Source organism: Hippopotamus amphibius, chromosome 10, assembly GCF_030028045.1.
Source record: "Hippopotamus amphibius kiboko isolate mHipAmp2 chromosome 10, mHipAmp2.hap2, whole genome shotgun sequence".
Classification (NCBI taxonomy): domain Eukaryota; kingdom Metazoa; phylum Chordata; class Mammalia; order Artiodactyla; family Hippopotamidae; genus Hippopotamus; species Hippopotamus amphibius.
The window spans coordinates 36,986,045-37,058,133 of NC_080195.1; positions in this window are offsets into that span (position 1 = coordinate 36,986,045).

Here is a 72,089-nt window from a genome sequence, read left to right on the forward strand (position 1 = left end):
ATGAGTTTCTTAGCTTTAATTACATATTTCGATTTCAATCCTCAAGTCCTTAACACCTTCACTTAGTGAAAACCAAGAAGCAAGCAATTGTCAGCTGGATGTCATACCAGCCTTTTTGAATGCAAACGGATGCTTTTGAGACCTTCTGCTAAGTAGGCAAAGGTAGGGAATCTTAGATGTGCCCAGCATCCAATGTTCCAATCCTCTATCCTCTTTGAAATGACCCGGAGAGTCAAGGAATGCTTGCCAGTTACCTTGGTGAAGTTTCATGCTACCCAAATCTAGAGAGGCCATTTAGAAAGACTTCAAGTGTCATCATTTCAACTTATGGTCCTTGCTGTCAAATTGGCAACAGATATAAGGTCTTTTTGGATCTCTAAGAAACCTAGGGACCGCAGAAGGTTTACACTTCAGAATGCAAGAAGCGTAAGGCAGCTTCCATACCAGATATCATTTCAGTACTAGCTATTTGCCAGATCATCAGGACATGCAATCCATGGAGGCCAATTCTCTCCAGAGGAGGAAGTATTGAATAGGTAAGTGCTTCCCTTTCAGTGAAATAGAGCTCATTTACACATCAACTCGGCAGTTGATGTCAATTGCCTTATCCCTAAAAGTGGCCCAAATCTGGAGAATGCACCTGAAAGGGGTGCGTTGGGGAAGCACATTTGAATTTCCCAGAGCCACAACACTTTCACACAAAACAAACGCAAAAGTACATGCAAAAAAGAAACTCTCAGTCCTGAGGACAAAAGCAAAGGGTGAGTATGAACAACATCCTCAGTGTTTTCGAACTACGTTCCCTCATTTTAACAACAAAACGACAAACAACATGCAAATTGAAAGATAGGGAATCAGGACCACAGTTGTCATGCCTACTGACCTGGGAAGCAGAAAGAGCCAAAAAGGAAAAAGCAAAGAAATTAGGAAAAGTTCAATTTGCTTCATTAACTTCCACATGTCTCCTGGAAATATGCTCGTTTTCTCAGGGTCACAATGATGAAAACCAAAAGGATTTCACTGAGCAAACTTTCTCTAACTGAATATTTTACATAGACTGGTTTTGGAGATATGAAAATGATTCATTTGATCCCATGTTTCACCAGAATCTGTAGAATATGGTGGCCATGCAATGAAAAAAAAAAAAAATACTTGCTTGTACCTTAGCGGACTACAAGATGGACTAGAGCTCTGCTGATCACAGCAGGTGTTATCCAATAGCAGAGAGACAAATTCAATGCCAAAAGGTCTCTCAGGATCGCAGTTCCCAGGCACCAAAGGGCAGATTCCTACCCATTGGAAAGGGAATATGTCAACCAATGTTCCACCACAGCTGAAACACAACGCAGGAGGGAACGATACCTAGTGTGACCATATGCAAGCTCCGTTACTGACCAAAGACATCTCAAGTACTCAATGCAAGTGCTGTTTCACACACCTACAATGTACGAATCACAAACAGGATCCCACAAACCACAGCACAGACTGCCGTGATTAACACCACATTGACACACACAAACACATGAAGAACAAATAAACACTCCAATCACAAAGACAGAAAGCCAGAGAAGGCATTTTGTCAACTTCCACTTCCACTCCCACATGGAGGCCCCGAGTTCTCAAAAGGGAATGGACTCATAGGGGCTCACATCCGCTAAGGGGAGCAGCCCAGTTGGAGTAGACCTATTTCCCAGCCTGTGCAAGCTGGAGCGACTTACCCCCAAATGACATGAACTGTATACTGTTGCTCTGGACATGTCTCCAAGACAAGCAGCCTCGTGCTGTAGGGCAGCCAGTGCATATCAGGGAGAATCCCTGCCAGTATCCTGGAGCCAAATGTACTCTGGCATGTGCTGGGAACTTTAAATGGCGACGCCCCTGATCGAGATCAACACACCATGGGCACACACCTCCTGGCTGGCTCGCTATAATTGGTAACCAAAGGCCAGGATGTGTGCCCGACGCACAGTGAGGCCAAGCAACAGCAAAACATTGGACTTTGGAGCCGAGAAATATTTGTTGTTGAGACATTCAAGGAAATGGGTGGCTTATGCCGGGTAATCCCCAACCTTGAAAGCTTTTAGCAAAGCCCTCTTAGAGGTAAGGTGATGGAGCAGTGTGGCTGTTCGTTGAAAACTTCTCCCCGTCCGATCCTTTGTTCTTGAGGACAGGTCATAGTCAGGTCTCAATGTTCCTATCAATCTCCAGCAAACAAAGGTCACTCTCTGGGTGACAAGAAAGGGCAAGGTCCCAAGGCACAAGGCTCACCCTCTGAGGTCCAGACCCACCTAAGAGAAAGGGGTCCCTGGGAGGAGTGGTGGTCCTCCTGCCATGGAGGGTTTGTCCAGGAGCTGGTCTGGATCCTCCCACCAGTGCCCATGCCTCACAGAGGAGGCAGCTCTGCCTTGGTGGCTCCCTCAGGGCCAGGTCCCAGACCCTTGCTAGCTGTCATCACTGAGGGAGCCGGGTGCACATGACCCAACAGGTCTTAATGCTCCTCAGGCCACCCAAACAGTGGCGGTCAGGTACCCCAGACTGTGAGCCATACCCTTAGGGTCACAGTGGAGGTGTGTGGTAGAGGTTCAACACTGCCTCAAGGCCTGGTCTGGGCCAGTGGGCATTCATGGCCTTGGCTCTGGAGCCCTGCAGGACACACCCCCATCCTGTTCTCTGGGCCCCCCATCACACCAGCAGGCCCAAGGCCGTGTGAGCAGAAGAATGCTGGGGAGAAGGCTGGCACTTGCCTTTTACCTCACGCTCCAGGTCTGAAGGGGCAGCACTCCACTGACTGCTGCCTCAAAAAGGGCCCCCACTAAAGATGGCTGACCGACAGTGGCTTGCTTGGGGCAGGGGCCCACTACACTGCCCACCAATGGCTGAGCAGGGTGGTCACAGTGGCATTAGTGGTCTCCTGGTAACCATTGCCTGGTAACGGGGCAGTGGGTCACAGTGCACAGCAAGGGCTGCCTGGGAAGGGCTGCATTCAGCTGGCTATGGTACAATTCCCACTTTCCTTTGGTCCTCTGCAACCCTGCGGAGAATATGTGGGTATGATTTGGATACAGTGGTTAATCATAAACTCAGCAGCGGATCTCTGTTTTAGGGGACTTGCTTTCAACCTCCATTCCTGGTTCATCTTTTCCCAAGTCTTTCAGGGAATGGGGTGACGACCACTCTAGCTACGTCCTGCTGCAGGAAAGCAAGGCCCTACAGTGCTTTCTGAGTTGGAAGCAATGCCACGTTGCAAGTCTTGATCCAAGTCTTATATAAACTTGTATAAGGAATCCAGGAGAATAAGCCTGAAAAGCAGTGTGAGGGTGGCACTGTGGGGGAGACGTTCTGGCAGGTAATCCAGACACGCAGAAGCAGAAGGGAAGAAATTGTTGTAAGTTGTTAGGAAGTTGAGGGGAAGAGCTTCCCTTAACGGGAGAACACAGATCAAAATCAGCATTATTGCGAAGCAAATCCATAAACGTTAGTAGCATATGCATCTGTTTACTCAGTTTGTCAAAACTGCATTGGTAAGAGTCTTCTTAAAGTTGAAGCATTTTGGGAAAGCCTCAGCCTAACTATCTGTTAGACACTTAAAGAGGCAAGGTTAAAGATCGCATGACAAGGGGTTGAGAAGGAAGCTTAATCAAGTGGCTCTCATGTAACCGTCAGCATGGCTGACCGATTATCCCAAGGCATACCTGCATTTCAGAAACTTTGTACCCTTTCTAGAATATCGACAGGTGTGCCATGTATCCATCCTGTATAATTGGAGAAGCTTCTCCCCCATTTCACAATGTTTTCTCTGTAATTTCCATACCAGATATACGACTGAAATAGTCCTCCTTGAGTTGCCTTAAGGGCCCCACAACTAATCCAAAGTTAACAAACTATTTCAAAACACCTGGTCCAATAAGCTCATCAGTCCTTTGAAGAGAATTCTTCTTTCTTCTCCAAAGTGAGAAGAGATCTGAAAAGCAAATAGAGATCCCTTAAAGGCAGGACAGGTCACATACCATGGTATTGAAAGCAGCATTCCAAGTAAACGTGTTCTCTTGGCAGAGGGGAACGCATTCCAGCCTTGAAAAAAACGTATTTTTAATAACAGTATCCATTTCCCGAAGTGGAGTTTCGTTTCAGCCCAATGATGCATCAAATGTTGGTTTTTGGCTCAACACATTTATCCCACCTTCCTACTCTATCCTGAAATGTGTTCCTTTTCATGAGTTTCTTAGCTTTAATTACATATTTCGATTACAATCCTCAAGTCCTTAACACCTTCACTTAGTGAAAACCAAGAAGCAAGCAATTGTCAGCTGGATGCCATACCAGCATTTCTGATTGCAAACGGATGCTTTTGAGACCTTCTGCTAAGTAGGCAAAGGTAGGAAATCTTAGATGTGCCCAGCATCCAATGTTCCCATCCTCTATCCTCTTTGAAATGACCCGGAGAGTCAAGGAATGCTTGCCACTTAACTTGGTGAAGTTTCATGCTACCCAAATCTAGAGAGGCCCTTTAGAAAGACTTCAAGTGTCATCATTTCAACTTATGGTCCTTGCTGTCACATTTGCAACAGATATAAGGTCTTTTTGGATCTCTAAGAAACCTAGGGACCGCAGAAGGTTTATACTTCAGAATGCAAGAAGCTTAAGGCAGCTTCCATACCAGATATCAGTTCAGTACTAGCTATTTGCCAGATCATCAGGACCTGAAATCCATGGAGGCCAATTCTCTCAAGAGGAGGAAGTATTGAATATGTAAGTGCTTCCCTTTCAGTGAAATAGAGCTCATTTACACATCAACTCGGCAGTTGATGTCAATTGCCTTATCCCTAAAAGTGGCCCAAATCTGGAGAATGCACCTGAAAGGGGTGCGTTGGGGAAGCACATTTGAGTTTCCCAGAGCCACAACACTTTCACACAAAACAAACGCAAAACTACATGCAGAAAAGAAACTCTCAGTCCTGAGCACCAAAGCAAAGGGTGAGGATGAACAACATCCTCAGTGTTTTCGAAGTACTTTCCCTCATTTTAACAACAAAACGACAAACAACATGCAAATTGAAAGATAGGGAATCAGGACCACAGTTGTCATGCCTAGTGACCTGGGAAGCAGAAAGAGCCAAAAAGGAAAAAGCAAAGAAATTAGGAAAAGTTCAATTTGCTTCATTAACTTCCACATGTCTCCTGGAAATATGGTCGTTTCCTCAGGGTCACAATGATGAAAACCAAAAGTATTTCACTGAGCAAACTTTCTCTAACTGAATATTTTACATAGACTGGTTTTGGAGATATGAAAATGATTCATTTGATGCCATGTTTCACCAGAATCTGTAGAATATGCTGGCCATGCAATGTAAAAAAAAAAAAAAGAAAAATTCTTGCTTGTACCTTAGCGGACTACAAGATGGACTAGAGCTCTGCTGATCACAGCAGGTGTTATACAATAGCAGAGAGACAAATGCAATGCCAAAAGGTCTCTCAGGATCGCAGTTCCCAGGCACCAAAGGGCAGATTCCTACCCATTGGAAAGGGAATATGTCAACCAATGTTCCACCACAGCTGAAACACAACGCAGGAGGGAATGATACCTAGTGTGATCATATGCAAGCTCCGTTATTGACCAAAGACGTCTCAAGTACTCAATGCAAGTGCTGTTTCACACACCTACAATGTACGAATCACAAAGAGGATCCCACAAACCAAAGCACAGACTGCCGTGATTAACACCACATTGACACACACAAACACATGAAGAACAAATAAACACTGCAATCACAAAGACAGAAAGCCAGAGAAGGCATTTTGTCAACTTCCACTTCCACTCCCACATGGAGGCCCCCAGTTCTCAAGACGGAATGGACTCAGAGGGGCTCACATCCGCTAAGGGGAGCAGCCCAGTTGGAGTGGACCTATTTCCCAGCCTGTGCAAGCTGGAGCGACTTACCCCCAAATGACATGAACTGTATACCGTTGCTCTGGACATGTCTCCAAGACAAGCAGCCTCGTGCTGTAGGGCAGCCACTGCATATCAGGGAGAATCCCTGCCAGTATCCTGGAGCCAAATGTACTCTGGCATGTGCCGGGAACTATAAATGGCGACGCCCCTGATCAAGATCAACACACCATGGGCACAGACCTCCTGGCTGGCTCGCTATAATTGGTAACCAAAGGCCAGGATGTGTGCCCGACGCACAATGAGGACAAGCAACAGCAAAACATTGGACTTTGGAGCCGAGAAATATTTGTTGTTGAGACATTCAAGGAAATGGGTGGCTTATGCCGGGTAATCCCCAACTTTGAAAGCTTTTAGCAAAGCCCTCTTAGAGGTAAGGTGATGGAGGGGTGTGGCTGTTCATTGAAAACTTCTCCCTGTCCGATCCTTTGTTCTTGAGGACAGGTAATAGTCAGGTCTCAATGTTCCTATCAATCTCCAGCAAACAAAGGTCACTCTCTGGGTGACAAGAAAGGGCAAGGTCCCAAGGCACAAGGCTCACCCTCTGAGGTCCAGACCCACCTAAGAGAAAGGGGTCCCTGGGAGGGGTGGTGGTCCTCCTGCCATGGAGGGTTTGTCCAGGAGCTGGTCTGGGTCCTCCCACCAGTGCCCATGCCTCACAGAGGAGGCAGCTCTGCCTTGGTGGCTCCCTCAGGGCCAGGTCCCAGACCCTTGCTAGCTGACATCACTGAGGGAGCCAGGTGCACATGACCCAACAGGTCTTAATGCTCCTCAGGCCACCCAAACAGTGGCGGTCAGGTACCCCAGACTGTGAGCCATACCCTTAGGGTCACAGGGGCGGTGTGTGGTAGAGGTTCAACACTGCCTCAAGGCCTGTTATGAGCCAGTGGGCATTCATGGACTTGGCTCTGGAGCCCTGCAGGACACACCCCCAGCCTGTTCTCTGGGCCCCCCATCACACCAGCTGGCCCAAGGCCGTGTGAGCAGAAGAATGCTGGGGAGAAGGCTGGCACTTGCCTCTTACCTCACGCTCCAGGTCTGAAGGGGCAGCACTCCACTGACTGCTGCCTAAAAAAGGGCCCCCACTAAAGATGGCTGACAGACAGTGGCTTGCTTGGGGCAGGGGCCCACTACACTGCCCACCAATGGCTGAGCAGGGTGGTCACAGTGGCATTAGTGGTCTCCTGGTAACCATTGCCTGGTAACGGGGCAGTGGGTCACAGTGCACAGCAAAGGCTGCCTGGGAAGAGCTGCATTCAGCTGGCTATGGTACAATTCCCCCTTTTCTTTGGTCCTCTGCAACCCTTAGGAGAATATGTCGGTATGATTTGGATAGAGTGGTTAATCATAAACTAAGCAGCAGATCTCTGTTTTAGGGGACTTGCTTTCAACCTCCATTCCTGCTTCATCTTTTCCCAAGTCTTTCAGGGAATGGGGTGACGACCACTCTAGCTACGTCCTGCTGCAGGAAAGCAAAGCCCTACAGTGCATTCTGAGTTGGAAGCAATGCCACGTTGCAAGTCGTGATCCAAGTCTTATATAAACTTGTATAATTAATCCAGGAGAATAAGCCTGAAAAGCAGCGTGAGGGTGGTACTCTGGGGGAGACGTTCTGGCAGGTAATCCAGACACGCAGAAGCAGAAGGGAAGAAATTGTTGTAAGTTGTTAGGAAGTTGAGGGGAAGAGCTTCCCTTAACAGGAGAACACAGATCAAAATCAGCATTATTGCAAAGCAAATCCATAAACGTTAGTAGCATATGCATCTGTTTACTCAGTTTGTCAAAACTGCATTGGTAAGAGTCTTCTTGAAGTTGAAGCATTTTGGGAAAGCCTCAGCCTAACTATCTGTTAGACACTTAAAGAGGCAAGGTTAAAGATCGCATGACAAGGGGTTGAGAAGGAAGCTTAATCAAGTGGCTCTCATGTAACCGTCAGCATGGCTGACCGATTATCCCAAGGCATACCTGCATTTCAGAAACTTTGTACCCTTTCTAGAATATCGACAGGTGTGCCATGTATCCATCCTGTATAATTGGAGAAGTTTCTCCCCCATTTCACAATGTTTTCTCTGTAATTTCCATACCAGATATACGACTGAAATAGTCCTCCTTGAGTTGCCTTAAGGGCCCCGCAACTAATCCAAAGTTAACAAACTATTTCAAAACACCTGGTCCAATAAGCTCATCAGTCCTTTGAAGAGAATTCTTCTTTCTTCTCCAAAGTGAGAAGAGATCTGAAAAGCAAATAGAGATCCCTTAAAGGCAGGACAGGTCACATACCATGGTATTGAAAGCAGCATTCCAAGTAAACGTGTTCTCTTGGCAGAGGGGAACGCATTCCAGCCTTGAAAAAAACGTATTTTTAATAACAGTATCCATTTCCCGAAGTGGAGTTTCGTTTCAGCCCAATGATGCATCAAATGTTGGTTTTTGGCTCAACACATTTATCCCACCTTCCTACTCTATCCTGAAATGTGTTCCTTTTCATGAGTTTCTTAGCTTTAATTACATATTTCGATTACAATCCTCAAGTCCTTAACAACTTCACTTAGTGAAAACCAAGAAGCAAGCAATTGTCAGCTGGATGCCATACCAGCATTTCTGATTGCAAACGGATGCTTTTGAGACCTTCTGCTAAGTAGGCAAAGGTAGGAAATCTTAGATGTGCCCAGCATCCAATGTTCCCATCCTCTATCCTCTTTGAAATGACCCGGAGAGTCAAGGAATGCTTGCCACTTAACTTGGTGAAGTTTCATGCTACCCAAATCTAGAGAGGCCTTTTAGAAAGACTTCAAGTGTCATCATTTCAACTTATGGTCCTTGCTGTCGCATTTGCAACAGATATAAGGTCTTTTTGGATCTCTAAGAAACCTAGGGACCGCAGAAGGTTTATACTTCAGAATGCAAGAAGCTTAAGGCAGCTTCCATACCAGATATCAGTTCAGTACTAGCTATTTGCCAGATCATCAGGACCTGAAATCCATGGAGGCCAATTCTCTCAAGAGGAGGAAGTATTGAATATGTAAGTGCTTCCCTTTCAGTGAAATAGAGCTCATTTACACATCAACTCGGCAGTTGATGTCAATTGCCTTATCCCTAAAAGTGGCCCAAATCTGGAGAATGCACCTGAAAGGGGTGCGTTGGGGAAGCACATTTGAGTTTCCCAGAGCCACAACACTTTCACACAAAACAAACGCAAAACTACATGTAGAAAAGAAACTCTCAGTCCTGAGCACCAAAGCAAAGGGTGAGGATGAACAACATCCTCAGTGTTTTCGAAGTACTTTCCCTCATTTTAACAACAAAACGACAAACAACATGCAAATTGAAAGATAGGGAATCAGGACCACAGTTGTCATGCCTAGTGACCTGGGAAGCAGAAAGAGCCAAAAAGGAAAAAGCAAAGAAATTAGGAAAAGTTCAATTTGCTTCATTAACTTCCACATGTCTCCTGGAAATATGGTCGTTTCCTCAGGGTCACAATGATGAAAACCAAAAGTATTTCACTGAGCAAACTTTCTCTAACTGAATATTTTACATAGACTGGTTTTGGAGATATGAAAATGATTCATTTGATGCCATGTTTCACCAGAATCTGTAGAATATGCTGGCCATGCAATGTAAAAAAAAAAAAAAGAAAAATTCTTGCTTGTACCTTAGCGGACTACAAGATGGACTAGAGCTCTGCTGATCACAGCAGGTGTTATACAATAGCAGAGAGACAAATGCAATGCCAAAAGGTCTCTCAGGATCGCAGTTCCCAGGCACCAAAGGGGAGATTCCTACCCATTGGAAAGGGAATATGTCAACCAATGTTCCACCACAGCTGAAACACAACGCAGGAGGGAATGATACCTAGTGTGATCATATGCAAGCTCCGTTATTGACCAAAGACGTCTCAAGTACTCAATGCAAGTGCTGTTTCACACACCTACAATGTACGAATCACAAAGAGGATCCCACAAACCAAAGCACAGACTGCCGTGATTAACACCACATTGACACACACAAACACATGAAGAACAAATAAACACTGCAATCACAAAGACAGAAAGCCAGAGAAGGCATTTTGTCAACTTCCACTTCCACTCCCACATGGAGGCCCCCAGTTCTCAAGACGGAATGGACTCAGAGGGGCTCACATCCGCTAAGGGGAGCAGCCCAGTTGGAGTGGACCTATTTCCCAGCCTGTGCAAGCTGGAGCGACTTACCCCCAAATGACATGAACTGTATACCGTTGCTCTGGACATGTCTCCAAGACAAGCAGCCTCGTGCTGTAGGGCAGCCACTGCATATCAGGGAGAATCCCTGCCAGTATCCTGGAGCCAAATGTACTCTGGCATGTGCCGGGAACTATAAATGGCGACGCCCCTGATCAAGATCAACACACCATGGGCACAGACCTCCTGGCTGGCTCGCTATAATTGGTAACCAAAGGCCAGGATGTGTGCCCGACGCACAATGAGGACAAGCAACAGCAAAACATTGGACTTTGGAGCCAAGAAATATTTGTTGTTGAGACATTCAAGGAAATGGGTGGCTTATGCCGGGTAATCCCCAACTTTGAAAGCTTTTAGCAAAGCCCTCTTAGAGGTAAGGTGATGGAGGGGTGTGGCTGTTCGTTGAAAACTTCTCCCTGTCCGATCCTTTGTTCTTGAGGACAGGTAATAGTCAGGTCTCAATGTTCCTATCAATCTCCAGCAAACAAAGGTCACTCTCTGGGTGACAAGAAAGGGCAAGGTCCCAAGGCACAAGGCTCACCCTCTGAGGTCCAGACCCACCTAAGAGAAAGGGGTCCCTGGGAGGGGTGGTGGTCCTCCTGCCATGGAGGGTTTGTCCAGGAGCTGGTCTGGGTCCTCCCACCAGTGCCCATGCCTCACAGAGGAGGCAGCTCTGCCTTGGTGGCTCCCTCAGGGCCAGGTCCCAGACCCTTGCTAGCTGACATCACTGAGGGAGCCAGGTGCACATGACCCAACAGGTGTTAATGCTCCTCAGGCCACCCAAACAGTGGCGGTCAGGTACCCCAGACTGTGAGCCATACCCTTAGGGTCACAGGGGCGGTGTGTGGTAGAGGTTCAACACTGCCTCAAGGCCTGTTATGAGCCAGTGGGCATTCATGGACTTGGCTCTGGAGCCCTGCAGGACACACCCCCAGCCTGTTCTCTGGGCCCCCCATCACACCAGCTGGCCCAAGGCCGTGTGAGCAGAAGAATGCTGGGGAGAAGGCTGGCACTTGCCTCTTACCTCACGCTCCAGGTCTGAAGGGGCAGCACTCCACTGACTGCTGCCTAAAAAAGGGCCCCCACTAAAGATGGCTGACAGACAGTGGCTTGCTTGGGGCAGGGGCCCACTACACTGCCCACCAATGGCTGAGCAGGGTGGTCACAGTGGCATTAGTGGTCTCCTGGTAACCATTGCCTGGTAATGGGGCAGTGGGTCACAGTGCACAGCAAAGGCTGCCTGGGAAGAGCTGCATTCAGCTGGCTATGGTACAATTCCCCCTTTTCTTTGGTCCTCTGCAACCCTTAGGAGAATATGTCGGTATGATTTGGATAGAGTGGTTAATCATAAACTAAGCAGCAGATCTCTGTTTTAGGGGACTTGCTTTCAACCTCCATTCCTGCTTCATCTTTTCCCAAGTCTTTCAGGGAATGGGGTGACGACCACTCTAGCTACGTCCTGCTGCAGGAAAGCAAAGCCCTACAGTGCATTCTGAGTTGGAAGCAATGCCACGTTGCAAGTCGTGATCCAAGTCTTATATAAACTTGTATAATTAATCCAGGAGAATAAGCCTGAAAAGCAGCGTGAGGGTGGTACTCTGGGGGAGACGTTCTGGCAGGTAATCCAGACACGCAGAAGCAGAAGGGAAGAAATTGTTGTAAGTTGTTAGGAAGTTGAGGGGAAGAGCTTCCCTTAACGGGAGAACACAGATCAAAATCAGCATTATTGCAAAGCAAATCCATAAACGTTAGTAGCATATGCATCTGTTTACTCAGTTTGTCAAAACTGCATTGGTAAGAGTCTTCTTGAAGTTGAAGCATTTTGGGAAAGCCTCAGCCTAACTATCTGTTAGACACTTAAAGAGGCAAGGTTAAAGATCGCATGACAAGGGGTTGAGAAGGAAGCTTAATCAAGTGGCTCTCATGTAACCGTCAGCATGGCTGACCGATTATCCCAAGGCATACCTGCATTTCAGAAACTTTGTACCCTTTCTAGAATATCGACAGGTGTGCCATGTATCCATCCTGTGTAATTGGAGAAGCTTCTCCCCCATTTCACAATGTTTTCTCTGTAATTTCCATACCAGATATACGACTGAAATAGTCCTCCTTGAGTTGCCTTAAGGGCCCCGCAACTAATCCAAAGTTAACAAAATATTTCAAAACACCTTTTCCAATAAGCTCATCAGTCCTTTGAAGAGAATTCTTCTTTCTTCTCCAAAGTGAGAAGAGATCTTAAAAGCAAATCGAGATCCCTTAAAGGCAGGACAGTTCACATACCATGTTATTGAAAGCAACATTCCAAGTAAACGTGTTCTCTTGGCAGAGGGGAACCCAATCCAGCCTTGAAAAAAACGTATTTTTAATAACAGTATCCATTTCCCGAAGTGGAGTTTCGTTTCAGCCCAATGATGCATCAAATGTTGGTTTTTGGCTCAACACATTTATCCCACCTTCCTACTCTATCCTGAAATGTGTTCCTTTTCATGAGTTTCTTAGCTTTAATTACATATTTCGATTACAATCCTCAAGTCCTTAACACCTTCACTTAGTGAAAACCAAGAAGCAAGCAATTGTCAGCTGGATGTCATAGCAGCATTTCTGATTGCAAGCGGATGCTTTTGAGACCTTCTGCTAAGTAGGCAAAGGTAGGGAATCTTAGATGTGCCCAGCATCCAATGTTCCAATCCTCTATCCTCTTTGAAATGACCTGGAGAGTCAAAGAATGCTTGCCACTTAACTTGGTTAAGTTTCATGCTACCCAAATCTAGAGAGGCCATTTAGAAAGACTTCAAGTGTCATCATTTCAACTTATGGTCCTTGCTGTCAAATTGGCAACAGATATAAGGTCTTTTTGGATCTCTAAGAAACCTAGGGACCGCAGAAGGTTTACACTTCAGAAAGCAAGAAGCTTAAGGCAGCTTCCATACCAGATATCAGTTCAGTACTAGCTATTTGCCAGATCATCGGACCTGAAAACCATGGAGGCCAATTCTCTCAAGAGGAGGAAGTATTGAATAGGTAAGTGCTTCCCTTTCAGTGAAATAGAGCTCATTTACACAACAACTCGGCAGTTGATGTCAATTGCCTTATCCCTAAAAGTGGCCCAAATCTGGAGAATGCACCTGAAAGGGGTGCGTTGGGGAAGCACATTTGAGTTTCCCAGAGCCACAACACTTTCACACAAAACAAACGCAAAAGTACATGCAGAAAAGAAACACTCAGTCCTGAGGACCAAAGCAAAGGGTGAGGATGAACAACATCCTCAGTGTTTTCGAACTATGTACCCTCATTTTAACAACAAAATGACAAACAATATGCAAATTGAAAGATAGGGAACCACGACCACAGTTGTCATGCCTACTGACGTGGGAAGCAGAAAGAGTCAAAAAGTAAAAAGCAAAGAAATTAGGAAAAGTTCAATTTGCTTCATTAACTTCCAAATGTCTCCTGGAAATATGTTCGTTTTCTTAGGGTCACAAGGATGAAAACCTAAAGGATTTCACTGAGCAAACTTTCTCTAACTGAATATTTTACATAGACTGGTTTTGGAGATATGAAAATGATTCATTTGATGCCATGTTTCACCAGAATCTGTAGAATATGCTGGCCATGCAATGTAAAAAAAAAAAAAATACTTGCTTGTCCCTTAGCGGACTACAAGATGGACTAGAGCTCTGCTGATCACAGCAGGTGTTATCCAATAGCAGAGAGACAAATGCAATGCCAAAAGGTCTCTCAGGATCACAGTTCCCAGGCACCAAAGGGGAGATTCCTACCCATTGGAAAGGGAATATGTCAAGCAATGTTCCACCACAGCTGAAACACAACGCAGGAGGGAACGATACCTAGTGTGATCATATGCAAGCTCCGTTACTGACCAAAGACGTCTCAAGTACTCAATGCAAGTGCTGTTTCACACACCTACAATGTACGAATCACAAACAGGATCCCACAAACCAAAGCACAGACTGCCGTAATTAACACCACATTGACACACACAAACACATGAAGAACAAATAAACACTGCAATCACAAAGACAGAAAGCCAGAGAAGGCATTTTGTCAACTTCCACTTCCACTCCCACATGGAGGCCCCCAGTTCTCAAGAGGGAATGGACTCAGAGGGGCTCACATCCGCTAAGGGGAGCAGCCCAGTTCGAGTAGACCTATTTCCCAGCCTGTGCAAGCTGGAGCGACTTACCCCCAAATGACATGAACTGTATACCGTTGCTCTGGACATGTCTCCAAGACAAGCAGCCTCGTGCTGTAGGGCAGCCAGTGCATATCAGGGAGAATCCCTGCCAGTATCCTGGAGCCAAATGTACTCTGGCATGTCCTGGGAACTATAAATGGCGATGCCCCAGATCGAGATCAACATTCCATGGGCACAGACCTCCTGGCTGGCTCGCTATAATTGGTAACCAAAGGCAAGGATGTGTGCCCGACGCACAGTGAGGCCAAGCAACAGCAAAACATTGGACTTTGGAGCCGAGAAATATTTGTTGTTGAGACATTCAAGGAAATGGGTGGCTTATGCCGGGTAATCCCCAACCTTGAAAGCTTTTAGCAAAGCCCTCTTAGAGGTAAGGTGATGGAGGGGTGTGGCTGTTCATTGAAAACTTCTCCCTGTCCTATCCTTTGTTCTTGAGGACAGGTCATAGTCAGGTCTCAATGTTCCTATCAATCTCCAGCAAACAAAGGTCACTCTCTGGGTGACAAGAAAGGGCAAGGTCCCAAGGCACAAGGCTCACCCTCTGAGGTCCAGACCCACCTAAGAGAAAGGGGTCCCTGGGAGGGGTGGTGGTCCTTCTGCCATGGAGGGTTTGTCCAGGAGCTGGTCTGGGTCCTCCCACCAGTGCCCATGCCTCACAGAGGAGGCAGCTCTGCCTTGGTGGCTCCCTCAGGCCCTGGTCCCAGACCCTTGCTAGCTGACATCACTGAGGGAGCCGGGTGCACATGACCCAACAGGTCTTAATGCTCCTCAGGCCACCCAAACAGTGGCGGTCAGGTACCCCAGACTGTGAGCCATACCCTTAGGGTCACAGTGGAGGTGTGTGGTAGAGGTTCAACACTGCCTCAAGGCCTGGTCTGGGCCAGTGGGCATTCATGGCCTTGGCTCTGGAGCCCTGCAGGACACACCCTCAGCCTGTTCTCTGGGCCCCCATCACACCAGCTGGCCCAAGGCCGTGTGAGCAGAAGAATGCTGGGGAGAAGGCTGGCACTTGCCTCTTACCTCACGCTCCAGGTCTGAAGGGGCAGCACTCCACTGACTGCTGCCTAACAAAGGGCCCCCACTAAAGATGGCTGACAGACAGTGGCTTGCTTGGGGCAGAGGCCCACTACACTGCCCACCAATGGCTGAGCAGGGTGGTCACAGTGGCATTAGTGGTCTCCTGGTAACCATTGCCTGGTAACGGGGCAGTGGGTCACAGTGCACAGCAAGGGCTGCCTGGGAAGGGCTGCATTCAGCTGGCTATGGTACAATTCCCCCTTTTCTTTGGTCCTCTGCAACCCTGAGGAGAATATGTGGGTATGATTTGGCTACAGTGGTTAATCATAAACTCAGCAGCGGATCTCTGTTTTAGGGGACTTGCTTTCAACCTCCATTCCTGGTTCATCTTTTCCCAAGTCTTTCAGGGAAATGGGTGACGACCATCTAGCTACGTGCTGCTGGAGGAAAGCAAAGCCCTACAGTGCATTCTGAGTTGGAAGCAATGCCACATTGCAAGTCTTGATCCAAGTCTCATATAAACTTGTATAAGGAATCCAGAAGAATAAGCCTGAAAAGCAGCGTGAGGCTGGTACTCTGGGGGAGACGTTCTGGCAGGTAATCCAGACACGCAGAAGCAGAAGGGAAAAATTGTTGTAAGTTGTTAGGAAGTTGAGGGGAAGAGCTTCCCTTAACGGGAGAACACAGATCAAAATCAGCATGATTGCGAAACAAATCCATAAACGTTAGTAGCATATGCATCTGTTTACTCAGTTTGTCAAAACTGCATTGGTAAGAGTCTTCTTGAAGTTGAAGCACTTTGGGAAAGCCTCAGCCTAACTATCTTTTAGACACTTAAAGAGGCAAGGTTAAAGATCGGATGACAAGGGGTGGAGAAGGGAGCTTAATCAAGTGGCTCTCATGTAACCGTCAGCATGGCTGACCGATTATCCCAAGGCATACCTGCATTTCAGAAACTTTGTACCCTTTCTAGAATATCGACAGGTGTGCCATGTATTCATCCTCTGTAATTGGAGAAGCTTCTCCCCCATTTCACAATGTTTTCTCTGTAATTTCCATACCAGATATACGACTGAAATAGTCCTCCTTGAGTTGCCTTAAGGGCCCCACAACTAATCCAAAGTTAACAAAATATTTCAAAACACCTGGTCCAATAAGCTCATCAGTCCTTTGGAGAGAATTCTTCTTTCTTCTCCAAAGTGAGAAGAGATCTTAAAAGCAAATAGAGATCCCTTAAAGGCAGGACAGGTCACATACCATGTTATTGAAAGCAGCATTCCAAGTAAACGTGTTCTCTTGGCAGAGGGGAACCCATTCCAGCCTTGAAAAAAACGTATTTTTAATAACAGTATCCATTTCCCGAAGTGGAGTTTCGTTTCAGCCCAATGATGCATCAAATGTTGGTTTTTGGCTCAACACATTTATCCCACCTTCCTACTCTATCCTGAAATGTGTTCCTTTTCATGAGTTTCTTAGTTTTAATTACATATTCAGATTACAATCCTCAAGTCCTTAACACCTTCACTTAGTGAAAACCAAGAAGCAAGCAATTGTTAGCTGGATGTCATACCAGAATTTCTGATTGCAAACGGAGGCTTTTGAGACCTTCTGCTAAGTAGGCAAAGGTAGAGAATCTTAGATGTGCCCAGCATCCAATGTTCCCATCCTCTATCATCTTTGAAATGACCCGGAGAGTCAAGGAATGCTTGCCACTTACCTTGGTGAAGTTTCATGCTACCCAAATCTAGAGAGGCCATGTAGAAAGACTTCAAGTGTCATCATTTCAACTTATGGTCCTTGCTGTCAAATTGGCAACAGATATAAGGTCTTTTTGGATCTCTAAGAAACCTAGGGACCGCAGAAGGTTTACACTTCAGAATGCAAGAAGCTTAAGGCAGATTCCATACCAGATATCAGTTCAGTACTAGCTATTTGCCAGATCATCAGGACCTGAAATCCATGGAGGCCAATTCTCTCCAGAGGAGGAAGTATTGAATTGGTAAGGTTTTCCCTTTCAGTGAAATAGAGCTCATTTACACATCTACTTGGCAGTTGATGTCAATTTCCTAATCCCTAAAAGTGGCCCAAATCTAGAGAATGCAGATGAAAGGGGTGCGTTGGGGAAGCACATTTAAGTTTCTCAGGCCACAACACTTTCACACAAAACAAACGCAAAAGTACATGCAAAAAAGAAACTCTCAGTCCTGAGGACCAAAGCAAAGGGTGAGGATGAACAACATCCTCAGTGTTTTCGAACTACGTTCCCTCATTTTAACAACAAAACGACAAACAACATGCAAATTGAAAGATAGGGAATCAGGACCACAGTTGTCATGCCTACTGACCTGGGAAGCAGAAAGAGCCAAAAAGGAAAAAGCAAAGAAATTAGGAAAAGTTCAATTTGCTTCATTAACTTCCACATGTCTCCTGGAAATATGCTCGTTTTCTCAGGGTCACAATGATGAAAACCAAAAGGATTTCACTGAGCAAACTTTCTCTAACTGAATATTTTACATAGACTGGTTTTGGAGGTATGAAAATGATTCATTTGATGCCATGTTTCACCAGAATCTGTAGAATATGCTGGCCATGCAATGTAAAAAAACAAAAAAAAATACTTGCTTGTACCTTAGCGGACTACAAGATGGACTAGAGCTCTGCTGATCACAGCAGGTGTTATCCAATAGCAGAGAGACAAATGCAATGCCAAAAGGTCTCTCAGGATCGCAGTTCCCAGGCACCAAAGGGGAGATTCCTACCCATTGGAAAGGGAATATGTCAACCAATGTTCCACCACAGCTGAAACACAACGCAGGAGGGAACGATACCTAGTGTGATCATATGCAAGCTCCGTTACTGACCAAAGACGTCTCAAGAACTCAATGCAAGTGCTGTTTCACACACCTACAATGTACGAATCACAAACAGGATCCCACAAACCAAAGCACAGACTGCCGTGATTAACACCACATTGACACACACAAACACATGAAGAACAAATAAACACTGCAATCACAAAGACAGAAAGCCAGAGAAGGCATTTTGTCAACTTCCACTTCCACTCCCACATGGAGGCCCCCAGTTCTCAAGAGGGAATGGACTCAGAGGGGCTCACATCCGCTAAGGGGAGCAGCCCAGTTGGAGTAGACCTATTTCCCAGCCTGTGCAAGCTGGAGTGACTTACCCCCAAATGACATGAACTGTATACTATTGCTCTGGACATGTCTCCAAGACAAGCAGCCTCGTGCTGTAGGGCAGCCACTGCATATCAGGGAGAATCCCTGCCAGTATCCTGGAGCCAAATGTACTCTGGCATGTGCTGGGAACTATAAATGGCGACGCCCCTGATCGAGATCAACACACCATGGGCACAGACCTCCTGGCTGGCTCGCTATCATTGGGAACCAAAGGCCAGTATGTGTGCCCGACGCACAGTGAGGCCAAGCAACAGCAAAACATTGGACTTTGGAGCCGAGAAATATTTGTTGTTGAGACATTCAAGGAAATGGGTGGCTTATGCTGGGTAATCCCCAACCTTGAAAGCTTTTAGCAAAGCCCTCTTAGCGGTAAGGTGATGGAGGGGTGTGGCTGTTCGTTGAAAACTTCCCTATCCGAACATTTGTTCTTGAGGACAGGTCATAGTCAGGTCTCAATGTTCCTATCAATCTCCAGCAAACAAAGGTCACTCTCTGGGTGACAAGAAAGGGCAAGGTCCCAAGGCACAAGGCTCACCCTCTGAGGTCCAGACCCACCTAAGAGAAAGGGGTCCCTGGGAGGGGTGGTGGTCCTCCTGCCATGGAGGGTTTGTCCAGGAGCTGGTCTGGGTCCTCCCACCAGTGCCCATCAATCACAGAGGAGGCATCTCTGCCTTGGTGGCTACCTCAGGGCCAGGTCCCAGACCCTTGCTAGCTGACATCACTGAGGGAGCCGGGTGCACATGACCCAACAGGTCTCAATGCTCCTCAGGCCACCCAAACAGTGGTGGTCAGGTACCCCAGACTGTAAGCCATACCCTTAGGGTCACAGTGGCGGTGTGTGGTAGAGGTTCAACACTGCCTCAAGGCCTGGTCTGGGCCAGTGGGCATTCATGGCCTTGGCTCTGGAGCCCTGCAGGACACACCCCCAGCCTGTTTTCTGGGCCCCCCATCACACCAGCTGGCCCAAGGGCGTGTGAGCAGAAGAATGCTGGGGAGAAGGCTGGCACTTGCCTCTTACCTCACGCTCCAGGTCTGAAGGGGCAGCACTCCACTGACTGCTGCCTAAAAAAGGGCCCCCACTAAAGATTGCTGACAGACAGTGGCTTGCTTGGGGCAGGGGCCCACTACACTGCCCACCAATGGCTGAGCAGGGTGGTCACAGTGGCATTAGTGGTCTCCTGGTAACCATTGCCTGGTAACGGGGCAGTGGGTCACAGTGCACAGCAAGGGCTGCCTGGGAAGGGCTGCATTCATCTGGCTATGGTACAATTCCCCCTTTTCTTTGGTCCTGTGCAACCCTGAGGAGAATATGTGGGTATGATTTGGATAGAGTGGTTAATCATAAACTCAGCAGCGGATCTCTGTTTTAGGGGACTTGCTTTCAACCTAGATTCCTGGTTCATCTTTTCCCAAGTCTTTCAGGGAATGGGGTGACCACCACTCTAGCTACGTCCTGCTGCAGGAAAGCAAAGCCCTACAGTGCATTCTGAGTTGGAAGCAATGCCACGTTGCAAGTCTTGATCCAAGTCTTATATAAACTTGTATAAGGAATCCAGGAGAATAAGCCTGAAAAGCAGTGTGAGGGTGGCACTCTGGGGGAGACGTTCTGGCAGGTAATCCAGACACACAGAAGCAGAAGGGAAGAAATTGTTGTAAGTTGTTAGGAAGTTGAGGGGAAGAGCTTCCCTTAACGGGAGAACACAGATCAAAATCAGCATTATTGCAGAGCAAATCCATAAACGTTAGTAGCATATGCATCTGTTTACTCAGTTTGTCAAAACTGCATTGGTAAGAGTCTTCTTGAAGTTGAAGCACTTTGGGAAAGCCTCAGCCTAACTATCTGTTAGACACTTAAAGAGGCAAGGTTAAAGATCGGTTGACAAGGGGTTGAGAAGGGAGCTTAATCAAGTGGCTCTCATGTAACCGTCAGCATGGCTGACCAATTATCCCAAGGCATACCTGCATTTCAGAAACTTTGTACCCTTTCTAGAATATCGACAGGTGTGCCATGTATCCATCCTGTGTAATTGGAGAAGCTTCTCCCCCATTTCACAATGTTTTCTCTGTAATTTCCATACCAGATATACGACTGAAATAGTCCTCCTTGAGTTGCCTTAAGGGCCCCGCAACTAATCCAAAGTTAACAAAATATTTCAAAACACCTTTTCCAATAAGCTCATCAGTCCTTTGAAGAGAATTCTTCTTTCTTCTCCAAAGTGAGAAGAGATCTTAAAAGCAAATCGAGATCCCTTAAAGGCAGGACAGTTCACATGCCATGGTATTGAAAGCAGCATTCCAAGTAAACGTGTTCTCTTGGCAGAGGGGAACCCAATCCAGCCTTGAAAAAAACGTATTTTTAATAACAGTATCCATTTCCCGAAGTGGAGTTTCGTTTCAGCCCAATGATGCATCAAATGTTGGTTTTTGGCTCAACACATTTATCCCACCTTCCTACTCTATCCTGAAATGTGTTCCTTTTCATGAGTTTCTTAGCTTTAATTACATATTTCGATTACAATCCTCAAGTCCTTAACACCTTCACTTAGTGAAAACCAAGAAGCAAGCAATTGTCAGCTGGATGCCATACCAGCATTTCTGATTGCAAACGGATGCTTTTGAGACCTTCTGCTAAGTAGGCAAACGTAGGGAATCTTAGATGTGCCCAGCATCCAATGTTCCAATCCTCTATCCTCTTTGAAATGACCCGGAGACTCAAGGAATGCTTGCCACTTACCTTGGTGAAGTTTCATGCTACCCAAATCTAGAGAGGCCATTTAGAAAGACTTCAAGTGTCATCATTTCAACTTATGGTCCTTGCTGTCAAATTTGCAACAGATATAAGGTCTTTTTGGATCTCTAAGAAACCTGGGGACTGCAGAAGGTTTATACTTCAGAATGCAAGAAGCTTAAGGCAGCTTCCATACCAGATATCAGTTCAGTACTAGCTATTTGCCAGATCATCAGGACCTGAAATCCATGGAGGCCAATTCTCTCCAGAGGAGGAAGTATTGAATAGGTAAGTGCTTCCCTTTCAGTGAAATAGAGCTCATTTACACATCAACTCGGCAGTTGATGTCAATTGCCTTATCCCTAAAAGTGGCCCAAATCTGGAGAATGCACCTGAAAGGGGTGCGTTGGGGAAGCACATTTGAGTTTCCCAGAGCCACAACACTTTCACACAAAACAAACGCAAAAGTACATGCACAAAAGAAACTCTCAGTCCTGAGGACCAAAGCAAAGGGTGAGGATGAACAACATCCTCAGTGTTTTCGAACTACGTTCCCTCATTTTAACAACAAAACGACAAACAACATGCAAATTGAAAGATAGGGAATCAGGACCACAGTTGTCATGCCTACTGACCTGGGAAGCAGAAAGAGCCAAAAAGGAAAAAGCAAAGAAATTAGGAAAAGTTCAATTTGCTTCATTAACTTCCACATGTCTCCTGGAAATATGCTCGTTTTGTCAGGGTCACAATGATGAAAACCAAAAGGATTTCACTGAGCAAACTTTCTCTAACTGAATATTTTACATAGACTGGTTTTGGAGATATGAAAGTGATTCATTTGATGTCATGTTTCACCAGAATCTGTAGAATATGCTGGCCATGCAATGTAAAAAAAAAAAAAAAATACTTGCTTGTACCTTAGCGGACTACAAGATGGACTAGAGCTCTGCTGATCACAGCAGGTGTTATCCAATAGCAGAGAGACAACTGCAATGCCAAAAGGTCTCTCAGGATCGCAGTTCCCAGGCACCAAAGGGGAGATTCCTACCCATTGGAAAGGGAATATGTCATCCAATGTTCCACCACAGCTGAAACACAACGCAGGAGGGAACGATACCTAGTGTGATCATATGCAAGCTCCGTTACTGACCAAAGACGTCTCAAGTACTCAATGCAAGTGCTGTTTCACACACCTACAATGTACGAATCACAAACAGGATCCCACAAACCAAAGCACAGACTGCCGTGATTAACACCACATTGACACACACAAACACATGAAGAACAAATAAACACTGCAATCACAAAGACAGAAAGCCAGAGAAGGCATTTTGTCAACTTCCACTTCCACTCCCACATGGAGGCCCGCAGTTCTCAAGAGGGAATGGACTCAGAGGGGCTCACATCCGCTAAGGGGAGCAGCCCAGTTGGAGTAGACCTATTTCCCAGCCTGTGCAAGCTGGAGTGACTTACCCCCAAATGACATGAACTGTATACCGTTGCTCTGGACATGTCTCCAAGACAAGCAGCCCCGTGCTGTAGGGCAGCCACTGCATATCAGGGAGAATCCCTGCCAGTATCCTGGAGACAAATGTACTCTGGCATGTGCTGGGAACTATAAATGGCGACGCCCCTGATCGAGATCAACACACCATGGGCACACACCTCCTGGCTGGCTCGCTATCATTGGGAACCAAATGCCAGGATGTGTGCCAGACGCACACTGAGGCCAAGCAACAGCAAAACATTGGACTTTGGAGCCGAGAAATATTTGTTGTTGAGACATTCAAGTAAATGGGTGGCTTTTGCTGGGTAATCCCCAACCTTGAAAGCTTTTAGCAAAGCCCTCTTAGAGGTAAGGTGATGGAGCGGTGTGGCTGTTCGTTGAAAACTTCTCCCTGTCCGATCCTTTGTTCTTGAGGACAGGTCATAGTCAGGTCTCAATGTTCCTATCAATCTCCAGCAAACAAAAGTCACTCTCTGGGTGACAAGAAAGGGCAAGGTCCCAAGGCACAAGGCTCACCCTCTGAGGTCCAGACCCACCTAAGAGAAACGGGTCCCTGGAGGGGTGAAGGTCCTCCTGCCATGGAGGGTTTGTCCAGGAGCTGGTCTGGGTCCTCCCACCAGTGCCCACACCTCACAGAGGAGGCAGCTCTGCCTTGGTGGCTACCTCAGGGCCAGGTCCCAGACCCTTGCTAGCTCTCATCACTGAGGGAGCCGGCTGCACACAACCCAATAGGACTTAATGCTCCTCAGGCCACCCAAACAGTGGCGGTCAGGTACCCCAGACTGTGAGCCATACCCTTAGGGTCACAGTGGCGGTGTGTGGTAGAGGTTCAACACTGCCTCAAGGCCTGGTCTGGGCCAGTGGGCATTCATGGCCTTGGCTCTGGAGCCCTGCAGGACACACCCCCAGCCTGTTCTCTGGGCCCCCCATCACACCAGCTGGCCCAAGGCCGTGTGAGCAGAAGAATGCTGGGGAGAAGGCTGGCACTTGCCTCTTACCTCACGCTCCAGGTCTGAAGGGGCAGCACTCCACTGACTGCTGCCTAAAAAAGGGCCCCCACTAAAGATGGCTGACAGACAGTGGCTTGCTTGGGGCAGGGGCCCACTACACTGCCCACCAATGGCTGAGCAGGGTGGTCACAGTGGCATTAGTGTTCTCCTGGTAACCATTGCCTGGTAACGGGGCAGTGGGTCACAGTGCACAGCAAGGGCTGCCTGGGAAGGGCTGCATTCAGCTGGCTATGGTACAATTCCCCCTTTTCTTTGGTCCTCTGCAACCCTGAGGAGAATATGTGGGTATGATTTGGATAGAGTGGTTAATCATAAACTCAGCAGCGGATCTCTGTTTTAGGGGACTTGCTTTCAACCCCCATTCCTGCTTCATCTTTTCCAAAGTCTTTCAGGGAATGGGGTGACGATCACTCTAGCTACGTCTCGCTGGAGGAAAGCAAAGCCCTACAGTGCATTCTGAGTTGGAAGCAATGCCACGTTGCAAGTCTTGATCCAAGTCTTATATAAACTTGTATAAGGAATCCAGGAGAATAAGCCTGAAAAGCAGCGTGAGGGTGGCACTCTGGGGGAGATGTTCTGGCAGGTAATCCAGACACGCAGAAGCAGAAGGGAAAAATTGTTGTAAGTTGTTAGGAAGTTGAGGGGAAGAGCTTCCCTTAACGGGAGAACACAGATCAAAATCAGCATTATTGCGAAACAAATCCATAAACGTTAGTAGCATATGCATCTGTTTACTCAGTTTGTCAAAACTGCATTGGTAAGAGTCTTCTTGAAGTTGAAGCACTTTGGGAAAGCCTCAGCCTAACTATCTGTTAGACACTTAAAGAGGCAAGGTTAAAGATCGCATGACAAGGGGTTGAGAAGGGAGCTTAATCAAGTGGCTCTCATGTAACCGTCAGCATGGCTGACCGATTATCCCAAGGCATACCTGCATTTCAGAAACTTTGTACCCTTTCTAGAATATCGACAGGTGTGCCATGTATCCATCCTGTGTAATTGGAGAAGCTTCTCCCCCATTTCACAATGTTTTCTCTGTAATTTCCATACCAGATATACGACTGAAATAGTCCTCCTTGAGTTGCCTTAAGGGCCCCACAACTAATCCAAAGTTAACAAAATATTTCAAAACACCTGGTCCAATAAGCTCATCAGTCCTTTGGAGAGAATTCTTCTTTCTTCTCCAAAGTGAGAAGAGATCTTAAAAGCAAATAGAGATCCCTTAAAGGCAGGACAGTTCACATACCATGTTATTGAAAGCAGCATTGCAAGTAAACGTGTTCTCTTGGCAGAGGGGAACCCAATCCAGCCTTGAAAAAAACGTATTTGTAATAACACTATCCATTTCCCGAAGTGGAGTTTCGTTTCAGCCCAATGATGCATCAAATGTTGGTTTTTGGCTCAACACATTTATCCCACCTTCCTACTCTATCCTGAAATGTGTTCCTTTTCATGAGTTTCTTAGCTTTAATTACATATTTCGATTACAATCCTCAAGTCCTTAACACCTTCACTTAGTGAAAACCAAGAAGCAAGCAATTGTCAGCTGGATGCCATACCAGCATTTCTGACTGCAAATGGATGCTTTTGAGACCTTCTGCTAAGTAGGCAAAGGTAGGGAATCTTAGATGTGCCCAGCATCCAATGTTCCAATCCTCTATCCTCTTTGAAATGACCCGGAGAGTCAAGGAATGCTTGCCACTTACCTTGGTGAAGTTTCATGCTACCCAAATGTAGAGAGGCCATTTAGAAAGACTTCAAGTGTCATCATTTCAACTTATGGTCCTTGCTATCAAATTGGCAACAGATATAAGGTCTTTTTGGATCTCTAAGAAACCTGGGGACCGCAGAAGGTTTATACTTCAGAATGCAAGAAGCTTAAGGCAGCTTCCATACCAGATATCAGTTCAGTACTAGCTATTTGCCAGATCATCAGGATCCGAAATCCATGGAGGCCAATTCTCTCCAGAGGAGGAAGTATTGAATTGGTAAGTGCTTCCCTTTCAGTGAAATAGAGCTCATTTACACATCAACTCGGCAGTTGATGTCAATTGCCTAATCCCTAAAAGTGGCCGAAATCTGGAGAATGCAGATGAAAGGGGTGCGCTGGGGAAGCACATTTGAGTTTCCCATGCCACAACACTTTCACACAAAACAAACGCAAAAGTACATGCAAAAAAGAAACTCTCAGTCCTGAGGACCAAAGCAAAGGGTGAGGATGAACAACATCCTCAGTGTTTTCGAACTACGTTGCCTCATTTTAACAACAAAACGACAAACAACATGCAATTTGAAAGATAGGGAGTCAGGACCACAGTTGTCATGCCTACTGACCTGGGAAGCAGAAAGAGCCAAAAAAGTAAAAAGCAAAGAAATTAGGAAAAGTTCAATTTGCTTCATTAACTTCCAAATGTCTCCTGGAAATATGCTCGTTTTCTCAGGGTCACAATGATGAAAAACAAAAGGATTTCACTGAGCAAACTTTCTCTAACTGAATATTTTACATAGACTGGTTTTGGAGATATGAAAATGATTCATTTGATGCCATGTTTCACCAGAATCTGTAGAATATGCTGGCCATGCAATGTAAAAAAAAGAAAAAAAATACTTGCTTGTACCTTAGCGGACTACAAGATGGACTAGAGCTCTGCTGATCACAGCAGGTGTTAACCAATAGCAGAGAGACAAATGCAATGCCAAAAGATCTCTCAGGATCGCAGTTCCCAGGCACCAAAGGGGAGATTCCTACCCATTGGAAAGGGAATATGTCAACCAATGTTCCACCACAGCTGAAACACAACGCAGGAGGGAACGATACCTAGTGTGATCATATGCAAGCTCCGTTACTGACCAAAGACGTCTCAATTACTCAATGCAAGTGCTGTTTCACACACCTACAATGTACGAATCACAAACAGGATCCCACAAACCAAAGCACAGACTGCCATGATTAACACCACATTGACACACACAAACACATGAAGAACAAATAAACACTGCAATCACAAAGACAGAAAGCCAGAGAAGGCATTTTGTCAACTTCCACTTCCACTCCCACATGGAGGCCCCCAGTTCTCAAGACGGAATGGACTCAGAGGGGCTCACATCCGCTAAGGGGAGCAGCCCAGTTGGAGTAGACCTATTTCCCAGCCTGTGCAAGCTGGAGCGACTTACCCCCAAATGACATGAACTGTATACCGTTGCTCTGGACATGTCTCCAAGACAAGCAGCCTCATGCTGTAGGGCAGCCACTGCATATCAGGGAGAATCCCTGCCAGTATCCTGGAGCCAAATGTACTCTGGCATGTGCTGGGAACTATAAATGGCGACGCCCCTGATCGAGATCAACACACCATGGGCACACACCTCCTGGCTGGCTCGCTATAATTGGTAACCAAAGGCCAGGATGTGTGCCCGACGCACAGTGAGGCCAAGCAACAGCAAAACATTGGACTTTGGAGCCGAGAAATATTTGTTGTTGAGACATTCAAGGAAATGGGTGGCTTATGCTGGGTAATCCCCAACCTTGAAAGCTTTTAGCAAAGCCCTCTTAGAGGTAAGGTGATGGAGGGGTGTGGCTGTTCGTTGAAAACTTCTCCCTGTCCGATCCTTTGTTCTTGAGGACAGGTCATAGTCAGGTCTCAATGTTCCTATCAATCTCCAGCCAACAAATGTCACTCTCTGGGTGACAAGAAAGGGCAAGGTCCCAAGGCAAAAGGCTCACCCTCTGAGGTCCAGACCCACCTAAGAGAAACGGGTCCCTGGGAGGGGTGAAGGTCCTCCTGCCATGGAGGGTTTGTCCAGGAGCTGGTCTGGGTCCTCCCACCAGTGCCCACGCCTCACAGAGGAGGCATCTCTGCCTTGGTGGCTCCCTCAGGGCCAGGTCCCAGACCCTTGCTAGCTCTCATCACTGAGGGAGCCGGGTGCACACAACCCAATAGGTCTTAATGCTCCTCAGGCCACCCAAACAGTGGTGGTCAGGTACCCCAGACTGTGAGCCATACCCTTAGGGTCACAGTGGCGGTGTGTGGTAGAGGTTCAACACTGCCTCAAGGCCTGGTCTGGGCCAGTGGGCATTCATGGCCTTGGCTCTGGAGCCCTGCAGGACACACCCTCAGCCTGTTCTCTGGGCCCCCCATCACACCAGCTGGCCCAAGGCCGTGTGAGCAGAAGAATGCTGGGGAGAAGGCTGGCACTTGCCTCTTACCTCACGCTCCAGGTCTGAAGGGGCAGCACTCCACTGACTGCTGCCTAAAAAGGGCCCCCACTAACGATGGCTGACAGACAGTGGCTTGCTTGGGGCAGGGGCCCACTACACTGCCCACCAATGGCTGAGCAGGGTGGTCACAGTGGCATTAGTGGTCTCCTGGTAACCATTGCCTGGTAACGGGGCAGTGGGTCACAGTGCACAGCAAGGGCTGCCTGGGAAGGGCTGCATTCAGCTGGCTATGGTACAATTCCCCCTTTTCTTTGGTCCTCTGCAACCCTGAGGAGAATATGTGGGTATGATTTGGATAGAGTGGTTAATCATAAACTCAGAAGCGGATCTCTGTTTTAGGGGACTTGCTTTCAACCTCCATTCCTGGTTCATCTTTTCCAAAGTCTTTCAGGGAATAGGGTGACGACCACTCTAGCTACGTGCTACTGGAGGAAAGCAAAGCCCTACAGTGCATTCTGAGTTGGAAGCAAGGCCACGTTGCAAGTCTTGATCCAAGTCTCATATAATCTTGTATAAGGAATCCAGGAGAATAAGCCTGAAAAGCAGCGTGAGGGTGGCACTCTGGGGGAGACGTTCTGGCAGGTAATCCAGACACGCAGAAGCAGAAGGGAAAAATTATTGTAAGTTGTTAGGAAGTTGAGGGGAAGAGCTTCCCTTAACGTGAGAACACAGATCAAAATCAGCATTATTGCGAAGAAAATCCACAAACGTTAGTAGCATATGCATCTGTTTACTCAGTTTGTCAAAACTGCATTGGTAAGAGTCTTCTTGAAGTTGAAGCACTTTGGGAAAGCCTCAGCCTAACTATCTGTTAGACACTTAAAGAGGCAAGGTTAAAGATCGCATGACAAGGGGTTGAGAAGGAAGCTTAATCAAGTGGCTCTCATGTAACCGTCAGCATGGCTGACCGATTATCCCAAGGCATACCTGCATTTCAGAAACTTTGTACCCTTTCTACAATATCGACAGGTGTGCCATGTATCCATCCTGTGTAATTGGAGAAGCTTCTCCCCCATTTCACAATGTTTTCTCTGTAATTTCCATACCTGATATACGACTGAAATAGTCCTCCTTGAGTTGCCTTAAGGGCCCCACAACTAATTCAACGTTAACAAAATATTGCAAAACACCTGTTCCAATAAGCTCATCAGTCCTTTGGAGAGAATTCTTCTTTCTTCTCCAAAGTGAGAAGAGATCTTAAAAGCAAATAGAGATCCCTTAAAGGCAGGACAGTTCACATACCATGTTATTGAAAGCAGCATTCCAAGTAAACGTGTTCTCTTGGCAGAGGGGAACCCAATCCAGCCTTGAAAAAAACGTATTTTTAATAACAGTATCCATTTCCCGAAGTGGAGTTTCGTTTCAGCCCAATGATGCATCAAATGTTGGTTTTTGGCTCAACACATTTATCCCACCTTCCTACTCTATCCTGAAATGTGTTCCTTTTCATGAGTTTCTTAGCTTTAATTACATATTTCGATTACAATCCTCAAGTCCTTAACACCTTCACTTAGTGAAAACCAAGAAGCAAGCAATTGTCAGCTGGATGCCATACCAGCATTTCTGACTGCAAACGGATGCTTTTGAGACATTCTGCTAAGTACGCAAAGGTAGGGAATCTTAGATGTGCCCAGCATCCAATGTTCCAAGCCTCTATCCTCTTTGAAATGACCCGGAGAGTCAAGGAATGCTTGCCACTTACCTTGGTGAAGTTTGATGCTACCCAAATCTAGAGAGGCCATTTAGAAAGACTTCAAGTGTCATCATTTCAACTTATGGTCCTTGCTGTCAAATTGGCAACAGATATAAGGTCTTTTTGGATCTCTAAGAAACCTAGAGACCGCAGAAGGTTTATACTTCAGAATGCAAGAAGCTTAAGGCAGCTTCCATACCAGATATCAGTTCAGTACTAGCTATTTGCCAGATCATCAGGACCTGAAATCCATGGAGGCCAATTCTCTCCAGAGGAGGAAGTATTGAATAGGTAAGTGCTTCCCTTTCAGTGAAATAGAGCTCACTTACACATCAACTCGGCAGTTGATGTCAATTGCCTTATCCCTAAAAGTGGCCGAAATCTGGAGAATGCACCTGAAAGGGGTGCGTTGGGGAAGCACATTTGAGTTTCCCAGAGCCACAACACTTTCACACAAAACAAACGCAAAAGTACATGCAGAAAAGAAACACTCAGTCCTGAGGATCAAAGCAAAGGGTGAGGATGAAGAACATCCTCAGTGTTTTCGAACTAGGTTCCCTCATTTTAACAACAAAACGACAAACAACATGCAAATTGAAAGATAGGGAACCACGACCACAGTTGTCATGCCTACTGACCTGGGAAGCAGAAAGAGCCAAAAAGGAAAAAGCAAAGAAATTAGGAAAAGTTCAATTTGCTTCATTAACTTCCACATGTCTCCTGGAAATATGCTCGTTTTCTCAGGGTCACAATGATGAAAACCAAAAGGATTTCACTGAGCAAACTTTCTCTAACTGAATATTTTACATAGACTGGTTTTGGAGATATGAAAATGATTCATTTGATGCCATGTTTCACCAGAATCTGTAGAATATGGTGGCCATGCAATGTAAAAAAAAAAAAAAAATTCTTGCTTGTACTTTAGCGGACTACAAGATGGACTAGAGCTCTGCTGATCACAGCAGGTGTTATCCAATAGCAGAGAGACAAATGCAATGCGAAAAGGTCTCTCAGGATCGCAGTTCCCAGGCACCAAAGGGGAGATTCCTACCCATTGGAAAGGGAATATGTCAACCAATGTTCCACCACAGCTGAAACACAACGCAGGAGGGAACGATACCTAGTGTGATCATATGCAAGCTCCGTTACTGACCAAAGACGTCTCAAGTACTCAATGCAAGTGCTGTTTCACACACCTACAATGTACGAATCACAAACAGCATCCCACAAACCAAAGCACAGACTGCCGTGATTAACACCACATTGACACACACAAACACATGAAGAACAAATAAACACTCCAATCACAAAAACAGAAAGAAACAGAAGGCATTTTGTCAACTTCCACTTCCACTCCCACATGGAGGCCCCCAGTTCTCAAGACGGAATGGACTCAGAGGGGCTCACATCCACTAAAGGGAGCAGCCCAGTTGGAGTAGACCTATTTCCCAGCCTGTGAAAGCTGGAGCAACTTACCCGCAAATCACATGAACTGTATACCTTTGCTCTGGACATGTCTCCAAGACAAGCAGCCTCATGCTGTAGGGCAGCCACTGCATATCATGGAGAATCCCTGCCAGGATCCTGGAGCGAAATGTACTCTGGCATGTGCTGGGAACTATAAATGGCGACGCCCTAGATCGAGATCAACACACCATGGGCACAGACCTCCTGGCTGGCTCGCTATAATTGGTAACCAAAGGCCAGGATGTGTGCCCGACGCACAATGAGCCAAACAACAGCAAAACATTGGACTTTGGAGCCGAGAAATATTTCTTGTTGAGGCATTCAAGGAAATGGGTGGCTTATGCCGGGTAATCCCCAACCTTGAAAGCTTTTAGCAAAGCCCTCTTAGCGGTAAGGAGATGGAGGGGTGTGGCTGTTCATTGAAAACTTCTCCCTGTGCGATCCTTTGTCTTGAGGACAGGTCATAGTCAGGTCTCAATGTTCCTATCAATCTCCAGCAAACAAAGGTCACTCTCTGGGTGACAAGAAAGGGCAAGGTCCCAAGGCACAAGGCTCACCCTCTGAGGTCCAGACCCACCTAAGAGAAAGGGGTCCCTGGGAGGGGTGGTGGTCCTCCTGCCATGGAGGGTTTGTCCAGGAGCTGGTCTCGGTCCTCCCACCAGTGCCCATCAATCACAGAGGAGGCAGCTCTGCCTTGGGGGCTCCCTCAGGGCCAGGTCCCAGACCCTTGCTAGCTGACATCACTGAGGGAGCCGGGTGCACATGACCCAACAGGTCTTAATGCTCCTCAGGCCACCCAAACAGTGGTGGTCAGGTACCCCAGACTGTAAGCCATACCCTTAGGGTCACAGTGGCGGTGTGTGGTAGAGGTTCAACACTGCCTCAAGGCCTGGTCTGGGCCAGTGGGCATTCATGGCCTTGGCTCTGGAGCCATGCAGGACACACCCCCAGCCTGTTTTCTGGGCCCCCCATCACACCAGCTGGCCCAAGGCCGTGTGAGCAGAAGAATGCTGGGGAGAAGGCTGGCACTTGCCTCTTACCTCACGCTCCAGGTCTGAAGGGGCAGCACTCCATTGACTGCTGCCTAAAAAAGGGCCCCCACTAAAGATTGCTGACAGACAGTGGCTTGCTTGGGGCAGGGGCCCACTACACTGCCCACCAATGGCTGAGCAGGGTGGTCACAGTGGCATTAGTGGTCTCCTGGTAACCATTGCCTGGTAATGGGGCAGTGGGTCACAGTGCACAGCAAGGGCTGCCTGGGAAGGGCTGCATTCAGCTGGCTATGGTACAATTCCCCCTTTTCTTTGGTCCTCTGCAACCCTGAGGAGAATATGTGGGTATGATTTGGATAGAGTGGTTAATCATAAACTCAGCAGCGGATCTCTGTTTTAGGGGACTTGCTTTCAACCTCCATTCCTGGTTCATCTTTTCCAAAGTCTTTCAGGGAATGGGGTGACCACCACTCTAGCTACGTCCTGCTGCAGGAAAGCAAAGCCCTACAGTGCATTCTGAGTTGGAAGCAAGGCCACGTTGCAAGTCTTAATCCAAGTCTTATATAAACTTGTATAAGGAATCCAGGAGAATAAGCCTGAAAAGCAGTGTGAGGGTGGCACTCTGGGGGAGACGTTCTGGCAGGTAATCCAGACACACAGAAGCAGAAGGGAAGAAATTGTTGTAAGTTGTTAGGAAGTTGAGGGGAAGAGCTTCCCGTAACGGGAGAACACAGATCAAAATCAGCATTATTGCAGAGCAAATCCATAAACGTTAGTAGCATATGCATCTGTTTACTCAGTTTGTCAAAACTGCATTGGTAAGAGTCTTCTTGAAGTTGAAGCACTTTGGGAAAGCCTCAGCCTAACTATCTGTTAGACACTTAAAGAGGCAAGGTTAAAGATCGGTTGACAAGGGGTTGAGAAGGGAGCTTAATCAAGTGGCTCTCATGTAACCGTCAGCATGGCTGACCGATTATCCCAAGGCATACCTGCATTTCAGAAACTTTGTACCCTTTCTAGAATATCGACAGGTGTGCCATGTATCCATCCTGTGTAATTGGAGAAGCTTCTCCCCCATTTCACAATGTTTTCTCTGTAATTTCCATACCAGATATACGACTGAAATAGTCCTCCTTGAGTTGCCTTAAGGGCCCCACAACTAATCCAAAGTTAACAAACTATTTCAAAACACCTGGTCCAATAAGCTCATCAGTCCTTTGAAGAGAATTCTTCTTTCTTCTCCAAAGTGAGAAGAGATCTTAAAAGCAAATCGAGATGCCTTACAGGCAGGACAGTTCACATACCATGTTATTGAAAGCAGCATTGCAAGTAAACGTGTTCTCTTGGCAGAGGGGAACCCAATCCAGCCTTGAAAAAAACGTATTTTTAATAACAGTATCCATTTCCCGAAGTGGAGTTTCGTTTCAGCCCAATGATGCATCAAATGTTGGTTTTTGGCTCAAAACATTTATCCCACCTTCCTACTCTATCCTGAAATGTGTTCCTTTTCATGAGTTTCTTAGCTTTAATTACATATTTCGATTACAATCCTCAAGTCCTTAACACCTTCACTTAGTGAAAACCAAGAAGCAAGCAATTGTCAGCTGGATGCCATACCAGCATTTCTGATTGCAAACGGATGCTTTTGAGACCTTCTGCTAAGTAGGCAAAGGTAGGGAATCTTAGCTGTGCCCAGCATCCAATGTTCCAATCCTCTATCCTCTTTGAAATGACCCGGAGAGTCAAGGAATGCTTGCCACTTACCTTGGTGAAGTTTCATGCTACCCAAATCTAGAGAGGCCATTTAGAAAGACTTCAAGTGTCATCATTTCAACTTATGGTCCTTGCTGTCAAATTTGCAACCGATATAAGGTCTTTTTGGATCTCTAAGAAACCTGGGGACCACAGAAGGTTTATACTTCAGAATGCAAGAAGCTTAAGGCAGCTTCCATACCAGATATCAGTTCAGTACTAGCTATTTGCCAGATCATCAGGACCTGAAATCCATGGAGGCCAATTCTCTCCAGAGGAGGAAGTATTGAATAGGTAAGTGCTTCCCGTTCAGTGAAATAGAGCTCACTTACACATCAACTCGGCAGTTGATGTCAATTGCCTTATCCCTAAAAGTGGCCGAAATCTGGAGAATGCAGATGAAAGGGGTGCGTTGGGGAAGCACATTTGAGTTTCCCAGAGCCACAACACTTTCACACAAAACAAACGCAAAAGTACATGCACAAAAGAAACACTCAGTCCTGAGGACCAAAGCAAAGGGTGAGGATGAACAACATCCTCAGTGTTTTCGAACTAGGTTGCCTCATTTTAACAACAAAACGACAAACAACATGCAAATTGAAAGATAGGGAACCACGACCACAGTTGTCATGCCTACTGACCTGGGAAGCAGAAAGAGCCAAAAAGGAAAAAGCAAAGAAATTAGGAAAAGTTCAATTTGCTTCATTAATTTCCACATGTCTCCTGGAAATATGCTCGTTCTCTCAGGGTCACAATGATGAAAACCAAAAGGATTTCACTGAGCAAACTTTCTCTAACTGAATATTTTACATAGACTGGTTTTGGAGATATGAAAGTGATTCATTTGATGTCATATTTCACCAGAATCTGTAGAATATGCTGGCCATGCAATGTAAAAAAAAAAAAAAAAATACTTGCTTGTACCTTAGCGGACTACAAGATGGACTAGAGCTCTGCTGATCACAGCAGGTGTTATCCAATAGCAGAGAGACAACTTCAATGCCAAAAGGTCTCTCAGGATCGCAGTTCCCAGGCACCAAAGGGGAGATTCCTACCCATTGGAAAGGGAATATGTCAACCAATGTTCCACCACAGCTGAAACACAACGCAGGAGGGAACGATACCTAGTGTGATCATATGCAAGCTCCGTTACTGACCAAAGACGTCTCAAGTACTCAATGCAAGTGCTGTTTCACACACCTACAATGTACGAATCACAAACAGGATCCCACAAACCAAAGCACAGACTGCCGTGATTAACACCACATTGACACACACAAACACATGAAGAACAAATAAACACTGCAATCACAAAGACAGAAAGCCAGAGAAGGCATTTTGTCAACTTCCACTTCCACTCCCACATGGAGGCCCCCAGTTCTCAAGAGGGAATGGACTCAGAGGGGCTCACATCCGCTAAGGGGAGCAGCCCAGTTGGAGTAGACCTATTTCCCAGCCTGTGCAAGCTGGAGTGACTTACCCCCAAATGACATGAACTGTATACTATTGCTCTGGACATGTCTCCAAGACAAGCAGCCTCGTGCTGTAGGGCAGCCACTGCATATCAGGGAGAATCCCTGCCAGTATCCTGGAGCCAAATGTACTCTGGCATGTGCTGGGAACTATAAATGGCGACGCCCCTGATCGAGATCAACACACCATGGGCACAGACCTCCTGGCTGGCTCGCTATCATTGGGAACCAAAGGCCAGTATGTGTGCCCGACGCACAGTGAGGCCAAGCAACAGCAAAACATTGGACTTTGGAGCCGAGAAATATTTGTTGTTGAGACATTCAAGGAAATGGGTGGCTTATGCTGGGTAATCCCCAACCTTGAAAGCTTTTAGCAAAGCCCTCTTAGAGGTAAGGTGATGGAGGGGTGTGGCTGTTCGTTGAAAACTTCCCTATCCGATCATTTGTTCTTGAGGACAGGTCATAGTCAGGTCTCAATGTTCCTATCAATCTCCAGCAAACAAATGTCACTCTCTGGGTGACAAGAAAGGGCAAGGTCCCAAGGCACAAGGCTCACCCTCTGAGTTCCAGACCCACCTAAGAGAAACGGGTCCCTTGGAGGGGTGAAGGTCCTCCTGCCATGGAGGTCTTGTCCAGGAGCTGGTCTGGGTCCTCCCAGCAGTACCCACGCCTCACAGAGGAGGCAGCTCTGCCTTGGTGGCTCCCTCAGGGCCAGGTCCCAGACCCTTGCTAGCTCTCATCACTGAGGGAGCCGGGTGCACACAACCCAATAGGTCTTAATGCTCCTCAGGCCATCCAAACAGTGGCGATCAGGTACCCCAGACTGTGAGCCATACCTTTAGGGTCACAGTGGCGGTGTGTGGTAGCGGTTCAACACTGCCTCAAGGCCTGGTCTGGGCCAGTGGGCATTCATGGCCTTGGCTCTGGAGCCCTGCAGGACACACCCCCAGCCTGTTCTCTGGGCCCCCCATCACACCAGCTGGCCCAAGGCCGTGTGAGCAGAAGAATGCTGGGGAGAAGGCTGGCACTTGCCTCTTACCTCACACTCCAGGTCTGAAGGGGCAGCACTCCACTGACTGCTGCCTAAAACAGGGCCCCCACTAAAGATGGCTGACAGACAGTGGCTTGCTTGGGGCAGGGGCCCACTACACTGCCCACCATTGGCTGAGCAGGGTGGTCCCAGTGGCATTAGTGGTCTCCTGGTAACCATTGCCTGGTAACGGGGCAGTGGGTCACAGTGCACAGCAAGGGCTGCCTGGGAAGGGCTGCATTCAGCTGGCTATGGTACAATTCCCACTTTTCTTTGGTCCTCTGCAACCCTGAGGAGAATATGTGGGTATGATTTGGATAGAGTGGTTAATCATAAACTCAGCAGCGGATCTCTGTTTTAGGGGACTTGCTTTAAACCTCCATTCCTGCTTCATCTTTTCCCAAGTGTTTCAGGGAATGGGGTGACGACCACTCTAGCTACGTCCTGCTGGAGGAAAGCAAAGCCCTACAGTGCTGAGGGCTGAGTTGGAAGCAATGCCACGTTGCAAGTCTTGATCCAGTCTTATATAAACTTGTATAAGGAATCCAGGAGAATAAGCCTGAAAAGCAGCGTGAGGGTGGCACTCTGGGAGACGTTCTGGCAGGTAATCCAGACACGCAGAAGCAGAAGGAAAGAAATTGTTGTAAGTTGTTAGGAAGTTGAGGGGAAGAGCTTCCCTTAACGGGAGAACACAGATCAAAATCAGCATTATTGTGAAACAAATCCATAAACGTTAGTAGCATATGCATCTGTTTACTCAGTTTGTCAAAACTGCATTGGTAAGAGTCTTCTTGAAGTTGAAGCACTTTGGGAAAGCCTCAGCCTAACTATCTGTTAGACACTTAAAGGGGCTAGGTTAAAGATCGGATGACAAGGGGTTGAGAAGGAAGCTTAATCAAGTGGCTCTCATGTAACCGTCAGCATGGCTGACCGATTATCCCAAGGCATACCTGCATTTCAGAAACTTTGTACCCTTTCTAGAATATCGACAGGTGTGCCATGTATCCATCCTGTGTAATTGGAGAAGCTTCTCCCCCATTTCACAATGTTTTCTCTGTAATTTCCATACCAGATATACGACTGAAATAGTCCTCCTTGAGTTGCCATAATGGCCCCACAACTAATCCAAAGTTAACAAACTATTTCAAAACACCTGGTCCAATAAGCTCATCAGTCCTTTGGAGAGAATTCTTCTTTCTTCTCCAAAGTGAGAAGAGATCTTAAAAGCAAATAGAGATCCCTTAAAGGCAGGACAGTTCACATACCATGGTATTGAAAGCAGCATTCCAAGTAAACGTGTTCTCTTGGCAGAGGGGAACCCAATCCAGCTTTGAAAAAAACGTATTTGTAATAACAGTATCCATTTCCCGAAGTGGAGTTTCGTTTCAGCCCAATGATGCATCAAATGTTGGTTTTTGGCTCAACACATTTATCCCACCTTCCTACTCTATCCTGAAATGTGTTCCTTTTCATGAGTTTCTTAGCTTTAATTACATATTTCGATTACAATCCTCAAGTCCTTAACACCTTCACTTAGTGAAAACCAAGAAGCAAGCAATTGTCAGCTGGATGCCATACCAGCATTTCTGATTGCAAACGGATGCTTTTGAGACCTTCTGCTAAGTAGGCAAAGGTAGGGAATCTTAGCTGTGCCCAGCATCCAATGTTCCAATCCTCTATCCTCTTTGAAATGACCCGGAGAGTCAAGGAATGCTTGCCACTTACCTTGGTGAAGTTTCATGCTACCCAAATCTAGAGAGGCCATTTAGAAAGACTTCAAGTGTCATCATTTCAACTTATGGTCCTTGCTGTCAAATTTGCAACCGATATAAGGTCTTTTTGGATCTCTAAGAAACCTGGGGACCACAGAAGGTTTATACTTCAGAATGCAAGAAGCTTAAGGCAGCTTCCATACCAGATATCAGTTCAGTACTAGCTATTTGCCAGATCATCAGGACCTGAAATCCATGGAGGCCAATTCTCTCCAGAGGAGGAAGTATTGAATAGGTAAGTGCTTCCCGTTCAGTGAAATAGAGCTCACTTACACATCAACTCGGCAGTTGATGTCAATTGCCTTATCCCTAAAAGTGGCCGAAATCTGGAGAATGCAGATGAAAGGGGTGCGTTGGGGAAGCACATTTGAGTTTCCCAGAGCCACAACACTTTCACACAAAACAAACGCAAAAGTACATGCACAAAAGAAACACTCAGTCCTGAGGACCAAAGCAAAGGGTGAGGATGAACAACATCCTCAGTGTTTTCGAACTAGGTTGCCTCATTTTAACAACAAAACGACAAACAACATGCAAATTGAAAGATAGGGAACCACGACCACAGTTGTCATGCCTACTGACCTGGGAAGCAGAAAGAGCCAAAAAGGAAAAAGCAAAGAAATTAGGAAAAGTTCAATTTGCTTCATTAATTTCCACATGTCTCCTGGAAATATGCTCGTTCTCTCAGGGTCACAATGATGAAAACCAAAAGGATTTCACTGAGCAAACTTTCTCTAACTGAATATTTTACATAGACTGGTTTTGGAGATATGAAAGTGATTCATTTGATGTCATATTTCACCAGAATCTGTAGAATATGCTGGCCATGCAATGTAAAAAAAAAAAAAAAAATACTTGCTTGTACCTTAGCGGACTACAAGATGGACTAGAGCTCTGCTGATCACAGCAGGTGTTATCCAATAGCAGAGAGACAACTTCAATGCCAAAAGGTCTCTCAGGATCGCAGTTCCCAGGCACCAAAGGGGAGATTCCTACCCATTGGAAAGGGAATATGTCAACCAATGTTCCACCACAGCTGAAACACAACGCAGGAGGGAACGATACCTAGTGTGATCATATGCAAGCTCCGTTACTGACCAAAGACGTCTCAAGTACTCAATGCAAGTGCTGTTTCACACACCTACAATGTACGAATCACAAACAGGATCCCACAAACCAAAGCACAGACTGCCGTGATTAACACCACATTGACACACACAAACACATGAAGAACAAATAAACACTGCAATCACAAAGACAGAAAGCCAGAGAAGGCATTTTGTCAACTTCCACTTCCACTCCCACATGGAGGCCCCCAGTTCTCAAGAGGGAATGGACTCAGAGGGGCTCACATCCGCTAAGGGGAGCAGCCCAGTTGGAGTAGACCTATTTCCCAGCCTGTGCAAGCTGGAGTGACTTACCCCCAAATGACATGAACTGTATACTATTGCTCTGGACATGTCTCCAAGACAAGCAGCCTCGTGCTGTAGGGCAGCCACTGCATATCAGGGAGAATCCCTGCCAGTATCCTGGAGCCAAATGTACTCTGGCATGTGCTGGGAACTATAAATGGCGACGCCCCTGATCGAGATCAACACACCATGGGCACAGACCTCCTGGCTGGCTCGCTATCATTGGGAACCAAAGGCCAGTATGTGTGCCCGACGCACAGTGAGGCCAAGCAACAGCAAAACATTGGACTTTGGAGCCGAGAAATATTTGTTGTTGAGACATTCAAGGAAATGGGTGGCTTATGCTGGGTAATCCCCAACCTTGAAAGCTTTTAGCAAAGCCCTCTTAGAGGTAAGGTGATGGAGGGGTGTGGCTGTTCGTTGAAAACTTCCCTATCCGATCATTTGTTCTTGAGGACAGGTCATAGTCAGGTCTCAATGTTCCTATCAATCTCCAGCAAACAAATGTCACTCTCTGGGTGACAAGAAAGGGCAAGGTCCCAAGGCACAAGGCTCACCCTCTGAGGTCCAGACCCACCTAAGAGAAACGGGTCCCTTGGAGGGGTGAAGGTCCTCCTGCCATGGAGGTCTTGTCCAGGAGCTGGTCTGGGTCCTCCCAGCAGTACCCACGCCTCACAGAGGAGGCAGCTCTGCCTTGGTGGCTCCCTCAGGGCCAGGTCCCAGACCCTTGCTAGCTCTCATCACTGAGGGAGCCGGGTGCACACAACCCAATAGGTCTTAATGCTCCTCAGGCCATCCAAACAGTGGCGATCAGGTACCCCAGACTGTGAGCCATACCTTTAGGGTCACAGTGGCGGTGTGTGGTAGCGGTTCAACACTGCCTCAAGGCCTGGTCTGGGCCAGTGGTCATTCATGGCCTTGGCTCTGGAGCCCTGCAGGACACACCCCCAGCCTGTTCTCTGGGCCCCCCATCACACCAGCTGGCCCAAGGCCGTGTGAGCAGAAGAATGCTGGGGAGAAGGCTGGCACTTGCCTCTTACCTCACACTCCAGGTCTGAAGGGGCAGCACTCCACTGACTGCTGCCTAAAACAGGGCCCCCACTAAAGATGGCTGACAGACAGTGGCTTGCTTGGGGCAGGGGCCCACTACACTGCCCACCATTGGCTGAGCAGGGTGGTCCCAGTGGCATTAGTGGTCTCCTGGTAACCATTGCCTGGTAACGGGGCAGTGGGTCACAGTGCACAGCAAGGGCTGCCTGGGAAGGGCTGCATTCAGCTGGCTATGGTACAATTCCCACTTTTCTTTGGTCCTCTGCAACCCTGAGGAGAATATGTGGGTATGATTTGGATAGAGTGGTTAATCATAAACTCAGCAGCGGATCTCTGTTTTAGGGGACTTGCTTTCAACCTCCATTCCTGCTTCATCTTTTCCCAAGTGTTTCAGGGAATGGGGTGACGACCACTCTAGCTACGTCCTGCTGGAGGAAAGCAAAGCCCTACAGTGCTGAGGGCTGAGTTGGAAGCAATGCCACGTTGCAAGTCTTGATCCAGTCTTATATAAACTTGTATAAGGAATCCAGGAGAATAAGCCTGAAAAGCAGCGTGAGGGTGGCACTCTGGGAGACGTTCTGGCAGGTAATCCAGACACGCAGAAGCAGAAGGAAAGAAATTGTTGTAAGTTGTTAGGAAGTTGAGGGGAAGAGCTTCCCTTAACGGGAGAACACAGATCAAAATCAGCATTATTGTGAAACAAATCCATAAACGTAGTAGCATATGCATCTGTTTACTCAGTTTGTCAAAACTGCATTGGTAAGAGTCTTCTTGAAGTTGAAGCACTTTGGGAAAGCCTCAGCCTAACTATCTGTTAGACACTTAAAGGGGCTAGGTTAAAGATCGGATGACAAGGGGTTGAGAAGGAAGCTTAATCAAGTGGCTCTCATGTAACCGTCAGCATGGCTGACCGATTATCCCAAGGCATACCTGCATTTCAGAAACTTTGTACCCTTTCTAGAATATCGACAGGTGTGCCATGTATCCATCCTGTGTAATTGGAGAAGCTTCTCCCCCATTTCACAATGTTTTCTCTGTAATTTCCATACCAGATATACGACTGAAATAGTCCTCCTTGAGTTGCCATAATGGCCCCACAACTAATCCAAAGTTAACAAACTATTTCAAAACACCTGGTCCAATAAGCTCATCAGTCCTTTGGAGAGAATTCTTCTTTCTTCTCCAAAGTGAGAAGAGATCTTAAAAGCAAATAGAGATCCCTTAAAGGCAGGACAGTTCACATACCATGGTATTGAAAGCAGCATTCCAAGTAAACGTGTTCTCTTGGCAGAGGGGAACCCAATCCAGCTTTGAAAAAAACGTATTTGTAATAACAGTATCCATTTCCCGAAGTGGAGTTTCGTTTCAGCCCAATGATGCATCAAATGTTGGTTTTTGGCTCAACACATTTATCCCACCTTCCTACTCTATCCTGAAATGTGTTCCTTTTCATGAGTTTCTTAGCTTTAATTACATATTTCGATTACAATCCTCAAGTCCTTAACACCTTCACTTAGTGAAAACCAAGAAGCAAGCAATTGTCAGCTGGATGCCATACCAGCATTTCTGATTGCAAACGGATGCTTTTGAGACCTTCTGCTAAGTAGGCAAAGGTAGGGAATCTTAGATGTGCCCAGCATCCAATGTTCCAATCCTCTATCCTCTTTGAAATGACCCGGAGACTCAAGGAATGCTTGCCACTTACCTTGGTGAAGTTTCATGCTACCCAAATCTAGAGAGGCCATTTAGAAAGACTTCAAGTGTCATCATTTCAACTTATGGTCCTTGCTGTCAAATTTGCAACAGATATAAGGTCTTTTTGGATCTCTAAGAAACCTAGGGACTGCAGAAGGTTTACACTTCAGAAAGCAAGAAGCTTAAGGCAGCTTCCATACCAGATATCAGTTCAGTACTAGCTATTTGCCAGATCATCAGGACCTGAAATCCATGGAGGCCAATTCTCTCCAGAGGAGGAAGTATTGAATAGGTAAGTGCTTCCCTTTCAGTGAAATAGAGCTCACTTACACATCAACTCGGCAGTTGATGTCAATTGCCTTATCCCTAAAAGTGGCCGAAATCTGGAGAATGCAGATGAAAGGGGTGCGCTGGGGAAGCACATTTGAGTTTCCCAGAGCCACAACACTTTCACACAAAACAAACGCAAAAGTACATGCAGAAAAGAAACACTCAGTCCTGAGGACCAAAGCAAAGGGTGAGGATGAAGAACATCCTCAGTGTTTTCGAACTAGGTTCCCTCATTTTAACAACAAAACGACAAACAACATGCAAATTGAAAGATAGGGAACCACGACCACAGTTGTCATGCCTACTGACCTGGGAAGCAGAAAGAGCCAAAAAGTAAAAAGCAAAGAAATTAGGAAAAGTTCAATTTGCTTCATGAACTTCCACATGTCTCCTGGAAATATGCTCGTTTTCTCAGGGTCACAATGATGAAAACCAAAAGGATTTCACTGAGCAAACTTTCTCTAACTGAATATTTTACATAGACTGGTTTGGAGGTATGAAAATGATTCATTTGATGCCATGTTTCACCAGAATCTGTAGAATATGCTGGCCATGCAATGTAAAAAAAAAAAAAAAATTCTTGCTTGTACTTTAGCGGACTACAAGATGGACTAGAGCTCTGCTGATCACAGCAGGTGTTATCCAATAGCAGAGAGACAACTGCAATGCGAAAAGGTCTCTCAGGATCGCAGTTCCCAGGCACCAAAGGGGAGATTCCTACCCATTGGAAAGGGAATATGTCAACCAATGTTCCACCACAGCTGAAACACAACGCAGGAGGGAACGATACCTAGTGTGATCATATGCAAGCTCCGTTACTGACCAAAGACGTCTCAAGTACTCAATGCAAGTGCTGTTTCACACACCTACAATGTACGAATCACAAACAGCATCCCACAAACCAAAGCACAGACTGCCGTGATTAACACCACATTGACACACACAAACACATGAAGAACAAATAAACACTCCAATCACAAAAACAGAAAGCCACAGAAGGCATTTTGTCAACTTCCACTTCCACTCCCACATGGAGGCCCCCAGTTCTCAAGACGGAATGGACTCAGAGGGGCTCACATCCGCTAAGGGGAGCAGCCCAGTTGGAGTAGACCTATTTCCCAGCCTGTGAAAGCTGGAGCAACTTACCCACAAATCACATGAACTGTATACCTTTGCTCTGGACATGTCTCCAAGACAAGCAGCCTCATGCTGTAGGGCAGCCACTGCATATCATGGAGAATCCCTGCCAGGATCCTGGAGCGAAATGTACTCTGGCATGTGCTGGGAACTATAAATGGCGACGCCCTAGATCGAGATCAACACACCATGGGCACAGACCTCCTGGCTGGCTCGCTATAATTGGTAACCAAAGGCCAGGATGTGTGCCCGACGCACAATGAGCCAAACAACAGCAAAACATTGGACTTTGGAGCCGAGAAATATTTCTTGTTGAGGCATTCAAGGAAATGGGTGGCTTATGCCGGGTAATCCCCAACCTTGAAAGCTTTTAGCAAAGCCCTCTTAGCGGTAAGGTGATGGAGGGGTGTGGCTGTTCATTGAAAACTTCTCCCTGTGCGATCCTTTGCTCTTGAGGACAGGTCATAGTCAGGTCTCAATGTTCCTATCAATCTCCAGCAAACAAAGGTCACTCTCTGGGTGACAAGAAAGGGCAAGGTCCCAAGGCACAAGGCTCACCCTCTGAGGTCCAGACCCACCTAAGAGAAAGGGGTCCCTGGGAGGGGTGGTGGTCCTCCTGCCATGGAGGGTTTGTCCAGGAGCTGGTCTGGGTCCTCCCACCAGTGCCCATCAATCACAGAGGAGGCATCTCTGCCTTGGTGGCTACCTCAGGGCCAGGTCCCAGACCCTTGCAAGCTGACATCACTGAGGGAGCCGGGTGCACATGACCCAACAGGTCTTAATGCTCCTCAGGCCACCCAAACAGTGGTGGTCAGGTACCCCAGACTGTAAGCCATACCCTTAGGGTCACAGTGGCGGTGTGTGGTAGAGGTTCAACACTGCCTCAAGGCCTGGTCTGGGCCAGTGGGCATTCATGGCCTTGGCTCTGGAGCCCTGCAGGACACACCCCCAGCCTGTTTTCTGGGCCCCCCATCACACCAGCTGGCCCAAGGCCGTGTGAGCAGAAGAATGCTGGGGAGAAGGCTGGCACTTGCCTCTTACCTCATGCTCCAGGTCTGAAGGGGCAGCACTCCACTGACTGCTGCCTAAAAAAGGGCCCCCACTAAAGATTGCTGACAGACAGTGGCTTGCTTGGGGCAGGGGCCCACTACACTGCCCACCAATGGCTGAGCAGGGTGGTCACAGTGGCATTAGTGGTCTCCTGGTAACCATTGCCTGGTAACGGGGCAGTGGGTCACAGTGCACAGCAAGGGCTGCCTGGGAAGGGCTGCATTCAGCTGGCTATGGTACAATTCCCCCTTTTCTTTGGTCCTGTGCAACGCTGAGGAGAATATGTGGGTATGATTTGGATAGAGTGGTTAATCATAAACTCAGCAGTGGATCTCTGTTTTAGGGGACTTGCTTTCAACCTAGATTCCTGGTTCATCTTTTCCTAAGTCTTTCAGGGAATGGGGTGACCACCACTCTAGCTACGTCCTGCTGCAGGAAAGCAAAGCCCTACAGTGCATTCTGAGTTGGAAGCAATGCCACGTTGCAAGTCTTGATCCAAGTCTTATATAAACTTGTATAAGGAATCCAGGAGAATAAGCCTGAAAAGCAGTGTGAGGGTGCCACTCTGGGGGAGACGTTCTGGCAGGTAATCCAGACACACAGAAGCAGAAGGGAAGAAATTGTTGTAAGTTGTTAGGAAGTTGAGGAGAAGAGCTTCCCTTAACGGGAGAACACAGATCAAAATCAGCATTATTGCAGAGCAAATCCATAAACGTTAGTAGCATATGCATCTGTTTACTCAGTTTGTCAAAACTGCATTGGTAAGAGTCTTCTTGAAGTTGAAGCACTTTGGGAAAGCCTCAGCCTAACTATCTGTTAGACACTTAAAGAGGCAAGGTTAAAGATCGGTTGACAAGGGGTTGAGAAGGGAGCTTAATCAAGTGGCTCTCATGTAACCGTCAGCATGGCTGACCAATTATCCCAAGGCATACCTGCATTTCAGAAACTTTGTACCCTTTCTAGAATATCGACAGGTGTGCCATGTATCCATCCTGTGTAATTGGAGAAGCTTCTCCCCCATTTCACAATGTTTTCTCTGTAATTTCCATACCAGATATACGACTGAAATAGTCCTCCTTGAGTTGCCTTAAGGGCTCCGCAACTAATCCAAAGTTAACAAAATATTTCAAAACACCTTTTCCAATAAGCTCATCAGTCCTTTGAAGAGAATTCTTCTTTCTTCTCCAAAGTGAGAAGAGATCTTAAAAGCAAATCGAGATCCCTTAAAGGCAGGACAGTTCACATGCCATGGTATTGAAAGCAGCATTCCAAGTAAACGTGTTCTCTTGGCAGAGGGGAACCCAATCCAGCCTTGAAAAAAACGTATTTGTAATAACAGTATCCATTTCCCGAAGTGGAGTTTCGTTTCAGCCCAATGATGCATCAAATGTTGGTTTTTGGCTCAACACATTTATCCCACCTTCCTACTCTATCCTGAAATGTGTTCCTTTTCATGAGTTTCTTAGCTTTAATTACATATTTCGATTACAATCCTCAAGTCCTTAACACCTTCACTTAGTGAAAACCAAGAAGCAAGCAATTGTCAGCTGGATGCCATACCAGCATTTCTGATTGCAAACGGATGCTTTTGAGACCTTCTGCTAAGTAGGCAAAGGTAGGGAATCTTAGCTGTGCCCAGCATCCAATGTTCCAATCCTCTATCCTCTTTGAAATGACCCGGAGACTCAAGGAATGCTTGCCACTTACCTTGGTGAAGTTTCATGCTACCCAAATCTAGAGAGGCCATTTAGAAAGACTTCAAGTGTCATCATTTCAACTTATGGTCCTTGCTGTCAAATTTGCAACCGATATAAGGTCTTTTTGGATCTCTAAGAAACCTGGGGACCACAGAAGGTTTATACTTCAGAATGCAAGAAGCTTAAGGCAGCTTCCATACCAGATATCAGTTCAGTACTAGCTATTTGCCAGATCATCAGGACCTGAAATCCATGGAGGCCAATTCTCTCCAGAGGAGGAAGTATTGAATAGGTAAGTGCTTCCCTTTCAGTGAAATAGAGCTCACTTACACATCAACTCGGCAGTTGATGTCAATTGCCTTATCCCTAAAAGTGGCCCAAATCTGGAGAATGCAGATGAAAGGGGTGCGTTGGGGAAGCACATTTGAGTTTCCCAGAGCCACAACACTTTCACACAAAACAAACGCAAAAGTACATGCACAAAAGAAACACTCAGTCCTGAGGACCAAAGCAAAGGGTGAGGATGAACAACATCCTCAGTGTTTTCGAACTAGGTTGCCTCATTTTAACAACAAAACGACAAACAACATGCAAATTGAAAGATAGGGAACCACGACCACAGTTGTCATGCCTACTGACCTGGGAAGCAGAAAGAGCCAAAAAGGAAAAAGCAAAGAAATTAGGAAAAGTTCAATTTGCTTCATTAACTTCCACATGTCTCCTGGAAATATGCTCGTTCTCTCAGGGTCACAATGATGAAAACCAAAAGGATTTCACTGAGCAAACTTTCTCTAACTGAATATTTTACATAGACTGGTTTTGGAGATATGAAAGTGATTCATTTGATGTCATATTTCACCAGAATCTGTAGAATATGCTGGCCATGCAATGTAAAAAAAAAAAAAAAAATACTTGCTTGTACCTTAGCGGACTACAAGATGGACTAGAGCTCTGCTGATCACAGCAGGTGTTATCCAATAGCAGAGAGACAACTTCAATGCCAAAAGGTCTCTCAGGATCGCAGTTCCCAGGCACCAAAGGGGAGATTCCTACCCATTGGAAAGGGAATATGTCAACCAATGTTCCACCACAGCTGAAACACAACGCAGGAGGGAACGATACCTAGTGTGATCATATGCAAGCTCCGTTACTGACCAAAGACGTCTCAAGTACTCAATGCAAGTGCTGTTTCACACCCCTACAATGTACGAATCACAAACAGGATCCCACAAACCAAAGCACAGACTGCCGTGATTAACACCACATTGACACACACAAACACATGAAGAACAAATAAACACTGCAATCACAAAGACAGAAAGCCAGAGAAGGCATTTTGTCAACTTCCACTTCCACTCCCACATGGAGGCCCCCAGTTCTCAAGAGGGAATGGACTCAGAGGGGCTCACATCCGCTAAGGGGAGCAGCCCAGTTGGAGTAGACCTATTTCCCAGCCTGTTCAAGCTGGAGCGACTTACCCCCAAATGACATGAACTGTATACTGTTGCTCTGGACATGTCTCCAAGAGAAGCAGCCCCGTGCTGTAGGGCAGCCACTGCATATCATGGAGAATCCCTGCCAGTATCCTGGAGCCAAATGTAGTCTGGCATGTGCTGGGAACTATAAATGGCGATGCCCCTGATTGAGATCAACACACCATGGGCACACACCTCCTGGCTGGCTCGCTATCATTGGGAACCAAATGCCAGGATGTGTGCCAGACGCACAGTGAGGCCAAGCAACAGCAAAACATTGGACTTTGGAGCCGAGAAATATTTGTTGTTGAGACATTCAAGTAAATGGGTGGCTTTTGCTGGGTAATCCCCAACCTTGAAAGCTTTTAGCAAAGCCCTCTTAGAGGTAAGGTGATGGAGCGGTGTGGCTGTTCGTTGAAAACTTCTCCCTGTCCGATCCTTTGTTCTTGAGGACAGGTCATAGTCAGGTCTCAATGTTCCTATCAATCTCCAGCAAACAAAAGTCACTCTCTGGGTGACAAGAAAGGGCAAGTTCCCAAGGCACAAGGCTCACCCTCTGAGGTCCAGACCCACCTAAGAGAAACGGGTCCCTGGGAGGGGTGAAGGTCCTCCTGCCATGGAGGGTTTGTCCAGGAGCTGGTCTGGGTCCTCCCACCAGTGCCCACACCTCACAGAGGAGGCAGCTCTGCCTTGGTGGCTACCTCAGGGCCAGGTCCCAGACCCTTGCTAGCTCTCATCACTGAGGGAGCCGGCTGCACAAAACCCAATAGGACTTAATGCTCCTCAGGCCACCCAAACAGTGGCGGTCAGGTACCCCAGACTGTGAGCCATACCCTTAGGGTCACAGTGGCGGTGTGTGGTAGAGGTTCAACACTGCCTCAAGGCCTGGTCTGGGCCAGTGGGCATTCATGGCCTTGGCTCTGGAGCCCTGCAGGACACACCCCCAGCCTGTTCTCTGGGCCCCCCATCACACCAGCTGGCCCAAGGCCGTGTGAGCAGAAGAATGCTGGGGAGAAGGCTGGCACTTGCCTCTTACCTCACGCTCCAGGTCTGAAGGGGCAGCACTCCACTGACTGCTGCCTAAAAAAGGGCCCCCACTAAAGATGGCTGACAGACAGTGGCTTGCTTGGGGCAGGGGCCCACTACACTGCCCACCAATGGCTGAGCAGGGTGGTCACAGTGGCATTAGTGGTCTCCTGGTAACCATTGCCTGGTAACGGGGCAGTGGGTCACAGTGCACAGCAAGGGCTGCCTGGGAAGGGCTGCATTCAGCTGGCTATGGTACAATTCCCCCTTTTCTTTGGTCCTCTGCAACCCTGAGGAGAATATGTGGGTATGATTTGGATAGAGTGGTTAATCATAAACTCCGCAGCGGATCTCTGTTTTAGGGGACTTGCTTTCAACCTCCATTCCTAGTTCATCTTTTCCAAAGTCTTTCAGGGAATGGGGTGACGATCACTCTAGCTACGTGCTGCTGGAGGAAAGCAAAGCCCTAGAGTGCATTCTGAGTTGGAAGCAAGGCCACGTTGCAAGTCTTGATCCAAGTCTCATATAATCTTGTATAAGGAATCCAGGAGAATAAGCCTGAAAAGCAGCGTGAGGGTGGCACTCTGGGGGAGACGTTCTGGCAGGTAATCCAGACACGCAGAAGCAGAAGGGAAAAATTATTGTAAGTTGTTAGGAAGTTGAGGGGAAGAGCTTCCCTTAACGGGAGATCACAGATCAAAATCAGCATTATTGTGAAGCAAATCCATAAACGTTAGTAGCATATGCATCTGTTTACTCAGTTTGTCAAAACTGCATTGGTAAGAGTCTTCTTGAAGTTGAAGCACTTTGGGAAAGGCTCAGCCTAACTATCTGTTAGACACTTAAAGAGGCAAGGTTAAAGATCGCATGACAAGGGGTTGAGAAGGAAGCTTAATCAAGTGGCTCTCATGTAACCGTCAGCATGGCTGACCAATTATCCCAAGGCATACCTGCATTTCAGAAACTTTGTACCCTTTCTAGAATATCGACAGGTGTGCCATGTATCCATCCTGTGTAATTGGAGAAGCTTCTCCCCCATTTCACAATGTTTTCTCTGTAATTTCCATACCAGATATACGACTGAAATAGTCCTCCTTGAGTTGCCTTAAGGGCCCCACAACAAATTCAACGTTAACAAAATATTTCAAAACACCTGGTCCAATAAGCTCATCAGTCGTTTTGAGAGAATTCTTCTTTCTTCTCCAAAGTGAGAAGAGATCTTAAAAGCAAATAGAGATCCCTTAAAGGCAGGACAGGTCACATACCATGTTATTGAAAGCAGCATTGCAAGTAAACGTGTTCTCTTGGCAGAGGGGAACCCAATCCAGCCTTGAAAAAAACGTATTTTTAATAACAGTATCCATTTCCCGAAGTGGAGTTTCGTTTCAGCCCAATGATGCATCAAATGTTGGTTTTTGGCTCAACACATTTATCCCACCTTCCTACTCTATCCTGAAATGTGTTCCTTTTCATGAGTTTCTTAGCTTTAATTACATATTTCGATTACAATCCTCAAGTCCTTAACACCTTCACTTAGTGAAAACCAAGAAGCAAGCAATTGTCAGCTGGATGCCATACCAGCATTTCTGACTGCAAATGGATGCTTTTGAGACCTTCTGCTAAGTAGGCAAAGGTAGAGAATCTTAGATGTGCCCAGCAACCAATGTTCCAATCCTCTATCCTCTTTGAAATGACCCGGAGAGTCAAGGAATGCTTGCCACTTACCTTGGTGAAGTTTCATGCTACCCAAATGTAGAGAGGCCATTTAGAAAGACTTCAAGTGTCATCATTTCAACTTATGGTCCTTGCTATCAAATTGGCAACAGATATAAGGTCTTTTTGGATCTCTAAGAAACCTAGGGACCGCAGAAGGTTTATACTTCAGAATACAAGAAGCTTAAGGCAGCTTCCATACCAGATATCAGTTCAGTACTAGCTATTTGCCAGATCATCAGGATCCGAAATCCATGGAGGCCAATTCTCTCCAGAGGAGGAAGTATTGAATTGGTAAGTGCTTCCCTTTCAGTGAAATAGAGCTCATTTACACATCAACTCGGCAGTTGATGTCAATTGCCTAATCCCTAAAAGTGGCCCAAATCTGGAGAATGCAGATGAAAGGGGTGCGTTGGGGAAGCACATTTGAGTTTCCCATGCCACAACACTTTCACACAAAACAAACGCAAAAGTACATGCAAAAAAGAAACTCTCAGTCCTGAGGACCAAAGCAAAGGGTGAGGATGAACAACATCCTCAGTGTTTTCGAACTACGTTGCCTCATTTTAACAACAAAACGACAAACAACATGCAAATTGAAAGATAGGGAGTCAGGACCACAGTTGTCATGCCTACTGACCTGGGAAGCAGAAAGAGCCAAAAAGTAAAAAGCAAAGAAATTAGGAAAAGTTCAATTTGCTTCATTAACTTCCAAATGTCTCCTGGAAATATGCTCGTTTTGTCAGGGTCACAATGATGAAAACCAAAAGGATTTCACTGAGCAAACTTTCTCTAACTGAATATTTTACATAGACTGGTTTTGGAGATATGAAAATGATTCATTTGATGCCATGTTTCACCAGAATCTGTAGAATATGCTGGCCATGCAATGTAAAAAAAAGAAAAAAAATACTTGCTTCTACCTTAGCGGACTACAAGATGGACTAGAGCTCTGCTGATCACAGCAGGTGTTATCCAATAGCAGAGAGACAAATGCAATGCCAAAAGGTCTCTCAGGATCGCAGTTCCCAGGCACCAAAGGGGAGATTCCTACCCATTGGAAAGGGAATATGTCAACCAATGTTCCACCACAGCTGAAACACAACGCAGGAGGGAACGATACCTAGTGTGATCATATGCAAGCTCCGTTACTGACCAAAGACGTCTCAATTACTCAATGCAAGTGCTGTTTCACACACCTACAATGTACGAATCACAAACAGGATCCCACAAACCAAAGCACAGACTGCCATGATTAACACCACATTGACACACACAAACACATGAAGAACAAATAAACACTGCAATCACAAAGACAGAAAGCCAGAGAAGGCATTTTGTCAACTTCCACTTCCACTCCCACATGGAGGCCCCCAGTTCTCAAGAGGGAATGGACTCAGAGGGGCTCACATCCGCTAAGGGGAGCAGCCCAGTTGGAGTAGACCTATTTCCCAGCCTGTGCAAGCTGGAGCGACTTACCCCCAAATGACATGAACTGTATACCGTTGCTCTGGACATGTCTCCAAGACAAGCAGCCTCGTGCTGTAGGGCAGCCACTGCATATCAGGGAGAATCCCTGCCAGTATCCTGGAGACAAATGTACTCTGGCATGTGCTGGGAACTATAAATGGCGACGCCCTGATCGAGATCAACACACCATGGGCACACACCTCCTGGCTGGCTCGCTATCATTTGGAACCAAAGGCCAGGATGTGTGCCCGACGCACAGTGAGGCCAAGCAACAGCAAAACATTGGACTTTGGAGCCGAGAAATATTTGTTGTTGAGACATTCAAGGAAATGGGTGGCTTATGCTGGGTAATCCCCAACCTTGAAAGCTTTTAGCAAAGCCCTCTTAGAGGTAAGGTGATGGAGGGGTGTGGCTGTTCGTTGAAAACTTCTCCCTGTCCGATCCTTTGTTCTTGAGGACAGGTCATAGTCAGGTCTCAATGTTCCTATCAATCTCCAGCAAACAAATGTCAATCTCTGGGTGACAAGAAAGGGCAAGGTCCCAAAGCAAAAGGCTCACCCTCTGAGGTCCAGACCCACCTAAGAGAAACGGGTCCCTGGGTGGGGTGAAGGTCCTCCTGCCATGGAGGGTTTGTCCAGGAGCTGGTCTGGGTCCTCCCACCAGTGCCCACGCCTCACAGAGGAGGCATCTCTGCCTTGGTGGCTACCTCAGGGCCAGGTCCCAGACCCTTGCTAGCTGTCATCACTGAGGGAGCCGGGTGCACACAACCCAATAGGTCTTAATGCTCCTCAGGCCACCCAAACAGTGGTGGTCAGGTACCCCAGACTGTGAGCCATACCCTTAGGGTCACAGTGGCGGTGTGTGGTAGAGGTTCAACACTGCCTCAAGGCCTGGTCTGGGCCAGTGGGCATTCATGGCCTTGGCTCTGGAGCCCTGCAGGACACACCCTCAGCCTGTTCTCTGGGCCCCCCATCACACCAGCTGGCCCAAGGCCGTGTGAGCAGAAGAATGCTGGGGAGAAGGCTGGCACTTGCCTCTTACCTCACGCTCCAGGTCTGAAGGGGCAGCACTCCACTGACTGCTGCCTAAAAAAGGGCCCCCACTAAAGATGGCTGACAGACAGTGGCTTGCTTGGGGCAGGGGCCCACTACACTGCCCACCAATGGCTGAGCAGGGTGGTCACAGTGGCATTAGTGGTCTCCTGGTAACCATTGCCTGGTAACGGGGCAGTGGGTCACAGTGCACAGCAAGGGCTGCCTGGGAAGGGCTGCATTCAGCTGGCTATGGTACAATTCCCCCTTTTCTTTGGTCCTCTGCAACCCTGAGGAGAATATGTGGGTATGATTTGGATAGAGTGGTTAATCATAAACTCAGCAGCGGATCTCTGTTTTAGGGGACTTGCTTTCAACCTCCATTCCTAGTTCATCTTTTCCCAAGTCTTTCAGGGAATGGGGTGACGATCACTCTAGCTACGTCCTGCTGGAGGAAAGCAAAGCCCTACAGTGCATTCTGAGTTGGAAGCAAGGCCACGTTGCAAGTCTTGATCCAAGTCTCATATAATCTTGTATAAGGAATCTAGGAGAATAAGCCTGAAAAGCAGCGTGAGGGTGGCACTCTGGGGGAGACGTTCTGGCAGGTAATCCAGACACACAGAAGCAGAAGGGAAAAATTATTGTAAGTTGTTAGGAAGTTGAGGGGAAGAGCTTCCCTTAACGGGAGAACACAGATCAAAATCAGCATTATTGTGAAGCAAATCCATAAACGTTAGTAGCATATGCATCTGTTTACTCAGTTTGTCAAAACTGCATTGGTAAGAGTCTTCTTGAAGTTGAAGCACTTTGGGAAAGCCTCAGCCTAACTATCTGTTAGACACTTAAAGAGGCAAGGTTAAAGATCGCATGACAAGGGGTTGAGAAGGAAGCTTAATCAAGTGGCTCTCATGTAACCGTCAGCATGGCTGACCGATTATCCCAAGGCATACCTGCATTTCAGAAACTTTGTACCCTTTCTAGAATATTGACAGGTGTGCCATGTATCCATCCTGTGTAATTGGAGAAGCTTCTCCCCCATTTCACAATGTTTTCTCTTTAATTTCCATACCAGATATACGACTGAAATAGTCCTCCTTGAGTTGCCTTAAGGGCCCCACAACTAATTCAACGTTAACAAAATATTTCAAAACACCTGGTCCAATAAGCTCATCAGTCCTTTGGAGAGAATTCTTCTTTCTTCTCCAAAGTGAGAAGAGATCTTAAAAGCAAATAGAGATCCCTTAAAGGCAGGACAGGTCACATACCATGTTATTGAAAGCAGCATTCCAAGTAAACGTGTTCTCTTGGCAGAGGGGAACCCAATCCAGCCTTGAAAAAAACGTATTTGTAATAACAGTATCCATTTCCTGAAGTGGAGTTTCGTTTCAGCCCAATGATGCATCAAATGTTGGTTTTTGGCTCAACACATTTATCCCACCTTCCTACTCTATCCTGAAATGTGTTCCTTTTCATGAGTTTCTTAGCTTTAATTACATATTTCGATTACAATCCTCAAGTCCTTAACACCTTCATTTAGTGAAAACCAAGAAGCAAGCAATTGTCAGCTGGATGCCATACCAGCATTTCTGACTGCAAACGGATGCTTTTGAGACATTCTGCTAAGTAGGCAAAGGTAGGGAATCTTAGATGTGCCCAGCATCCAATGTTCCAATCCTCTATCCTCTTTGAAATGACCCGGAGAGTCAAGGAATGCTTGCCACTTACCTTGGTGAAGTTTCATGCTACCCAAATCTAGAGAGGCCATTTAGAAAGACTTCAAGTGTCATCATTTCAACTTATGGTCCTTGCTGTCAAATTGACAACAGATATAAGGTCTCTTTGGATCTCTAAGAACCCTAGGGACTGCAGAAGGTTTATACTTCAGAATGCAAGAAGCTTAAGGCAGCTTCCATACCAGATATCAGTTCAGTACTAGCTATTTGCCAGATCATCAGGACCTGAAATCCATGGAGGCCAATTCTCTCCAGAGGAGGAAGTATTGAATAGGTAAGTGCTTCCCTTTCAGTGAAATAGAGCTCATTTACACATCAACTCGGCAGTTGATGTCAATTGCCTAATCCCTAAAAGTGGCCAAAATCTGGAGAATGCACCTGAAAGGGGTGCGTTGGGGAAGCACATTTGAGTTTCCCAGAGCCACAACACTTTCACACAAAACAAACGCAAAAGTACATGCAAAAAAGAAACTCTCAGTCCTGAGGACCAAAGCAAAGGGTGAGGATGAACAACATCCTCAGTGTTTTCGAACTACGTTCCCTCATTTTAACAACAAAACGACAAACAACATGCAAATTGAAAGATAGGGAATCAGGACCACAGTTGTCATGCCTACTGACCTGGGAAGCAGAAAGAGCCAAAAAGGAAAAAGCAAAGAAATTAGGAAAAGTTCAATTTGCTTCATGAACTTCCACATGTCTCCTGGAAATATGCTCGTTCTCTCAGGGTCACAATGATGAAAACCAAAAGGATTTCACTGAGCAAACTTTCTCTAACTGAATATTTTACATAGACTGGTTTTGGAGATATGAAAATGATTCATTTGATGCCATGTTTCACCAGAATGTGTAGAATATGCTGGCCATGCAATGTAAAAAAAAGAAAAAAAATACTTGCTTGTACCTTAGCAGACTACAAGATGGACTAGAGCTCTGCTGATCACAGCAGGTGTTATCCAATAGCAGAGAGACAAATGCAATGCCAAAAGGTCTCTCAGGATTGCAGTTCCCAGGCACCAAGGGGAGATTCTTACCCATTGGAAAGGGAATATGTCAACCAATGTCCCACCACAGCTGAAACACAACGCAGGAGGGAACGATACCTAGTGTGATCATATGCAAGCTCCGTTACTGACCAAAGCCGTCTCAAGTACCCAATGCAAGTGCTTTTTCACACACCTACAATGTACGAATCACAAACAGGATCCCACAAACCAAAGCACAGACTGCCGTGATTAACACCACATTGACACACACAAACACATGAAGAACAAATAAACACTCAAATCACAAAGACAGAAAGCCAGAGAAGGCATTTTGTCAACTTCCACTTCCACTCCCACATGGAGGCCCCCAGTTTTCAAGAGGGAATGGACTCAGAGGGGCTCACATCCGCTAAGGGGAGCAGCCCAGCTGGAGTAGACCTATTTCCCAGCCTGTGAAAGCTGGAGCAACTTACCCACAAATCACATGAACTGTATACCGTTGCTCTGGACATGTCTCCAAGACAAGCAGCCTCGTGCTGTAGGGCAGGGACTGCATATCAGGGAGAATCCCTGCCAGTATCCTGGAGACAAATGTACTCTGGCATGTCCTGGGAACTATAAATGGCGATGCCCCAGATCGAGATCAACATACCATGGGCACAGACCTCCTGGATGGCTCGCTATAATTGGTAACCAAAGCCAGGATGTGTGCCCGAAGCACAGTGAGGCCAAGCAACAGCAAAACATTGGACTTTGGAGCCGAGAAATATTTGTTGTTGAGACATTCAAGGAAATGGGTGGCTTATGCTGGGTAATCCCCAACCTTGAAAGCTTTTAGCAAAGCCCTCTTAGAGGTAAGATGATGGAGGGGTGTGGCTGTTCGTTGAAAACTTCTCCCTGTCCGATCCTTTGTTCTTGAGGACAGGTCATAGTCAGGTCTCAATGTTCCTATCAATCTCCAGCAAACAAATGTCACTCTCTGGGTGACAAGAAAGGGCAAGGTCCCAAGGCAAAAGGCTCACCCTCTGAGGTCCAGACCCACCTAAGAGAAACGGGTCCCTGGGAGGGGTGAAGGTCCTCCTGCCATGGAGGGTTTGTCCAGGAGCTGGTCTGGGTCCTCCCACCAGTGCCCACGCCTCACAGAGGAGGCATCTCTGCCTTGGTGGCTACCTCAGGGCCAGGTCCCAGACCCTTGCTAGCTCTCATCACTGAGGGAGCCGGGTGCACACAACCCAATAGGTCTTAATGCTCCTCAGGCCACCCAAACAGTGGTGGTCAGGTACCCCAGACTGTGAGCCATACCCTTAGGGTCACAGTGGCGGTGTGTGGTAGAGGTTCAACACTGCCTCAAGGCCTGGTCTGGGCCAGTGGGCATTCATGGCCTTGGCTCTGGAGCCCTGCAGGACACACCCTCAGCCTGTTCTCTGGGCCCCCCATCACACCAGCTGGCCCAAGGCCGTGTGAGCAGAAGAATGCTGGGGAGAAGGCTGGCACTTGCCTCTTACCTCACGCTCCAGGTCTGAAGGGGCAGCACTCCACTGACTGCTGCCTAAAAAAGGGCCCCCACTAAAGATGGCTGACAGACAGTGGCTTGCTTGGGGCAGGGGCCCACTACACTGCCCACCAATGGCTGAGCAGGGTGGTCACAGTGGCATTAGTGGTCTCCTGGTAACCATTGCCTGGTAACGGGGCAGTGGGTCACAGTGCACAGCAAGGGCTGCCTGGGAAGGGCTGCATTCAGCTGGCTATGGTACAATTCCCCCTTTTCTTTGGTCCTCTGCAACCCTGAGGAGAATATGTGGGTATGATTTGGATAGAGTGGTTAATCATAAACTCAGCAGCGGATCTCTGTTTTAGGGGACTTGCTTTCAACCTCCATTCCTAGTTCATCTTTTCCAAAGTCTTTCAGGGAATGGGGTGACGATCACTCTAGCTACGTCCTGCTGGAGGAAAGCAAAGCCCTACAGTGCATTCTGAGTTGGAAGCAAGGCCACGTTGCAAGTCTTGATCCAAGTCTCATATAAACTTGTATAAGGAATCCAGGAGAATAAGCCTGAAAAGCAGCGTGAGGGTGGCACTCTGGGGGAGACGTTCTGGCAGGTAATCCAGACACGCAGAAGCAGAAGGGAAAAATTATTGTAAGTAGTTAGGAAGTTGAGGGGAAGAGCTTCCCTTAACGGGAGAACACAGATCAAAATCAGCATTATTGTGAAGCAAATCCATAAACGTTAGTAGCATATGCATCTGTTTACTCAGTTTGTCAAAACTGCATTGGTAAGAGTCTTCTTGAAGTTGAAGCACTTTGGGAAAGCCTCAGCCTAACTATCTGTTAGACACTTAAAGAGGCAAGGTTAAAGATCGGTTGACAAGGGGTTGAGAAGGAAGCTTAATCAAGTGGCTCTCATGTAACCGTCAGCATGGCTGACCGATTATCCCAAGGCATACCTGCATTTCAGAAACTTTGTACCCTTTCTAGAATATCGACAGGTGTGCCATGTATCCATCCTGTGTAATTGGAGAAGCTTCTCCCCCATTTCACAATGTTTTCTCTGTAATTTCCATACCAGATATACGACTGAAATAGTCCTCCTTGAGTTGCCTTAAGGGCCCCGCAACTAATCCAAAGTTCACAAAATATTTCAAAACACCTGGTCCAATAAGCTCATCAGTCCTTTGGAGAGAATTCTTCTTTCTTCTCCAAAGTGAGAAGAGATCTTAAAAGCAAATAGAGATCCCTTAAAGGCAGGACAGGACACATACCATGTTATTGAAAGCAGCATTGCAAGTAAACGTGTTCTCTTGGCAGAGGGGAACCCAATCCAGCCTTGAAAAAAACGTATTTTTAATAACAGTATCCATTTCCCGAAGTGGAGTTTCGTTTCAGCCCAATGATGCATCAAATGTTGGTTTTTGGCTCAACACATTTATCCCACCTTCCTACTCTATCCTGAAATGTGTTCCTTTTCATGAGTTTCTTAGCTTTAATTACATATTTCGATTACAATCCTCAAGTCCTTAACACCTTCACTTAGTGAAAACCAAGAAGCAAGCAATTGTCAGCTGGATGCCATACCAGCATTTCTGACTGCAAATGGATGCTTTTGAGACCTTCTGCTAAGTAGGCAAAGGTAGGGAATCTTAGATGTGCCCAGCATCCAATGTTCCAATCCTCTATCCTCTTTGAAATGACCCGGAGAGTCAAGGAATGCTTGCCACTTACCTTGGTGAAGTTTCATGCTACCCAAATGTAGAGAGGCCATTTAGAAAGACTTCAAGTGTCATCATTTCAACTTATGGTCCTTGCTATCAAATTGGCAACAGATATAAGGTCTTTTTGGATCTCTAAGAAACCTAGGGACCGCAGAAGGTTTATACTTCAGAATGCAAGAAGCTTAAGGCAGCTTCCATACCAGATATCAGTTCAGTACTAGCTATTTGCCAGATCATCAGGATCCGAAATCCATGGAGGCCAATTCTCTCCAGAGGAGGAAATATTGAATTGGTAAGTGCTTCCCTTTCAGTGAAATAGAGCTCATTTACACATCAACTCGGCAGTTGATGTCAATTGCCTAATCCCTAAAAGTGGCCGAAATCTGGAGAATGCAGATGAAAGGGGTGCGTTGGGGAAGCACATTTGAGTTTCCCATGCCACAACACTTTCACACAAAACAAACGCAAAAGTACATGCAAAAAAGAAACTCTCAGTCCTGAGGACCAAAGCAAAGGGTGAGGATGAACAACATCCTCAGTGTTTTCGAACTACGTTGCCTCATTTTAACAACAAAACGACAAACAACATGCAAATTGAAAGATAGGGAGTCAGGACCAGAGTTGTCATGCCTACTGACCTGGGAAGCAGAAAGAGCCAAAAAGGAAAAAGCAAAGAAATTAGGAAAAGTTCAATTTGCTTCATGAACTTCCACATGTCTCCTGGAAATATGCTCGTTTTCTCAGGGTCACAATGATGAAAACCAAAAGGATTTCACTGAGCAAACTTTCTCTAACTGAATATTTTACATAGACTGGTTTTGGAGATATGAAAATGATTCATTTGATGCCATGTTTCACCAGAATCTGTAGAATATGCTGGCCATGCAATGTAAAAAAAAGAAAAAAAATACTTGCTTGTACCTTAGCGGACTACAAGATGGACTAGAGCTCTGCTGATCACAGCAGGTGTTATCCAATAGCAGAGAGACAAATGCAATGCCAAAAGGTCTCTCAGGATCGCAGTTCCCAGGCACCAAAGGGGAGATTCCTACCCATTGGAAAGGGAATATGTCAACCAATGTTCCACCACAGCTGAAACACAACGCAGGAGGGAACGATACCTAGTGTGATCATATGCAAGCTCCGTTACTGACCAAAGACGTCTCAAGTACTCAATGCAAGTGCTGTTTCACACACCTACAATGTACGAATCACAAACAGGATCCCACAAACCAAAGCACAGACTGCCATGATTAACACCACATTGACACACACAAACACATGAAGAACAAATAAACACTGCAATCACAAAGACAGAAAGCCAGAGAAGGCATTTTGTCAACTTCCACTTCCACTCCCACATGGAGGCCCCCAGTTCTCAAGAGGGAATGGACTCAGAGGGGCTCACATCCGCTAAGGGGAGCAGCCCAGTTGGAGTAGACCTATTTCCCAGCCTGTGCAAGCTGGAGCGACTTACCCCCAAATGACATGAACTGTATACCGTTGCTCTGGACATGTCTCCAAGACAAGCAGCCTCGTGCTGTAGGGCAGCCACTGCATATCAGGGAGAATCCCTGCCAGTATCCTGGAGACAAATGTACTCTGGCATGTGCTGGGAACTATAAATGGCAACGCCCCTGATCGAGATCAACACACCATGGGCACACACCTCCTGGCTGGCTCGCTATCATTTGGAACCAAAGGCCAGGATGTGTGCCCGACGCACAGTGAGGCCAAGCAACAGCAAAACATTGGACTTTGGAGCCGAGAAATATTTGTTGTTGAGACATTCAAGGAAATGGGTGGCTTATGCTGGGTAATCCCCAACCTTGAAAGCTTTTAGCAAAGCCCTCTTAGAGGTAAGGTGATGGAGGGGTGTGGCTGTTCGTTGAAAACTTCTCCCTGTCCGATCCTTTGTTCTTGAGGACAGGTCATAGTCAGGTCTCAATGTTCCTATCAATCTCCAGCAAACAAATGTCACTCTCTGGGTGACAAGAAAGGGCAAGGTTCCAAGGCAAAAGGCTCACCCTCTGAGGTCCAGACCCACCTAAGAGAAACGGGTCCCTGGGAGGGGTGAAGGACCTCCTGCCATGGAGGGTTTGTCCAGGAGCTAGTCTGGGTCCTCCCACCAGTGCCCACGCCTCACAGAGGAGGCATCTCTGCCTTGGTGGCTACCTCAGGGCCAGGTCCCAGACCCTTGCTAGCTCTCATCACTGAGGGAGCCGGGTGCACACAACCCAATAGGTCTTAATGCTCCTCAGGCCACCCAAACAGTGGTGGTCAGGTTCCCCAGACTGTGAGCCATACCCTTAGGGTCACAGTGGCGGTGTGTGGTAGAGGTTCAACACTGCCTCAAGGCCTGGTCTGGGCCAGTGGGCATTCATGGCCTTTGCTCTGGAGCCCTGCAGGACACACCCTCAGCCTGTTCTCTGGGCCCCCCATCACACCAGCTGACCCAAGGCCGTGTGAGCAGAAGAATGCTGGGGAGAAGGCTGGCACTTGCCTCTTACCTCACGCTCCAGGTCTGAAGGGGCAGCACTCCACTGACTGCTGCCTAACAAAGGGCCCCCACTAAAGATGGCTGACAGACAGTGGCTTGCTTGGGGCAGGGGCCCACTACACTGCCCACCAATGGCTGAGCAGGGTGGTCACAGTGGCATTAGTGGTCTCCTGGTAACCATTGCCTGGTAACGGGGCAGTGGGTCACAGTGCACAGCAAGGGCTGCCTGGGAAGGGCTGCATTCAGCTGGCTATGGTACAATTCCCCCTTTTCTTTGGTCCTCTGCAACCCTGAGGAGAATATGTGGGTATGATTTGGATAGAGTGGTTAATCATAAACTCAGCAGCGGATCTCTGTTTTAGGGGACTTGCTTTCAACCTCCATTCCTAGTTCATCTTTTCCAAAGTCTTTCAGGGAATGGGGTGACGATCACTCTAGCTACGTCCTGCTGGAGGAAAGCAAAGCCCTACAGTGCATTCTGAGTTGGAAGCAAGGCCACGTTGCAAGTCTTGATCCAAGTCTCATATAATCTTGTATAAGGAATCCAGGAGAATAAGCCTGAAAAGCAGCGTGAGGGTGGCACTCTGGGGGAGACGTTCTGGCAGGTAATCCAGACACGCAGAAGCAGAAGGGAAAAATTATTGTAAGTTGTTAGGAAGTTGAGGGGAAGAGCTTCCCTTAACGGGAGAACACAGATCAAAATCAGCATTATTGTGAAGCAAATCCATAAACGTTAGTAGCATATGCATCTGTTTACTCAGTTTGTCAAAACTGCATTGGTAAGAGTCTTCTTGAAGTTGAAGCACTTTGGGAAAGCCTCAGCCTAACTATCTGTTAGACACTTAAAGAGGCAAGGTTAAAGATCGCATGACAAGGGGTTGAGAAGGAAGCTTAATCAAGTGGCTCTCATGTAACCGTCAGCATGGCTGACCGATTATCCCAAGGCATACCTGCATTTCAGAAACTTTGTACCCTTTCTAGAATATCGACAGGTGTGCCATGTATCCATCCTGTGTAATTGGAGAAGCTTCTCCCCCATTTCACAATGTTTTCTCTGTAATTTCCATACCAGATATACGACTGAAATAGTCCTCCTTGAGTTGCCTTAAGGGCCCCGCAACTAATCCAACGTTAACAAAATATTTCAAAACACCTGGTCCAATAAGCTCATCAGTCGTTTGGAGAGAATTCTTCTTTCTTCTCCAAAGTGAGAAGAGATCTTAAAAGCAAATAGAGATCCCTTAAAGGCAGGACAGGTCACATACCATGTTATTGAAAGCAGCATTCCAAGTAAACGTGTTCTCTTGGCAGAGGGGAACCCAATCCAGCCTTGAAAAAAACGTATTTGTAATAACAGTATCCATTTCCCGAAGTGGAGTTTCGTTTCAGCCCAATGATGCATCAAATGTTGGTTTTTGGCTCAACACATTTATCCCACCTTCCTACTCTATCCTGAAATGTGTTCCTTTTCATGAGTTTCTTAGCTTTAATTACATATTTCGATTACAATCCTCAAGTCCTTAACACCTTCACTTAGTGAAAACCAAGAAGCAAGCAATTGTCAGCTGGATGCCATACCAGCATTTCTGACTGCAAACGGATGCTTTTGAGACATTCTGCTAAGTACGCAAAGGTAGGGAATCTTAGATGTGCCCAGCATCCAATGTTCCAATCCTCTATCCTCTTTGAAATGACCCGGAGAGTCAAGGAATGCTTGCCACTTACCTTGGTGAAGTTTCATGCTACCCAAATGTAGAGAGGCCATTTAGAAAGACTTCAAGTGTCATCATTTCAACTTATGGTCCTTGCTGTCAAATTGACAACAGATATAAGGTCTTTTTGGATCTCTAAGAAACCTAGGGACCGCAGAAGGTTTATACTTCAGAATGCAAGAAGCTTAAGGCAGCTTCCATACCAGATATCAGTTCAGTACTAGCTATTTGCCAGATCATCAGGACCTGAAATCCATGGAGGCCAATTCTCTCCAGAGGAGGAAGTATTGAATAGGTAAGTGCTTCCCTTTCAGTGAAATAGAGCTCATTTACACATCAACTCGGCAGTTGATGTCAATTGCCTTATCCCTAAAAGTGGCCCAAATCTGGAGAATGCAGATGAAAGGGGTGCGTTGGGGAAGCACATTTGAGTTTCCCAGAGCCACAACACTTTCACACAAAACAAACGCAAAAGTACATGCACAAAAGAAACTCTCAGTCCTGAGGACCAAAGCAAAGGGTGAGGATGAACAACATCCTCAGTGTTTTCGAACTACGTTCCCTCATTTTAACAACAAAACGACAAACAACATGCAAATTGAAAGATAGGGAATCAGGACCACAGTTGTCATGCCTACTGACCTGGGAAGCAGAAAGAGCCAAAAAGGAAAAAGCAAAGAAATTAGGAAAAGTTCAATTTGCTTCATTAACTTCCAAATGTCTCCTGGAAATATGCTCGTTTTCTCAGGGTCACAATGATGAAAACCAAAAGGATTTCACTGAGCAAACTTTCTCTAACTGAATATTTTACATAGACTGGTTTTGGAGATATGAAAATGATTCATTTGATGCCATGTTTCACCAGAATCTGTAGAATATGCTGGCCATGCAATGTAAAAAAAAGAAAAAAAATACTTGCTTGTACCTTAGCGGACTACAAGATGGACTAGAGCTCTGCTGATCACAGCAGGTGTTATCCAATAGCGGAGAGACAAATGCAATGCCAAAAGGTCTCTCAGGATCGCAGTTCCCAGGCACCAAAGGGGAGATTCCTACCCATTGGAAAGGGAATATGTCAACCAATGTTCCACCACAGCTGAAACACAACGCAGGAGGGAACGATACCTAGTGTGATCATATGCAAGCTCCGTTACTGACCAAAGACGTCTCAAGTACTCAATGCAAGTGCTGTTTCACACACCTACAATGTACCAATCACAAACAGGATCCCACAAACCAAAGCACAGACTGCCATGATTAACACCACATTGACACACACAAACACATGAAGAACAAATAAACACTGCAATCACAAAGACAGAAAGCCAGAGAAGGCATTTTGTCAACTTCCACTTCCACTCCCACATGGAGGCCCCCAGTTCTCAAGACGGAATGGATTCAGAGGGGCTCACATCCGCTAAGGGGAGCAGCCCAGTTGGAGTAGACCTATTTCCCAGCCTGTGCAAGCTGGAGCAACTTACCCCCAAATGACATGAACTGTATACCGTTGCTCTGGACATGTCTCCAAGACAAGCAGCCTCGTGCTGTAGGGCAGCCACTGCATATCAGGGAGAATCCCTGCCAGTATCCTGGAGACAAATGTACTCTGGCATGTGCTGGGAACTATAAATGGCGACGCCCCTGATCGAGATCAACACACCATGGGCACACACCTCCTGGCTGGCTCGCTATCATTTGGAACCAAAGGCCAGGATGTGTGCCCGACGCACAGTGAGGCCAAGCAACAGCAAAACATTGGACTTTGGAGCCGAGAAATATTTGTTGTTGAGACATTCAAGGAAATGGGTGGCTTATGCTGGGTAATCCCCAACCTTGAAAGCTTTTAGCAAAGCCCTCTTAGAGGTAAGGTGATGGAGGGGTGTGGCTGTTCGTTGAAAACTTCTCCCTGTCCGATCCTTTGTTCTTGAGGACAGGTCATAGTCAGGTCTCAATGTTCCTATCAATCTCCAGCAAACAAATGTCACTCTCTGGGTGACAAGAAAGGGCAAGGTCCCAAGGCAAAAGGCTCACCCTCTGAGGTCCAGACCCACCTAAGAGAAACGGGTCCCTGGGAGGGGTGAAGGTCCTCCTGCCATGGAGGGTTTGTCCAGGAGCTGGTCTGGGTCCTCCCACCAGTGCCCATGCCTCACAGAGGAGGCATCTCTGCCTTGGTGGCTACCTCAGGGCCAGGTCCCAGACCCTTGCTAGCTCTCATCACTGAGGGAGCCGGGTGCACACAACCCAATAGGTCTTAATGCTCCTCAGGCCACCCAAACAGTGGTGGTCAGGTACCCCAGACTGTGAGCCATACCCTTAGGGTCACAGTGGCGGTGTGTGGTAGAGGTTCAACACTGCCTCAAGGCCTGGTCTGGGCCAGTGGGCATTCATGGCCTTGGCTCTGGAGCCCTGCAGGACACACCCTCAGCCTGTTCTCTGGGCCCCCCATCACACCAGCTGGCCCAAGACCGTGTGAGCAGAAGAATGCTGGGGAGAAGGCTGGCACTTGCCTCTTACCTCACGCTCCAGGTCTGAAGGGGCAGCACTCCACTGACTGCTGCCTAAAAAAGGGCCCCCACTAAAGATGGCTGACAGACAGTGGCTTGCTTGGGGCAGGGGCCCACTACACTGCCCACCAATGGCTGAGCAGGGTGGTCACAGTGGCATTAGTGGTCTCCTGGGAACCATTGCCTGGTAACGGGGCAGTGGGTCACAGTGCACAGCAAGGGCTGCCTGGGAAGGGCTGCATTCAGCTGGCTATGGTACAATTCCCCCTTTTCTTTGGTCCTCTGCAACCCTGAGGACAATATGTGGGTATGATTTGGATAGAGTGGTTAATCATAAACTCAGCAGTGGCTCTCTGTTTTAGGGGACTTGCTTTCAACCTCCATTCCTAGTTCATCTTTTCCAAAGTCTTTCAGGGAATGGGGTGACGATCACTCTAGCTACGTCCTGCTGGAGGAAAGCAAAGCCCTACAGTGCATTCTGAGTTGGAAGCAAGGCCACGTTGCAAGTCTTGATCCAAGTCTCATATAAACTTGTATAAGGAATCCAGGAGAATAAGCCTGAAAAGCAGCGTGAGGGTGGCACTCTGGGGGAGACGTTCTGGCAGGTAATCCAGACACGCAGAAGCAGAAGGGAAAAATTATTGTAAGTAGTTAGGAAGTTGAGGGGAAGAGCTTCCCTTAACGGGAGAACACAGATCAAAATCAGCATTATTGTGAAGCAAATCCATAAACGTTAGTAGCATATGCATCTGTTTACTCAGTTTGTCAAAACTGCATTGGTAAGAGTCTTCTTGAAGTTGAAGCACTTTGGGAAAGCCTCAGCCTAACTATCTGTTAGACACTTAAAGAGGCAAGGTTAAAGATCGGTTGACAAGGGGTTGAGAAGGGAGCTTAATCAAGTGGCTCTCATGTAACCGTCAGCATGGCTGACCGATTATCCCAAGTCATACCTGCATTTCAGAAACTTTGTACCCTTTCTAGAATATCGACAGGTGTGCCATGTATCCATCCTGTGTAATTGGAGAAGCTTCTCCCCCATTTCACAATGTTTTCTCTGTAATTTCCATACCAGATATACGACTGAAATAGTCCTCCTTGAGTTGCCTTAAGGGCCCCGCAACTAATCCAAAGTTCACAAAATATTTCAAAACACCTGGTCCAATAAGCTCATCAGTCCTTTGGAGAGAATTCTTCTTTCTTCTCCAAAGTGAGAAGAGATCTTAAAAGCAAATAGAGATCCCTTAAAGGCAGGACAGGTCACATACCATGTTATTGAAAGCAGCATTGCAAGTAAACGTGTTCTCTTGGCAGAGGGGAACCCAATCCAGCCTTGAAAAAAACGTATTTTTAATAACAGTATCCATTTCCCGAAGTGGAGTTTCGTTTCAGCCCAATGATGCATCAAATGTTGGTTTTTGGCTCAACACATTTATCCCACCTTCCTACTCTATCCTGAAATGTGTTCCTTTTCATGAGTTTCTTAGCTTTAATTACATATTTCGATTACAATCCTCAAGTCCTTAACACCTTCACTTAGTGAAAACCAAGAAGCAAGCAATTGTCAGCTGGATGCCATAGCAGCATTTCTGACTGCAAATGGATGCTTTTGAGACCTTCTGCTAAGTAGGCAAAGGTAGGGAATCTTAGATGTGCCCAGCATCCAATGTTCCAATCCTCTATCCTCTTTGAAATGACCCGGAGAGTCAAGGAATGCTTGCCACTTACCTTGGTGAAGTTTCATGCTACCCAAATGTAGAGAGGCCATTTAGAAAGACTTCAAGTGTCATCATTTCAACTTATGGTCCTTGCTATCAAATTGGCAACAGATATAAGGTCTTTTTGGATCTCTAAGAAACCTAGGGACCGCAGAAGGTTTATACTTCAGAATGCAAGAAGCTTAAGGCAGCTTCCATACCAGATATCAGTTCAGTACTAGCTATTTGCCAGATCATCAGGATCCGAAATCCATGGAGGCCAATTCTCTCCAGAGGAGGAAGTATTGAATTGGTAAGTGCTTCCCTTTCAGTGAAATAGAGCTCATTTACACATCAACTCGGCAGTTGATGTCAATTGCCTAATCCCTAAAAGTGGCCCAAATCTGGAGAATGCAGATGAAAGGGGTGCGTTGGGGAAGCACATTTGAGTTTCCCATGCCACAACACTTTCACACAAAACAAACGCAAAAGTACATGCAAAAAAGAAACTCTCAGTCCTGAGGACCAAAGCAAAGGGTGAGGATGAACAACATCCTCAGTGTTTTCGAACTGCGTTGCCTCATTTTAACAACAAAACGACAAACAACATGCAAATTGAAAGATAGGGAGTCAGGACCAGAGTTGTCATGCCTACTGACCTGGGAAGCAGAAAGAGCCAAAAAGGAAAAAGCAAAGAAATTAGGAAAAGTTCAATTTGCTTCATGAACTTCCACATGTCTCCTGGAAATATGCTCGTTTTCTCAGGGTCACAATGATGAAAACCAAAAGGATTTCACTGAGCAAACTTTCTCTAACTGAATATTTTACATAGACTGGTTTTGGAGATATGAAAATGATTCATTTGATGCCATGTTTCACCAGAATCTGTAGAATATGCTGGCCATGCAATGTAAAAAAAAGAAAAAAAATACTTGCTTGTACCTTAGCGGACTACAAGATGGACTAGAGCTCTGCTGATCACAGCAGGTGTTATCCAATAGCAGAGAGACAAATGCAATGCCAAAAGGTCTCTCAGGATCGCAGTTCCCAGGCACCAAAGGGGAGATTCCTACCCATTGGAAAGGGAATATGTCAACCAATGTTCCACCACAGCTGAAACACAACGCAGGAGGGAACGATACCTAGTGTGATCATATGCAAGCTCCGTTACTGACCAAAGACGTCTCAAGTACTCAATGCAAGTGCTGTTTCACACACCTACAATGTACGAATCACAAACAGGATCCCACAAACCAAAGCACAGACTGCCATGATTAACACCACATTGACACACACAAACACATGAAGAACAAATAAACACTGCAATCACAAAGACAGAAAGCCAGAGAAGGCATTTTGTCAACTTCCACTTCCACTCCCACATGGAGGCCCCCAGTTCTCAAGACGGAATGGACTCAGAGGGGCTCACATCCGCTAAGGGGAGCAGCCCAGTTGGAGTAGACCTATTTCCCAGCCTGTGCAAGCTGGAGCGACTTACCCCCAAATGACATGAACTGTATACCGTTGCTCTGGACATGTCTCCAAGACAAGCAGCCTCGTGCTGTAGGGCAGCCACTGCATATCAGGGAGAATCCCTGCCAGTATCCTGGAGACAAATGTACTCTGGCATGTGCTGGGAACTATAAATGGCAACGCCCCTGATCGAGATCAACACACCATGGGCACACACCTCCTGGCTGGCTCGCTATCATTTGGAACCAAAGGCCAGGATGTGTGCCCGACGCACAGTGAGGCCAAGCAACAGCAAAACATTGGACTTTGGAGCCGAGAAATATTTGTTGTTGAGACATTCAAGGAAATGGGTGGCTTATGCTGGGTAATCCCCAACCTTGAAAGCTTTTAGCAAAGCCCTCTTAGAGGTAAGGTGATGGAGGGGTGTGGCTGTTCGTTGAAAACTTCTCCCTGTCCGATCCTTTGTTCTTGAGGACAGGTCATAGTCAGGTCTCAATGTTCCTATCAATCTCCAGCAAACAAATGTCACTCTCTGGGTGACAAGAAAGGGCAAGGTTCCAAGGCAAAAGGCTCACCCTCTGAGGTCCAGACCCACCTAAGAGAAACGGGTCCCTGGGAGGGGTGAAGGACCTCCTGCCATGGAGGCTTTGTCCAGGAGCTAGTCTGGGTCCTCCCACCAGTGCCCACGCCTCACAGAGGAGGCATCTCTGCCTTGGTGGCTACCTCAGGGCCAGGTCCCAGACCCTTGCTAGCTCTCATCACTGAGGGAGCCGGGTGCACACAACCCAATAGGTCTTAATGCTCCTCAGGCCACCCAAACAGTGGTGGTCAGGTTCCCCAGACTGTGAGCCATACCCTTAGGGTCACAGTGGCGGTGTGTGGTAGAGGTTCAACACTGCCTCAAGGCCTGGTCTGGGCCAGTGGGCATTCATTGCCTTTGCTCTGGAGCCCTGCAGGACACACCCTCAGCCTGTTCTCTGGGCCCCCCATCACACCAGCTGGCCCAAGGCCGTGTGAGCAGAAGAATGCTGGGGAGAAGGCTGGCACTTGCCTCTTACCTCACGCTCCAGGTCTGAAGGGGCAGCACTCCACTGACTGCTGCCTAACAAAGGGCCCCCACTAAAGATGGCTGACAGACAGTGGCTTGCTTGGGGCAGGGGCCCACTACACTGCCCACCAATGGCTGAGCAGGGTGGTCACAGTGGCATTAGTGGTCTCCTGGTAACCATTGCCTGGTAACGGGGCAGTGGGTCACAGTGCACAGCAAGGGCTGCCTGGGAAGGGCTGCATTCAGCTGGCTATGGTACAATTCCCCCTTTTCTTTGGTCCTCTGCAACCCTGAGGAGAATATGTGGGTATGATTTGGATAGAGTGGTTAATCATAAACTCAGCAGCGGATCTCTGTTTTAGGGGACTTGCTTTCAACCTCCATTCCTAGTTCATCTTTTCCAAAGTCTTTCAGGGAATGGGGTGACGATCACTCTAGCTACGTCCTGCTGGAGGAAAGCAAAGCCCTACAGTGCATTCTGAGTTGGAAGCAAGGCCACGTTGCAAGTCTTGATCCAAGTCTCATATAATCTTGTATAAGGAATCCAGGAGAATAAGCCTGAAAAGCAGCGTGAGGGTGGCACTCTGGGGGAGACGTTCTGGCAGGGAATCCAGACACGCAGAAGCAGAAGGGAAAAATTATTGTAAGTTGTTAGGAAGTTGAGGGGAAGAGCTTCCCTTAACGGGAGAACACAGATCAAAATCAGCATTATTGTGAAGCAAATCCATAAACGTTAGTAGCATATGCATCTGTTTACTCAGTTTGTCAAAACTGCATTGGTAAGAGTCTTCTTGAAGTTGAAGCACTTTGGGAAAGCCTCAGCCTAACTATCTGTTAGACACTTAAAGAGGCAAGGTTAAAGATCGCATGACAAGGGGTTGAGAAGGAAGCTTAATCAAGTGGCTCTCATGTAACCGTCAGCATGGCTGACCGATTATCCCAAGGCATACCTGCATTTCAGAAACTTTGTACCCTTTCTAGAATATCGACAGGTGTGCCATGTATCCATCCTGTGTAATTGGAGAAGCTTCTCCCCCATTTCACAATGTTTTCTCTGTAATTTCCATACCAGATATACGACTGAAATAGTCCTCCTTGAGTTGCCTTAAGGGCCCCGCAACTAATCCAACGTTAACAAAATATTTCAAAACACCTGGTCCAATAAGCTCATCAGTCGTTTGGAGAGAATTCTTCTTTCTTCTCCAAAGTGAGAAGAGATCTTAAAAGCAAATAGAGATCCCTTAAAGGCAGGACAGGTCACATACCATGTTATTGAAAGCAGCATTCCAAGTAAACGTGTTCTCTTGGCAGAGGGGAACCCAATCCAGCCTTGAAAAAAACGTATTTGTAATAACAGTATCCATTTCCCGAAGTGGAGTTTCGTTTCAGCCCAATGATGCATCAAATGTTGGTTTTTGGCTCAACACATTTATCCCACCTTCCTACTCTATCCTGAAATGTGTTCCTTTTCATGAGTTTCTTAGCTTTAATTACATATTTCGATTACAATCCTCAAGTCCTTAACACCTTCACTTAGTGAAAACCAAGAAGCAAGCAATTGTCAGCTGGATGCCATACCAGCATTTCTGACTGCAAACGGATGCTTTTGAGACATTCTGCTAAGTACGCAAAGGTAGGGAATCTTAGATGTGCCCAGCATCCAATGTTCCAATCCTCTATCCTCTTTGAAATGACCCGGAGAGTCAAGGAATGCTTGCCACTTACCTTGGTGAAGTTTCATGCTACCCAAATGTAGAGAGGCCATTTAGAAAGACTTCAAGTGTCATCATTTCAACTTATGGTCCTTGCTGTCAAATTGACAACAGATATAAGGTCTTTTTGGATCTCTAAGAAACCTAGGGACCGCAGAAGGTTTATACTTCAGAATGCAAGAAGCTTAAGGCAGC